This window comes from Anopheles nili, chromosome 3, assembly GCF_943737925.1.
Source record: "Anopheles nili chromosome 3, idAnoNiliSN_F5_01, whole genome shotgun sequence".
Classification (NCBI taxonomy): Eukaryota; Metazoa; Arthropoda; class Insecta; order Diptera; family Culicidae; genus Anopheles; species Anopheles nili.
The window spans coordinates 51,172,450-51,234,496 of record NC_071292.1 but is presented as its reverse complement, the minus strand read 5'-3'; the positions used below and the strand labels follow the sequence as shown (position 1 = coordinate 51,234,496).

Sequence of the window (62,047 nt, the reverse complement as noted above, 5' to 3'; positions counted from 1 at the left end):
TTAAAACAATTTTAATTGTCATCTAAATTAGTAAAAACAGATATATTTTTTTGAAAATCAATTATTGGTTTATTCAGAGTTTAAAAATATATATATATTTATATATAATTTCACTTGCTCATGTATATATAATTTTTGTTGATTTTTTGCTTTTTAGCATTTTGTCATAGTATCCTGTACAAACAATTCTTGTATCGTCGCAGGAAAAAAGAAACTTGTTTCCACTGAATTTTCACTCTTTTTCTCTCCACCATCCGACACGTGTTCTAGTTTTTTTTGTTAGTATAATAAACCTCCAATATTTTTACCATTCGAATGATTGGACAATTGGACTGTTTTACCGCAACAAAATATGCAACAGTTAACGGTTATTGTTTTTTTTTTCTTCAATAAAATGTTATACCATGCTCAAATCGGATTACGACCGATCTTTATTTTATCTTACGATAAATAATACAATCAAGGGCAATGAAGCGGAAGGAACAAAGTAACAATGCAATAGCCGTAGCAATAATATATCAATGTTGATGTGAAATTGAAAAAGAGCAACAAAAAAACGTATAATCTTCTACATAGTTTGTATGTTGGTCCAAAGAAGCGATATAAATAAATTAAAATGTGTACATTCATACTTCTCACGGATAAACAAACAAATAGTGGAACTGTTTTACATGGAATCAATTAAAGTAAATCCTGAACCATTTCCTCGTTGCATAAACACAAAATTATCGTTCATTACAGATAAATACACCACCGTTACAAAGAAATAAAAACACTTTTCCAAAGTTATTCTATGACGTGCATAACATACAGGAGTTTTTGCTTCTTGAGGTTTAAGTGTTCTTTAATGCAGCTTTGTTTTAAACGGCAAGGAGGGTCTGAACAAAATGAGCCAAAGAAATTTATACATGAAATTTCACACCCGCCTAAAACGTTGCTTTTGCATCAAAATAATGCCAATGCATTCTCGAGAGCGGTTTATTTTGCTTTTCGTATAAAAATTGCCCTAGTCCCACAAGCCCTTTTCCCTGCATTGCAACCGTTTCTCGATGCACATATAGCGTGAGCACCTACTGCGCGTCTCGTGTTACATCGCCGTATTATAGCATTAGTGTTGCAGTATCATGTTTATCATTTAGAAGATGATTTATTATTTTTGTTAGCTTACTATCATAGTCTCTCCCAGCTACAGTCTCCCTTCATCAATAAGGCATTTTCATCAATTTGCTTAAATTCTTTTCAGCAATTTTGGATCTGATATCCTTTACGGGGGTGGTGCCGTAGATATACTACAATCTGCATCGTTGTTTTCGTAATAAAATCTTTACTGAAAGTTTTGCCTACCCGTTACGCGTACAATCGCTCATCTTATTCTTGCAGTGTCTAAGCGCAGCTTTGTAAAAATTGTTTTCGAAACAGTAGCGACAACCGGTATCAGAATTTGTCACAATCAAGGAAAATGGAGTGGTTCAACCCGGTCAATTTGAATGCTATTGAATTGAATCAAACAAATTATCCATATTATATTCACGTTTTTTTAAAGGACTCTAATCAGTGGTTAGCAGAAAACATGCTTTTTGCGGTCCCTGTTTCTACCGGTTTGTTTTTACTATCGCATGCTACTTACTACTGCTGACGATGTACGAATGTAAATGACTCGAAAGTTTCTGCGCCTGTTTCTAGGGTCAGAATGCAACTTCTTTTATCCATCCTACCATCACCATTAAATATAATGGATTAAGAAATGGATGTTTAGAAAGCTAGCTCGATGTATGTGCTATTCCTGTTTGTCGGTTTTGCTAGTTGGTTTCGTTAACTTTTACGTTTGGTTATCGTGTATTGGTAGCATATTGCCTTGCTGCTTCAATTGTTTGTTCCTTCTATTGCCCGTTTATAACAATGTTTGGTTAATCTGCGGTTTCCGATTATTTTTTAAATTTCGCCAGAGCATTGATTTGTCAAAAGCCATTTCATACACGGTGCCATTTCCCCGTTTCGGTTTCTGTTCGGTTAATATTTAAAATGTATATAACTAGTTTATCTCGGCGCCTGAAAAATAACCGGTACCGAACTGTTAAAAGATGTTTGCTGCTTTGGCGGCGCTGCGCCTTCAAACCGGTGGTCGCTTTTTACGATAGGAATGGGTTCGACGATTGAGGATTCATCCAGGGCGCACTGTTGTTGTTCAGGTTGCTCTGTAAAACAGTACATGAAATGCGCGATTATTAGTGAGAACTACATTTTTGTTTCGTATGTAATCAAAAATATAGTCATTTAATACACAATCATAAAGAAAGGTTCTACAGGTCATAATGCTAATCTAAATAGGTAGTAAAAGATAATCATAACTCATAGCCGATTTTGTGTAGAAAACATAATGAAATTTGCTGTTGAAAAGTATCATGGAATAAGATTCGTTAAAATGAAACCAATGAACAGAACCAATCAAACTATATAGAAAATGAAATGGCATGAAAAACGTGAGCACACCACAAACACATAAGCTTAACAACTTTACCGGAAGCGAGCACTTTTGGATATGGCTAGCGAGCAAAAAAGAACCGCGGACCGTATCCGTGTCATCCATGAGCAGGGCAGGGGGAAGATGCTGATGATCAGGCACACATACACGAACACACAGACACAAAAACACAGCAGGAGTAGGCAGCAGCGTGTGGGTTGTTTGTTGATGAGTGTAGAATTTGGCGCAGGACGCACTTCAAGCGCCCCATCGCACGTCAGCTAACACAAGCGCAAATGCAACATAACGTAACATAGTTTCCCCCAATCACCAACATTCCACCGGGGCTAGCATTGTTAAAGTATACTCGATCCAAATGCGCACCAGGTGTTTGCCAGATCTAATCAATTACTACCTAAAGGAGTACGGAGGAATAGGAATAGGTGAGGGATGATGGGGGTCCAACTACAGATCCATGGCATGGGGGATAGGCTGCGGCATTTATTGTAAATTGTAAACTGTAGCACATGGCGTTGGTGTGAGCGGTTTTATTAGTTGCAGTAGGTCAATTTTCGCACAAAATCGCAAGGTCGTTGAGGAGAGTTTAATTTAGCGTCCATGCTCCGTTGCTACCGGACGTGGTATGCTGAATTATGAATGAAGTAAGGAAAGTGAGACCCAACCCAGAAAATAGTGGCACCCACGTATAGTAGGCAAAATGGATAAAACAGGAGATTGGAAAGTGTTAAGAAGAAAGATGTAAGGAGAGAGAAGAGAAAAAGATATTTATGATTTAGCGTTTTTTTTTAAACCAGCGTTCAATGTTAGTAAATACTCTAAATGTTGCATCGTTCCTGAAATTACTCTGTAAGTAGTTTATAGCAGTCTATAGTTTCTCTATTTACTACGGAAGAACTCGGCTTAACAGACTGGCAATTCATCATCGATCACTAGCGATACCGCAATGAGCCAATTACGGGAACTCACTTGGTAATTGTTGTTAGTATGGCACGTGTCTATAAAACCCGCATTGCTGCCTTGTCGGGGATGATCGTTATGATTCATCGTGTCGGTGGTTGTGCCAAAAGCAACACCACTTCTCGACATCGCACTAGGGCTGACATCGAGCACGTCATCGTCGACGGCGAAATGAAAATCGTACAGCTGGCGCAATGGGCGCGTGCTGTCCAGCTGGGCAGCCGTTAAATGTCTATCACTATCACCCCCGATGGTAGAGGGCAGCAATGTGTACGTGGTGTTGAAAATATCGTCTTCGCTAGTATCGTCGGCGACATTACCGTCACTTAAACGACAATCAATGTGCTCCGTGGCAACAGTGCTTGTCGAATAAGTGTTGCTCGCAGCCGTTGGCTTCCAGTCGAGATGGTACTGTTGATGTTGCCGGTTGGTGTTCGCTAACTCGTTGCTAATCGTTGCTGGCAAATCGCTATTTGCGTTTATGTCTACGGCAGCATACTGTAAGCCTTCGCTCTCATCATCAGGATGCTTTTTTACCGATTTGATCGGTAAATATATCATCATGATCCGATATATCGTTCGTATACGCGAGAAGCAATGATGCGAGCCGCAACGACGAAGGAAGATAACAATATTGTGGCTTATTCGCATAAAACCTTTGATAAGTCGCATGCACTAAAACGCCAATCCCATGGCGATTTATACCATTAAGCGGCCTGTATGTAATACACGCTACGTGTAGTATACATTCAACCCACACAATGCGTTTATCCCGGTACATATTTCTTGAGATAATCCTATTTCTATTGGTTTTTACTAATCTTTTCAAATGAATTACATTTTTAATTGCTTCTGGATAGTTTGTTTAGAGCTCAGTCATAACCTGTATACTCACTTGCGCTGTATTCATATTAGAAACCGGTGCCCAAGGATCCTGATTGAGCGTCACTGGAAACGGTGATTGTTTCAGCTGATTGATGGACGGAACCTAGGAGAAAAAAGTCCTTGATTAAGCATCATTATTTATTTCTCTCATCGTGCATCATGTTACCTGAGGTTGATTCTGTTGGAATAGGTTCTTTTGCACGGGTGCACCGGATGCACCAGTTTCCCCGAACGGGTTGTAGGCCGTAGACGAAGCCGAAGGTGCCGTCACACCGCTACCGTTTGGTTTGATTAGATTGTCCAGATTTACAAGTGACGAGTTTTCACCTAGGAACGACTGTGGCGTCTTTTTCGCCGCCGTCGTCACTCCCATACTCGGCGAGCTTGAGTTCGTCCCGGAGGATGACAGCGGATCTAGATCACCCAGCAGCAAAGCTAAAAAATAGAGTTTCATTGAATATTGGTCGGACTTCACAGACAAGCCGAATTTCCACTTACAGCTGTTGTTGTTCAGATTGTTACTAGCGGTATTATGATTATTATTATTGGTAGCACTGCTGCTGCTAGCAGCTCGCTTGGTAATGATGTCAAACTCATCCAAATCGGATACCGGTGAGGTGATGGCACCGACAGGTGATGGTCGATTCATCGGAACCTTTAAACAAGATGCATGGGTCAATTTGGTTACATATTATGATAATGGAATGTTGGATTGGTTCCAATAAAACACTCACGCCACCGAATGCTGCTCCCAGGTCACCAACGCTACCAGAGTTACTGCCAACCGGTGCCCATGGATCAAGTTTGGTAGGATTTGACTGCCAAGGATCACCGCTCGTAGCGGCCGGTGGTACTGGTGTGGATCTTTTGTTCGTTTGCCATGGATCCCCGGCAGCTGCTTGCAGTGGCTGTAAATCAATGTTATTAAATTAATACCGGCAGCGACTCCATTACTTGAATAAGGCTCTTCCTCCTCTTTAACATACCGCACTCGGGCCGGCAGCATTTGTTTTGTTGAGCCAAGGGTCAAGGTTTCCGTTTGATGAGCCTGGACCATTCGTCAGCATCGTTGCGGAACCACCGACAGCACCCGCACCATTATGTAACCATCCTTCTACCGATGATCCGGACGTTGCCGACGGTGATTTCGTACGAGGTTGCCACGGTTCCGTACGCAGCATCGCAGGTGGTTTCGAAGAGGATGCTCCGGCTGTAGGTAAAGCGGATGCCGTATTCAGCCAAGGATCAACTACCGCCGGAGGGGATGATGTTCTTGACCATGGATCCGAAGCCTTTTTATTCACAGAAAAAATCATTGGACAGAAAAATTATGTTTTGCTATAGAAACACCCTATTGACAGGATTGCAAAGACTAACCATTTGTCGGGATCCTCCTGCCGTGGGCATACCCCACGGATCAATAGAACCACTGGTACCGGATGGTCCAGCAAGTGGCTGCTGAGACGGGCTACTGATGGCAGCAGCACCGAATGAAATGTCCAGCAAATCAACCAGCGCACTACCACCGCCTTCCTTAGGATCTTGATCTTTCCTGTACGACGAAAAAAAAGGAAGCACGCGTTTGTATTTCACCGCAAATTTGCCAGTTTTCCCTTTTCGCGCGTTACTCACTTAAAGTCCTGCTCGCTTTGACTCAGTGCCAATTGCAACCGCACATCGTCGCTGCGTCGTTTCTGCTCTTCCTGTTCTGCCTCCTCGCGGGACATTGCCATCGCCAGCTGGAGCTGCAGTTCCTCCTCGCCCACCGTCTGTGGCCGGACAAATTCAATCTCGGACACTGGTTTGCCACCAACGCCACCGGTAGCTGCCGCACCTGCGATCGGTTCTCCTTCGCCCCAATTCGGCGGCTACATGAGAGCCAAGGAGTAACAAAAAGGATCTCGGTTAGATTTTTTGCACCACAAGCATATCTTTCCGCTTGCCGCTAGACAACTAACCCTCGGATCACGCTGCGTTGGACCGTCGATCGAACCGTCACTTCCGAATCCGCTAGCTGTTCGGGCAAAACGTTCCTTCGCTTTTAGCGCACGAGCCCGCTCGTTCTTCAATCGCTCGTCGTCCTTCAGCAGGGACACGAGCTGTTTCGCCTTTTCGCGCACGTGCATGCCTTGATCCTTGCCCTCTTCCATGTACTGGAATTCCTTCAGCGTTTGGATGGCGTAGATGTTTTCCTTGCACTGTTGTGCCACCTTTTCCGTGCCAGTTTTGATGAGATACTCGAGCAACAGCTGAAAAACAGCGTAACATCAAATGGCGCCTAATGTCACCAATCTCGCCAATGCATTACTTCGTCCTTACCAATGCTTTGTAGACATGGCGCCAGTTTTTGCCGTGATCGTTCATACGCTTCCAGATCATCTGCATGATTTCGGAAAATGCCACCACATTGTACGAGAGGTCGGCGATTTCCGCCATGATCGTGGATGATGGTCCCCATGGGTCGTTGGAGGTGGCCTCTCGGACCTTCACCTGTGCATCGGAGTAGTTGTGGGCAAGATTTTTGATGTTTCGACGTATGCCAGCTACGTTCATTTGTGTGTCGGCTTTCCTCACTGTCAGAAGCAAAGGAATCAAAATGTCGCTATTAGTCACGTTCGATAGTTCGAAGGACATTCGTTCTTCTTGTTGCTGTTTTTTTTTCGAGGGCTTAATTGTGTTTTACGTTGAGCTTATTCCAGTAGCATTTGAAGCCGTACTTTAGTCCTTTTTCTCACTCGATTTTTCTTTTATATTTGCAAAACTAACGAAGCCATTTAACTGAACCAATAACTTGACAAAAGCAATTGGAAATAAATTCTCACTCTTTTAATTTGCTCTTAACGTGAAGATTTCAGTTATTTTGTAGAAAATATAAGCTTGAGGCATCATAGCTCAGGTTAGCAAATGGAATATCAAACCATACACTTACTTTTGTTGGTTTCTGCTGCTTTGTTGCCTTATTAACTGGAGTGCTGGGAGGTACTAGGTCAGTACCCAGATGACCTTTGTAGTATAAACACACACGCACACAATACTCACAAAACACTAATTTGCACAATTGTTGTTACCAGAAATGGGATCAATGAATCACTCTACTGCAGCTTTTTGCAAGGATGTGTCTCTGGTGCAGTTAAACAAAACAAATGATTTTTTTAGAATATACTGCGGGGTATTACACAGGCCGTTAGAATCTAGGAACACGAACGGAAAAAAGCTCTGCTCAGCTATCTAATTGCACATCGGATGCCGGGTGGGAGCTTTTGATATTTGTTTTTTTTTTAATAATATTAGAAATGTAAGAGCTTTATCATGTGATGTTGATAAGAAGCGACGTAACACAAACGAATACACTAAACAGTTGGATGTATCGAAGATGAAGGCGTTGAAAATCCTGGTTTGCAGCAAAGGATGTGTGAAAAACCTTTCAGCATTTACGGGTCAACTGATAGTTATTAACGCAATCAACTGGTAGAGAGAAGAGAAACATGACATTAAACAACATGCGGTTTGATTATTTTTTTAAACATGCTTGTAATAAGAACGATCTGTAGAGAAAGCATTTAAACAAATGTTGCTGAAAATCGTACACCGCAGCAAATTTTGTGAAAGCATGTGAACGATATCGAGGGACACACATAAATACCTCACTATAGGCATGCACACATGTGTGGGAGGACGTGCTAATTTCCACGTTTAACCCACCGAAGCCCCATTAAGGTGCACATCAACGGATGGTAGCTATGCATCGCTGTAGTATTGAATTGCAACTAGCTGCATTTCACAAGCCACTGGTCAGTATTAGTTCAGGTTTCGGAGTCAAAGCCCTCTGGAGCTGTCCGGAATTGTTGCGGAACTTACTGTTGAAAACATACTGGGGGGCTTCGGTTGCGGGAATGCGAGCCATTCAAAAGGCAGAAAGCCGTGTACATTTCGGTCACGCCTCGTTGCTGAATCACTCCTGTTGGTATGTCTTTTTTTTTGTTTTCTTATACCATGCGATTCCATTTTCCGCGTTTCTTGCCAGCAATAAAACCAATATGGATGTTATTTGTTGCTTAAAAAAGCGCACCTACTTCAACGATAGTTGTGCGTTGTTCAAATATTAAATAGTTCGAACCACTCAAGAACCTCGGATTAGAAGAAGGCACTCCTTACCGGTCTATAGAGAACTATTAGTGTGACAAAATGAACGTAAAACATGTTCCCAGCCATTTACGTTTTTTACGCCATAAACCATAGTCTGCTTGAGGAGCACCATGGCCAATTTATAATCGTTTTACACTTCTCACAATACTTTCTGCAAAGCCTAACTAAGACCTTGCGATGAGCTTCCGTAAATATAGACCACGGCGGTTTCGTACCTATCTCTCTAAATCGTATCCGATCTGCAAAAAGCATCATGTTTGCGTTAATGCGTACATTTGAAGCCCGTAAACAGGTTGCTTTTCGGCAAAAACTTCTAAACTACCCTCGACAGAATGTTTTCCAATTAAAGTCCTTCTTTTCGAAGCAGATGAGAAGGCGTAAACAAAAAACACACTAGCGCAAAGGGCAACGCGATAAACACAGACGACGACGAAGGGTATCGATTGTTTTGGTTTTTTTTTCTCTCTTATGGCAATATGTGGATCAGTAGATCACAGCAACCCGTTTGAAGCTGTACGAAGCTGCTGTACAGCAAACACATGAAAACTGCTGTGAAAATTTTTATGGTGTAACATGTTTGCCTTAAATCACTTTGTTCGCTCACTTCGGTTCTACACGCTAATGAAGCTTTAGTGGCTTCAGCCGAGAAGCAGTGACCGAGTATCGTAAACCCGCAGCATTCGAAAGCTGCCTTTTAACTGCCACCTACACCTAAACGGGGGCGTTCGTTCGAACAGGGTGGTGACAAATAGCGCAAAAAAAAACAGGGCACATATGATCCCGCGGTTATCTGTCTTTCGTTCTGCCAAATGATAGTCCCCTCTGTTATCAATAGCAGCAGTGGTGTGTAAACTCGACGGCCCGTTTGTCACGACTTTTTCGCTGTGCTTTCTGGTGCTATATCTTCGACCAATACCAGCTCAAAAACACTGAAGCGTCTTTATCAAGACATACCACTTTATTGTCTTGACGAGATTGCACAGCGATTGCGAGAACACACGGTACAGGCGACCGTTTGGGTGCAATATATAGACGAACCAGCACGCACATACACATTCGCACAAGCCCGGTGCGTAGAACAATCCTCGAAAGAAAGCAAACTGCAGCGAAGGTCTTCCTTTCAGGACGCGCCACATAAGTTGACTGAAGTGCACTAGCTCCCAGGGCCCTTGGCGTTCGTTGGGGTGGAAGATTTTGTTACGCGACAAGCAGCGCTGGGGGTCCCCATCGACAAAGGATAATTTAATTTGCCACTTTCGAGCAGGGACTAGTATGGGTTTATCATGCAACGCTGGAAAAACGGACCCGCCGGTGTGATTGGGGTGTGTATACACTGTTTGGTCATTCAACACGCTTCGAACAGCGGCCAAGAAGAGCTTTTCTTTTCACCATGTACTTGCAATCAAGTATTTATTTTGAAATACGTAAAAAATTAGCTAATAATCGCATTCAGGATTTTGTAGCCAATAAGCTGAGAGCCAGCTTTCTGATGCGTTCGGGGGCCGCCTAAATGCATTCGAATTATCGATCGATAAATAGACTGAAATTCCAAGCGTTTACGTCCAAGGTTTACTCTTGTGCTTGTTGCTTGTTATAAAATTCATACACTCCAGAAAGCCTGCGAGGATGCAAATCCCTGTCGCTATTAAATAAGAGCGGCTGCGTATTTTATATATTCCTGTCTATAAACAAAATTTCATGAACCGATTTGTACGATCGTAGGATGATAATTTAATTTACATTCTTCTCGCTCCCGCCGGAGAGAAAGAAAAAAAAGGGACAACCCATTTTGCACAACGGCAGCTGCAATGCACATAGAGACAGTGAAGCTGGGGAAGATTTCTTTATCAGAAGAACGATCGCCGAATCCTTCCATGACCTGCTCCCACGTCTGGGCGGACACCAGCGGGGTTGGAGAGGGGTGGGGTGGGGAAGGGTGTCTCGATGTAAATAATGCAACTCGTGACGTCGGTCGTCGAGTCTGGGGCGGCATTTTTATATCCCCCTCAGGAGGAGCTGACCTTATTTTCGTCGTGCCATTTTCTGCGAACGAGCGAAAAAACATCAGCTCCAAATCAGATGGGGTGTTACATGAAGTGAGGGAGGGATAGAGGAGAGAAGGCCAAAGAGAAAATAAAGAGTTTTCGACTTTACCACAAAACGGGCAAAAGGCAGTATAGAGAGTGTCCGATACACGCCTCTATAATCCTTCGTCCAACAGAAACCACCGAACACAGTAAGTTAAGCGTGCAGACCCCGTTTGGGGTTAAATATAGTTCCATTTGATCCTGCTAACAACATATCGAATGTCTTCGGTTCCGTTGAGTGGCATGAGAACCCTCAGCTTCAGGTGTTTGGAATGCAGGGGCCTCCCTGCTCGGTTGATTAAAGCGTCGTAAACCCAATCCTTACCAGCCGCCGTGTGACCGAAGCGGCACGTTTAGCTGTCTCAATAATCCACAAACCAACCATACCGTTGGTCAGGACACGGCAAGAAAGCAAACTATTATTTATTTATTGATCGCAAAGTACCTAAATCAACCGGGTGTGTGGTTTATGCAAGCTCTCCTGTTCCCCAAACGGGTGCCCTCCACCAAGCGCAAACACACCACGTTACACTAATGCTATCTAATTACAAAACTAGCCAACAGGATTATTAGACTCGTGCTTGAGCCCAGGTTGCACGTCATCGATAACGTCTTCCGGTTTGGCGCAAACACGTAAGGCTTGGCTTTAAAAAAAGGAAGCATTTCAGCAAGACTTTTGTTTCGGAATTGTGGTATCAGTTCCCATACCCCTAAAGGCATGGGCGTGTTGTAAGGGTTGTTTTTCTTATCAAACACTGCTTTTCGCCGAATCACTGATTTGAAAAGTCACAATCGTGAACATGTGCGCGTTCGTAGGTGTATCCTTTCATTTTATAGTCGAAAATTATGGTTAATACTAGCACACATATGGCTAGTATGTCCTTTTCTAAAACATATTCCACACGGCCATTTCGGTATCATATTTTATCAATTCACGCGTCAGTGTGCTTAGAGTGTCAAAAAAAACAAGAGCTAATCGTTATGTTGTGTTTTGTTCAGCTGCACTGGCGCCGTCTAATGCGCAATAGAAATGGACGGATGAAAGGCACCAGACGATGAAGCAGACTTTCACCAACTCTCTCTCTCTCTCTCTCTCTCTCTCTCTCTCTCTGTCGCTGTTTTTGCAGCACGTCCGTTCGCTGCATTCGCACAAACTCCGGCCATTCCACGAAAGGAACTTAGCCACCGCCAGGCTTTGGCCAGTGGTTCGGGTTTACCATCCATATTCTGCCGTTAGTTGTTCAACATTTTACGGTGTTGCGTTTTCGGTCACGTTGCAAAAAAGCTCGCCAAGGTGGCGGAGAAAACGAACCCCACACAATATAACATGATCGAACAGCAGGCAATCAACCGTAGGTACCTTACGTACCTGGTTGTACGGGAGAAGCTGATGGTAATTTGTTACGATGTCCTGTCGCTGGTGGGGAAAATTCCCACCCGGTTATGCTTTCTCAGCTCAAGCCGTTTTCATGATAAATTATGGACAAGATGCAGTACAGATAGTTGTTTCCTCTGTGAAACACTTTGCTAACTTTTTGTCGCCGTTAATGCAAAAGAAGCCAGTAGCAACATGTTGAAATAGGTTCCCTTTCCTAGCATTCCTCAATTGTTGTGTGTATTGACGAGATGTGACAGTATGAGCAACCTTTACAAAAAAACCCTGTCTCTAGGGAAGGTCGTCCTCATAGGAAAGACCTAATTTAATTAGCATTTAACGGGTAGCACCACCCATTTTTTGTGGTGATGTACTAGTAGCAATACTTGTAGCAGCTATCAGTCTTTGTGCTAAGCAAAACTACATGTGCTACAAACATGTGCTAGCCAAACAAGGCGAAAAAAAGCTTGGTCAGAAAATCCCCGTTCAGTAAGTCACTCGTCCGAAGATAAGAATATAATGGAAGCTTAATCATTCCCGAATCCTTTGATAGATAAGATGCAACACTACACTTCAACTTTATCTTTTATCGCCATCTACCAGGGCTTATACTGCCGCAGTTCATAATGGTATTCGTGCTGCGATGGTGACACCATAGGTTTCGATTTCTTTCCGCGATACGGAAAAAAATAGCATTAAAATGATGCATCAATTGGTTACTGCTTGCAAGTATGAAAAAAAGACTTTAACTTACGAAAAAAAAGTATATTTATGTTAAACAATCACCCATGAACATACATCTTTTAATAGCCAATTTAATCATGTTTCCGCCTTTTCATATATTGAAAATTGCGACCAAAATCTTTCTTTCTTTGCTACTCGAACATAAGCCTACCAGCCTTTGGACTTAGGTGATTTAATTTTTTTCTGAGCCTATGAACTTGAGAATGTACAAAATTCACTGCATCAGCTAGACTCCGGGATCGAAGCTAGTTCTGCCTAGAAAATGTAGCTTCTTTCATTATCTCCCAAGCATTTGTCTGCGAATGTAGAGAAGTGTCTTCAGTTGCAGCAAAATAGCCCGTTCGGATGCGATAAACTACTGCATCACGGTATGAGCGGCATTCTCGAGAGTATCACGACTCCTCCTGCACACTCTCACTAACATCGTGGTGTGGGGGAAGATGGGTTGGGGGTCATTTTTTCGCCTGATGACGCAATTTTGCCGCACACAGGCACGGAAAGCTCGCCATACCGCCGCGATAAGTGCCACGGGCGGCAGGTCAGCTATTTCCACACCACGTTGGCCGTCGTCTTCGTGCTTTATCACAGCAGCAACACACGAATGCATTGAAGCTCTGTGTTCAGTCTGTGGCGAGTTGAAGCCTTGGCCAGCGTAACCAGCTACCGGAAGCACGTATGCGCGGGTATGTACACGATACTAAGCACCACTACTTACGGCCGCCGCGATATTGTCCGCGGTCAAACAACTCAACCCCCCCAACGTCGATCACACGAAGGTGAACCAGTTTTGGCGGTTTCTTCCGGCAAGCGATGGTTGTCCGATGAAAATGGGAGCTAACAGATGCCACAGCCAAATGGTTTAGGCTATCGATCGCCCAGCTATCAGAATGATATCGAGTTTTTTTTGTGTGTGTCTAATATCAAAATCGAACGACTAATCAAACGAGATTAGTGTTGATAATTCGTTGCAACGGGGCGTCAACTATAAGCCAATTCAATAATAACTTCAATCTGTAACACACTAAAGATTGGGTCTGATATTAAAACATTATAAAAATCTATGACTTGGTGGTGAAAACTATTCATAAGCATTTTTGAATGAGCCCCTTTTTGTAAAGAAAACAGTCATTCACTAGAGATATTATGCGGAAATTGATGAAATAACATTCCTAATTATTTGATGGTATACTATAAAATCGCTACCTAACATCCCAAGCCGGTTTTTTTTACTACTTAACTCACCTTGGTTGAAGCAAAATGTCAATTAATGGGTCGGGATTTTAAAGCAGTGTCCCCACCCCTCCTAATGTGGGTTGAAGTGTAACTAAAGTTTGCTTATTTTACGCACAACACGGTAAACACGACATTAGGCCCACGGGATGTCAACACAAAACACAAACACACTTACAAAAATTTCGAATGTATAGCTGCAATCACGGGTTGCTGCTGGTGTTGTTGGGTACGGACGATCAAACTGCTGCAATGGAATGCATGTTTCATCTCATTATTTGGAGTTTGTTGCAGGCATTGCATATAAGATTCATTTCAAAGAGTAGGCCACGAACAAATTTCCCTTCCCCCCTTCGTGGCACTCTCGCCATAATGCAGGCTGTAGCTGTCAAGCGAGTTCACGAAAACACATCTTGCAACGCACAAACACCACCCAGAGGCGCCTCAAAAGCGAAGGGATGAATGAAGGTGTACAAATTCTACGATACGATACACAACCGGTCTGCAAGCTACTACTGTCCTTGAAACGTTGTTTTTATTCTACTTCTCTTTGTCGGCATTTTCTTTGGTTTACTTTTCTTAAAATACACCTCGCGAGGATATCTTTGCCTTGACGACCGCCGCTCATTCTTTGTGGCGTACGTGTGTATCTGGGTAACTGTCACGGGAGCACAACACACCGCGAGCCGGGAGCATACAAAGTGCAGATTTATGCATACATTTCAACGCGAAGCCTTCCAGATGATGTTAATGAATAATATTTTACAAAATTTATCACATACATCCTAGAATGCTGCCCAGTTAGTAATGATAATCACTATTCATAAGTGCCGCTTTCATTACCAATCAATGACCTCTCCGTTTAGTTAGAACCAGATTCTCTATGGTCTATGCGTCTGGGACAAACCAGCATCATTTACATTCGTCTTATGTTGTGACTTGTTGAAACTAGCACAACGGTGTACGCTTCGCAGGCAGCATACTTCAAGGAAAATAAAAAAAAAGGTTATTTTGAGGCACAAACACTGAACGCTGCTCTGCGCTTCGCCCGCATACACGCAGTTCCTACGCCCAAGAAGCATCCGTGGTACAAAGCTAGTAAACATCGTGACTGTTTCGTAATACGTTCAGCAGCACCATTTGCATCTATTCGAATGATTGCATTTTTTGGCCTCTAACAAAGCAAACATTACGCATAGCAGCAAACATTTTACTATTTTTTGCTCTCCTACAATAAGTCACGGTATAATGTAATAGTGCTAGGAGAGTTTCACTAGTTCGATGGAAGAAAACAAAAAGTAAAGAATGTGTCGAATGGGAATCGAAATTTGGAGAATTTCCTGTCCTTGTCGTGATCGTCGTTACACGAGCGATGACTTGCACCAGAGGGTATCCTCCTTCACCAGTTTCACACGCATACGATGGTAATAGGCAACCCACACCCCGTTACTGTGAAGAATGCAGTGGGATCTTCGTTTACGCACGACCAGTCGTATTCGTGGGTCACTATGATTTTTTCTTTTTTTTCAAAACATTCAACAGTCATAATACTACGGGATATCCACGAACGGTACCGTTATCCGGGCTGGGAAAGAACTGGGAAAGCAGTAGAAACGATACGAATCACGGTCACACTTCAGTTTTAGTTAAACGGCAATCTTCCCATTAGCTCCGAAACCAACACTACCGCTGGAGTTCCCCTTCGCACATTTGTGGTATCAACCGCATACGAGGTGCCTGATTTCATTACCCTATTTGACGAAATGCAGTGGCAGCAACCAGGGCAACTATTTCAAAACTTTCTTCCTATTTTGACTGCTCTTAAGCTTTCACAATGCGTCACCTAGTTTGCATTTAGAACTTCACAATCGATCGCATGTATGGACGAGATTTGCACTCTACTCCGTTCACGTACCAGCTGTCGTGACAGCTTATTTTGCTGCAAAAGCACCAACACTCACTTCAATCGCTCTGGTTTTTGATCGCGAATTAAAAAACCGTGCAAACCGAACCAATTGTGTACCTTTTCCTCGTTCACTGTTGCGTTGATTGCACACTCCCTTCTTGTTGCTGCGTCCAGCGTGGCTGTATCACTAGTCAGACCGTTTCTAATGCATGTTTGAGTTCGCCAGCATTTCACCGGGCTTAGCTGTCATACGTAGATTTGTGTCATCATTTCAAATGATCACCGTTTTTCGTTTTTTTTAGATACTTGTATTTGTAGAAAATAATTCTACTAGCGTGCAGTAGCAAATCCAGAAGAATATTACGTAGATGTTCCATTACTTTCGTGCTTCAAAGCCAGGATTAACTCCTTTTGTAATCCCATCCGAGATTACCAGAATGGTTAAAGATCTAGATATCTTACATATAGATGAATGATATCTTACATTCTTTTCCATTCAACGAAATATCTTACATTCATTTTCAAAACGGACAAAATCCAATCATAACAACTATTACTCGTTCTTTATTTAGCTCACACGTATTATATATTTGTTAGTTTTATCATAACCTTGTGCATTAATTTGTGTTTTATTGCTAGTCTCCAACTGGTATGTGGGACCTAATGGCCTTCTGTTTCCAACCAGTATGTAGGACCTAATGGAGTTTTTTTGCCTTAAGGAGGCTGTACATCAAAAGAAACACCAGGAGGTGTTTTTATATACAGTTGTCAAAATTTAATACTATTCTTATTTTCAATACCCATAAAATTGTAGGAAATCATAATTTAGATGATATTCCCCAAACATTATTGCGATTATTACTCATCGATAACTGTTAATATATGCGAGCTGATTTCATCATTCCTTCGCTTAAATTCGACTCCTCTTTATCTTTCGATGAAATTACTTCATGATTATCAACAAGCGTGGGAGACAGCTCTTCCACTATTGGAAGAATGGAACACACAGTAATCGCATCGTGCACAACCTTGATCGTAACACGTACTTTCGTGAAGAGTTCCAATTTAATCGGTGGAATAGAGGTATCCTTCGGAATAAGCATACAACTTCCAACCGGTTCAACGGGTTTAAACACAATTGCGGCCGTGGAAGCCAATTTCTGAAATACAAAAGATAGTATAACGGTTAGATACGGCAAACGATTCCATCGCAAATGTTCATTCTAACCCTTATCGAAGCCTTCAGCACAAGTCCGGAGTGAATAAGCACCAGCTCGACGTAGTGCGCCGCGTAACCCATGACGGCCCCAACTGTTTGGTGCTCCCCGACCGAGGCCAACCAATGCCGGAAATAGAGAATCGAACTCGCTTCGCCAGCCAACTTGGCGTTGTACTTTTTTTCGTTACAAATCATGGCTAAATTCTGCAACTCTTCTGGAGCCCGTTTGGGTTGCACATCAATTTTCAGCGTAGCGGCCAGCACACGGTGCACCATACAGTCAGCGTAACGCCGAATCGGGCTGGTAAAATGGGTATACATTGGTATAGCCAGTGCGTAGTGCCGAAAGTGCTCAGGAGTGCTAGCGAATCCTGAACAATAGTACTGTGCTCGTATCATGGGTTTTGCCAGCAGCACGTTCAGCACGCTGCGGGTGGCGTCCGGATTTTCAGTCGATGCGATGATAGATTCCATGCATTCGCGAATATCCTTTGAGCTAGCATACGACAGCGCGTGCCCGTAGTTACTGAGCGTACGGACTAAGTTTTTCATCATGTTTTCTGCCGGTGGACTGTGACACCGAAGGATGGATATGGCGGGAAATGCCGCGTGGATAGCATGCGCAACGGATGTGTTCGCTAGCAGCATGAAATCCTCGATCATCTCATTGCTCGTCCGCACTTTGTACACACCGTACTCAATGGGTTGTCCGGTGGCCGGATTCAGACGGAACGTAAGTTTCGGCTGGTTGATTTTCAGGCAGCCATCGTCCATTCGCCGAGCACGCAATTTCACAGCGATAGACTGCAGTGTGTTAACTATTTTGCTCAACCCCTGAACGGAATACCCGTGGAAGATTTCCGGGAATCGTTCTTCGTCCAGTTCCCCATCCGGATTGTCTAGCATCATCTGCGCGTGTTCATACGATAGCTGGGCGCAGGAGTTGATCACGGTGCGAGCAAAACGCGTACTTAAGACGGTTCCATCAGGCTGGATTTCCCAAAAAACTGAAAACGCTACCTTATCCTCCCCCGGCAATAACGAGCAGGTATTGCACAGTTGCTTGGGCAACATGTGATACACGGAATCGACCATGTAGATTGAAGTTGCGCGCAACTTCACCTGCTCATCCAATGGAGAGCCCTCCCGCAGGAAGTAGCTTACATCGGATATATGGACACCGATATGGTAGTTGCCGTTTGGGAGTCGACTGCAGCTTAGAGCATCGTCTAAATCGCGGGCCGTTGCAGGATCGATCGTAAATATGCACTCCTGGCGTAGGTCTTCCCTTTTAGCAAGCTCGTCCTCAGGTATGTTGTACGGTACGCTAGGCAACTCAGTTAATATTTCTTCCTCGTACGGCGTTATGTCGAGATTGTATTCAACCAAAATGGATTCGTTTTCCACCTCCAGCAATCCGCAATTGCCGAGAGGCTTCAGGATCGTCCCAACCGGTGTGTCTTCCTTCCAGTCGACGATTTTTGCCTGGTATAGCACATTCGTCACATCCGGTACATTTGATTTCGACGTGTGATTCGCATCACCGCTGCCGTCAAATTCCGTTTCTACGGTGTCTTTCTGCACCAGCAACGCATTTGGCCAATCTTGTTTAAAAATGCACAACGAAGGGATGCGTGTATCACGTGGAACGAACATGCGGTAGTGTTTCTTGACAGATTTTCCAGAATGGAACTTTCCAACGCATTGTCGGTTGTGTCGCTTTTCAAGAATGGCCACCACAAATCCTACGTTGTTTTGCGACCGTACCCGTTGAAGCTCCGTACTCTCTTCGGAAGATTCGTTTTTGGCACGTTCCATCGCCTCCTCGTTACAATCGGGTTCCGATAATGGGTTCATTACAAACACGCGTACTAGATCACCGTCCATTGCGCACCTTCGCAGTATAATTGAAGTTATAAAAATGTTTCCTATACGCGATGGATCATCCACAAATGATTGTAGGTTATTTTTCGCATTAATACGCAGCGTACCTTCCACAATGTAGCCAACGTTTTTCGCCACCAGTCGGGCAACGAACGATTCCAATTTTTCTTGCAAAATTTCATTTGACGTGCCCCGTATGCCCTTTAGTCTCAGTTCTTTATCGTAGTCATCCTTGCTGCGTTGGTCGTCAAATTTGTAATTAAGCATAAAGGTGACATGCTCCTCGAAGCAATCCTTGTTTTCAATTTTGAATTTTTTACCATTCTCAGGATTCTTGGTTTCAGAAGTTTTAGCCTTGGGTGATTCCTTAATCTTTGACTGTTTTGTTTCCTTGTTTTTTGTTTTCTGATTTTTCGCGGTATCCGACGACGGTTCATCAGCATCGTCAAGATATTGCTTTGCTTCTGCAAAAATAGATTCGCTAATTTTTAAAACACGCTGATTTATCAGCACTATATTCTTCTTAACTGGATGTGGATCGAGTAACCCGAGCTCTAAGCCTTTTTTCTCTATAAACTTTGTACGTTGAGAGGAGCTTAACATGCAGAGCTGTAACAGAAGCTTTTGATCTGAAGGCAACTCCAATATTGCTTGTGTCGGAGTGCTGGCAACCTTTTGAACATCCGCAGATGTAACTTCTGGATTTTTTCTTCTTTTTTCCAACCCTTTTTTATCGGTTTCCGATCCTGAATGATGACCGTTCGCGTTCTGCTCGCTCGTAGTTGCTTTCTCTTTAGCCTTCTTTGACGCTTTGATGAAATTGTTTGCATTATGTGGTGGAACGTTCGATTGATTTTCTAAAAAATTGTTTTTTAAATCATCAATACGAGCCATGATCTTTTGTATCTTTTCATTTAACGCCTCGTGGTCTGTCGTGTTAGCCTTATCATTCGGAACTTTGTTTTCATTGCTCTTAGTTCCCTGAGGTATGGTTTCCTTTTGCTTATCCTTCTTCGGTTTTGTTTCTTTTTGTTTGAAGTCTTTTTTCTCTGATTTCTTTTTAAGAGATGCTGCTTCTTTCCCCCCTTTATTTTCCGATGCTTTTGAAGAGGGTGGTTGCGCATCTTTTGTACCGTTTTCATCACTCGTCGTTTTTAAGCTAACTGGCTCATTTTCAGGCACTGCGGCGTTCGATGGTTCAACTGTTAAAGTAACAAACTCCATAGTCGCCTTCTGTTTTGTTGCAGTTTCCTTTTGAACAGTGGGAAGTGGTTCACTTTTCTCAACATCTACCGTTGATTCACTGTTCGGTTCAGATATGCCGACTTGTTCTAACATTTTACGAGTGGTATCCACTATATCCTCTCTAATCTCACGGAAGAACTCTTCGTCAGACATGATGTTAATTTGTTAGCTTTATTCTGTTAGTTTACTCAATATGTGCCAACTTTGCGCAAGTCGCCGCGGTTTGTCATAACTACGCGGCTTGCACATTAAGCTACCCACACACGGTAGCTAGGCTTCCTTGTGCCACAGATATCAAATATTTAATAAAAAGTTAACGTAAATAAATGCAAATAATAACAAATAACAAAAATATAAATGAAAAATCTATCATTTTAAACATACAAAAAAATCGAATATATCGTTGATTATGGTTGTGTATATGGCGCTATGGTTTTTGCGCTGTCAAACTGTAATCAAAACAAAACACATGTGCATTTGTTTTCGCACGGATAAACACCGGCACCTTACCGACAAACGTTACTATAGTCTCCTTTCGCGATGAAGAAAAAACAGGCCTCTCTTTCGGATAAATTAAACAAACTATTTGCTCCCGAGGATGCCTCGGAGGATTCCGGAGACGAAACCGCACCCAAATTCAGCGAGTTTGATGAAACACTAGATGAAGCAACGAGAAGCGAGGCGATTAGTGAGTTCCGTAAGCGAAACATTAAGTTTCTGGAAGAGATCGATAGGAAATACAAAGGCACCGTTTCCTCGCGGAATGAAGTTTTCGATAGAGAAAACAGTGAACAGGAGGAAGATCATTCCTATGAATCTAAAAGTGAAGTGGACGATGAGGATGATGATGGCTGGGATGATGAAGCTGATGATGAAACAACTGTTGGCAACGGTAAACACAAATCTCTTGTACTTCTGAAGAAACCCCAAAGTTACGAGGATAGTAAGGAATACGATGACGAAGGCAGCGAAGAACCAGAAGATACATCGGGAGATGAAGCTGACGAGGATTCCGAAGATCAGGGTGAACAATCTTACCTATCCAATTTTGATAGCACTAACAAAGAATCCAATTTGACTCTGATTAAAGAAGAGAATCGTAAAGAAGCCATCGACAAAGGTTTGGCAGTACAGAACCAACTGAAGATATGGGAGCGAATGTTGGAAATGCGTATCAAAACGCAACCATGTTTGATTGCAGCCAACAGTCTTCCTCCGGCGAATGTGTACGAAAAACTAAGCGCCACGAGCGTGGAATTTCGGGAGAAATCTGAGCATCTTACTAAAACCGTCGCTGAATCAATGGAGCGGCTCCTAGAACTACAGGAACTACTTCTTGGTCGTTATTCGGAAACGAAAGATCTGCTTAAGAGTGGCACAAAACGGAAGGCTTCTTCAAAATCCACGAGTAAGGATCTTAAAATGAAACGGGTAGACTTGGAGGCTTTCGAAGAAACGCTCTCTAGACGTAGCAACGATATGGTGGAGTATAGGAACAATGTTCTTATGAAGTGGTTCGATCGTACGAATATTGCATCCAAGGTACGCAACCAGAAACAGTCTCTATCGGTGTTGAGGAAAATCGAAGACAGTCTTATTAACCGTGATGAGCTAGTACGCAAAACGCAGCTTTATCGTGGCGGCTATCCACTGCTCGGAAGGCTTGTTAAGCCAACGGATTTGTCGTCGGTGCAACCACAAGACAACGATCTTGAAACCGAGGAACAGGGGTTGCAATCGATCCACGATGGGGAGATTTTTGATGATTCTGATTTCTACCATCAGTTGCTTCGGGAGCTAATAGAGTTTAAAACGAACACCACGGATAGTCCGCAAGAGATTGCCAATAAGCTGGCAGAGCTGCAGAAGTTGCGTAATAAAATGAAGAAAAAGGTGGACACAAAAGCATCTAAAGGTCGAAAAATCCGGTAAGTTGCTCGACACCGCCTCTACTCCATAGTTGGGACTTAACAACCATAATAACAACCATTGAATAACAACCATATATATTTTGCTCTACAGCTATGTCGTACATAACAAACTGGTCAATTTTATGGCTCCCGTGCCAGACTTTGATTGGACGGATGAAGCAAAGGATGAATTGTACGGATCGCTTTTCGGCCAAGCGCCTGCAGCAGACGATCGGTAGTGAGGGCTATGGAATCTAGAACATATACAGGAAAATAAAACATGTTGCACAACATGAAATTATTCTTATATGAAAGTGCTTAGTTCCTGCTTACCATACTCGCAGTAAAAATAAACATTCCGAAAAAAAACACAAACTTTTCGAAATGCTTTTGCTCTTCTGTTTTTATTGTTTAGGTAAACAAAACAGCACACCTGGACACACCACCAGGATGTTGATGAAAGACAATTTTTATTATTAAATATCGAGCTGTGTATGCGAGGCTCTATCCAATTTTGTTACGTTGCGTACCTTATATTATGTAAATCTTCCAGTAACTTCTTCAGACGTAGTTATCTTCAAACACTGTCTTAGTCTCAAGAACAATTTACGGCTCTTATACTGTGATAAGCGTATCGCTCCCTTGAGATGGGAAACCATGCTTCTGCTTCATTGATAATCAATTTTTTCGAACGTGTTCTTAGTATGCATTATGCAACGTCTCAAGCTGAACGATAAGCATTTTCAAGTACAACATTTTTGATGGTAATTAGTGCATTCTGCATATTGTTTATTTAAAAAAAACCTCTTTTACAACTTACATTGGTTTGCAAGAATGGAAACAAAACATACATTTACGATTGCCCGTTTCGTCCAGACGCTTGCAGCGGTTGTGTAGATCCTCTGTGGTATATGCTGCATTTGTTCAAATTTCAAACAAGCTGATATTTGTATGGACATTTTTATTTCCGACAAACCAGAGAAAAAGTAAATCTACAAAACAGATTTTTGTTCAATGCTAAATGCAGTCCGTCCTCGCGTGTAGAACGCTCATCTGCTTCGGCTCCTTTTGTTCAGTTCTGTACGGGCATTGTACGCAGCCCTGCTAGTATTCGATAAACTATTCCGTTACGGGAGGACATGGCTTGTTTGTTCTGTTCCGCCGGCCACGCCTGCCGATTTTACAACTTAGAAATGCGGGATTGGGTGCTCGGAAATGAGACGAAACTTGCTTTCGATATTTCATTAGGTTCGCCGACAAGCAATGCTCTTGTTGGTCAGATCTGAGGAACGGATGAAATCAACAGCCTTTGGAATGCCTTGACTTGGCTAAATTTTCCAAGTTTTAAGTAATGGAGTACGAAAAATAAAAAAAAAATATCTAACGATGGCTGGTGATCGGTTGAAAAGAAAGGAAGAGATTACAGTTCAGTTTTCTTGGCATTGCCCGCACGGTCGAAGCTCTTCAGTTCGCTTGTAGCGTGCTTGGCAATGTACTTAACGAAATCATCAACCTCTCGGCCACCTTCGTAACGAACGGGGCTACTCTTAGCGTCCTTCGGCAACCAGTACAGAGTCGGGAATCCGCGCACCTCAAAGTGTGTCGGTACATCGTTGGCAGTAGCATCCATCTTCACAATCGATACAGCCTCGTCTTTGAGTTTAGTTCCAAGCTCTTCGAGTGTTGGAGCAAGCTTCTTACAGTGTCCGCACCATGGGGCGTAAAACTCAACCAGTGTATCAGCGTTATTGTTCACGACAACCTCGTCAAAGTTCTTTGCCACAGCTACTTTTACCGGTCCGTCGTTGCTTTCCGGCATCGGCTCGGATTTGACGTACGGCTCCAGAGAGCCTTCTTCCAACTCGGCAGCGAACGATTGAAGATTCTCCACGGAGAACTCGTCTTTCATGATGAACTTTTGATTCTTAACGTCACGGGCAAGCACCAAAGGCTTATCTCCAGTGTAGTCGTATCCATACTCGTTAAGTTCATGCTGGAAGTCGTCCTTGGCGCTGACAGCGAAGTTGACTCGTCCCACAAATTCCTTGGCTACCTTTAGTACACGGTTGCGCCAATAGTTCGTGCCCTTCGGGTTCTTCACGTAGTCGACGGCGTAGTAAACGACCACGAGCGGGTTTTTAAAGTCGCTGGTAGAATCTCGGGAGCGCACTCCGGCAAGACCGTGGTAATTTGCCTTTACAAAGTCCGTCAGCTCTTGCTTAGTGGTGCCTTCGAATTTAACAAAGTCTGGCTCGAATTTGTTCGCTAGCTGACGCGCACGGAATAGGTATACAGCATCCGTTTCTCCTTGTTTTTCTAGCACCGCCCGAGCGCTGCTGTGACCGAAGCGAAGCCGCTCGCGCTGGCTATCGGCATACTTCAAGAAAACGCCCTTTAAATCTGACTCTTTCTCGAAGAAGCCGACCACAGAGGTTTCCTGTGCTTTCAAGAACGCCTCGAAGGCGTCCAACGTTAGCAGGTCCTTCGATGCCGGCCCAACAATGGACTTCATGTACTTAGCAATGCCATTAGCTTCACGGGGTCCGTTGTACTCTTGCGACACTTCGCCATTCTTAAACACCTTAAGCGTAGGGTAACCGCTGACGCTGAACTTGTTGCAAGTGTCCTTACCGCCTTCGGTACAGTCGACCTTGGCCAGTGCGATAGGCGGGTCATCGCCACGTAGCAACTCGGCAGCCTTAGCGTACTCGGGTTTCAACTTCTTGCAGTGTCCGCACCTGGGAAAGAACACAAACGAAAAATGAAAACATATGCGACCAACTAAACCATTTTCCGATTACGAAGCTGCTGACTCGGTGATTGCTCGTTCGGGTCAGTGACCAGTCAGTTTGCATTGGTTTCAAGCAAAGGGATGTCATTTGTAAAAATATACATCCACCAATAACTCCATCTCTTTTTTTCATATATTCATGATTCATGGCTAGTACGAAGTACCTAGCCCTAATGAGTATTGTTTTCACTGTTGAACGAACGATACTTACCATGGTGCATAGAACATCACAAGGGTGGTTTCTGTTTCGGCAACACGGGTGGAGAAATCGCTATCAGTCAGATCCAAAACGTCCGCTTCGCCGGCATATGCCGCTGCCACCAGGGCACACAAACCAATCACCAACCGGCAGCTCATGATTATCTGCCTCACTGATAAACGATGCAGCTAAGGGGATAATTACAACCAAAAATGCGAATGAAAATGCGATTCTGATCTCTCGGGAAATGGAGCCCAGGTCCCGTAACGCAAATTACGTGGCCAAACAGCTCAGACCACCGGCTTACTCGAAGTTTGGCTGATGAAAATCACGTTCGGAAGAAGAGTTGATGCCTTTTCTCTGCCGGTGTATGCCTTTGAGAGTGGGCCTGTTTCGTTGGCGATCGCTGATTGGTCGCCTAAGTGACACTTGCGTTGACGGGAGGAACATAATTAACTTGATAAAAAGTCGCATACGAAAATGTTCTCTGAAAAATTATGTTCAATCTCGACGTTTTGTGCCCAGGACACAATCCTCTCCGTAATCAAACGGGCAATGTTCAATCAACGGGGAATTCAGATATGGAGATATTCAGATTCAGAAATTAATATATGGAAATTTACCGTAACCTCCTAATTTGCTTCTAAATACGTCCAGGTCGTTCTTAAATCATTAACAGTAACCTAACTTGCTTCTTCGCGATTCGCATTGAGTATTGAGAAACACGTTTCTGTGTGTTAAAAGCAAAATAGGATTCAAGAAAGCAATAGTGTTGTAGTTCGAACTATAATGTGCTATTTTTGCTACAGTCATAATGTGATAACGCAACTGAATTGTAAATCTTCCTCATTTCATTATTACAAAAACTTGAAACTGTAGCAGTATGTTTCACCGTGGAAATTCTTCAAACTGTGGAAATATGTTTCAAAACTTGTAAATCCCATTTCAAATGTTTCACCTATTTTTTGGGTCCTATCATGACGAACATTTTGGTGAAACGGTTTTGCTTTTATTTTCATTCGTTGTTAATTTTATATTATTTTTCTTGAATGTTGTGTGAAAACGGCTTTTTAATTTCGTTTTTTTTAATGAGGATGCTCGAGGCATCATTTATTTCACCGTAATGTAAACTCTAAACCGTTTTCCGTAATGTGCACCAACAGTCATTTTATGATATTAAGAAAAAAAAATGCAATTTTCAATTGTCTTAATCGTTTTTTCTCCTACACCCTCTGATGATATTTCCTGCATTAGATGTAACATCCCGCTTTAGTTAAATTTATATGCAACACGCACATTTTCATTGATGAGGACACCAGGTCTCTACTTCAAAGCATTAAACTAGTTTGCATTTAGGAGGAACTTATAATTTATAATTCTTATGTCTATGTTAGATGTTAACGGTTTTAGTTACTACTAAAATGCTTACTGCTAATTTTAAATATTTAATTGAAAGAGACAAATAAGCCAATAAACGTAAGTATATATTCATGCAACAGCTGATTGCTTTATTTTTCTTTTGACGAAAAATAGTATTTTTCTACTATCTTGATCGTTCGTTCAACTGCCACACCCTCGCGAATGATGCTGTACCGATCCTTCTCAGTTAAATCTATTACAGTAGATGCTGCTCGCTGATTTTCAGATAGTCCTAGTTGACCACCATCAAACACAGCACCGAGTTTACACCAAAGAGCCTGAAACTCGTGTATATTTAAGGTGCTTTTATCTGCGCTCACGTTGGCGCTCGTTAGCGCAATAGGTAATTGTAATATGCTACATACATCTTGTATGAATTTATACTTCGGTATTCTTATGCCTATGTTAGCTGATGCCGGATTTAATTTACTGTTTTTAAATTTCGACGATTTCTTAACGACGATTGTAACCGCTCCAGGCAACAATTTATGCAGTAGCGCGTCAGAAAGATGATCTGCCTGGCCCCAGGTGCGTAATGATGTGAAGTTCGCAACACATATAGCAATCGGTTTTGACTCGTGCCGTCCTTTAATTTGGTACAATCGGTTAATGGCTTCAGCATTGTCGGCACGACACGCTAATCCATAGACAGTATCAGTAGGTATTGCTATAACTTCGCCATTTGCAAGTAATTCAGCGGCTTCTCTTACTGCCAAATCATTGTCGATCCGTTTCACTTTATCATACATTCTTTCTATATATATTGCATGCAATTTTTTAATAGCCGTATCGTTCAGAAGCGGATTCAACTTTCTCACATGAAAAAGTCCCGTTAATAACATTGAATCGTTAAGAATGCTTAACAATCAACGGATATGAAATTATGATGAATGTATCAATATTAATCGCGCCAATTATGGCCACAAGTTTGATTACAGCACTTGTAGAATGTGGTCATAGGTTCATCAGCGGATCGTGTTTGCATTTGCATGAAGTAAGCTCTGTTGTGAGCGCAGGCCGGACATGCGGCGTCTGTAGAGTCAACGTTTTCCCATGCAGCGGAACCGCCCATTACATGATCCACTTCCTAAAAATTGAAATGAACAAATGCATATATTTGTAAATACGTACGACGTTGATGATTTTAATTCTAAATTAGCTGCTTGTAACTTTTTTTATGGTTTTTAAAGCGACTTTGAGCTACTTGTGACTCACCTTCAACTTTGGAAATATACGGCTAGAAATCTTTCGCTTTATTTTGCATATGTAAGGGCAAGTATTGCATGAAAACCTTAGCGCGTCGGTGCTTTCTTCCACAAGTAATAAATTTCCACAGTTCGGACAAAACATTAACATTTTTCGATATATTTCCCGAACATTAGTAATATTTGTAAATACTGCACCACGTTTTGATTATCTAAACATTATACAGGCTGTCACTTTTAAAAGAATTAGGTTAGTCCAAAGAGAAACGTCCCAAGTAGCAATTTAGAAATAGTTCTGTATGAAAATCATGTTATTGCATAGCATACGATGGAAAGTTTATCTTTCTTTGTGATATGCATCAACTTCTACCCAATAAAATGCTATAAAATTTTAATGTAATCATACTACATACAGCTTAACCGAGTCAGCTCCGGATAAGGCTATCTGCGGCTGGAGGGAGGAAATGGCTTTCAACTCACAAAAAATTATCCAAATCTAAATACGATCAGGCCGTTCTTAAATAAATAACATTAACAATACTACGTACAGCTTATTCTACATGATGTAAATCAGAGGAATGAAGAGTATTGCGTTTATTTGGCTAAAAGCAGGCATTCATAGAAACAATGTTTTTCTATCGAGTGATTTTAAAAAATTATCACCGAGTGCTAGAAACGGCTTTGAAATTATTAGGACCGACACGTAAATCATGGCCAATCAACGTGTATTTGGTTATAAAAATGAACAATTTTGTTCACCGGTATTACCGAGGGAAAGCTCGTAGTTACTCTGGGAATTACCGAGGTCATTGAAATTTCTTCATTTAAGATTTGTAAAATGTTCGCTCGATGTCGCTCAGGTGTATTTAAACTTTCATTCGAACGCATTCTGAAAGCAAACTGATAATTTTCAAATTTCCGTGCGTCCTACCGGCTGTTTTTGATCAGGTTCAACAATATTTCACACATTTCTGCTTTTCAAAAGTCCAGCACAATCTTCGCATTCCAAAACGCATATTTGCATTAAATATATTTTATTCTCATTGCGATTTTTTTTATAAGTGCTTTTATCGTATTGTTGACTTTGGGACTGACCGCATGCTTCCATCCGTGGAATAGAAAGCTGCAAAACCCGCTTTGCTCAGAGCACTATACTATCCCATGGCGAAGTTACATGAGTTATACACCTCGGTGATAAGAATATAAAATGAATGTGATTTTATAGTGTATATCGAATTGAGATAAATATATCATTAATATAGATTAATGTAGCACTTCTTCATGCTTCACTTTATTTGAATCTATTATTATTATTATTATTATTATTATGAAGTACTTTAATAGATATTCGTATTTGCAGATAACTTAAAATGTGATTTATCAGTCCTTTATAGTTTCATTTCACACATGATGTAGTTACAGAAAAGGTCCTTGAAAATAACGAGTCGAGTTTTGGTTCAATCCAAACGAAGTTGATTATTTCACTGGCAATATAATTTTTTAACAAACAAAAACTTTTCTTATTGAGTTATCGATTCTTTTACGGGATGCATTAGAGATGAAGCATTACAGTTACTGTTGCTACTGCTAGTGTTAGCCGTATGGCTTTGGCCAACATTACTTCCAGCGGCTGGTCGTTTGCCTATTGCTATTGGGATTCTAGTTTTTGGTACAGTAGAAGGAAGTTGTTGCCAACGGGATGGTGGCCAAACAATTTGCGTGGCTCGAGCAGTTACTAACCCCAACGAAACTGGGCCAAATATGTTACTATCTAAAGAATTACCTGAAATAAGATCGGGTGATAAGTTTCAGTGCACCATTTGGATACCGTTTCTTACCTGTATGATCCCCTTCAACCCAGCAATGGCCTTCCGGGACGGTTACATACGGAAGCTTATACCCTAATGTGGAGATAACATCTCCCTGGAGCGCGACAACACGTTTTATAATTTTCTGGCTAGGATCTTTTGGGGACACGAGAGAAATTATATCTCCTCGTTGCACATCCATGTTTCGTACAGCCCATCGCGAAAGGAACACGTAATCCGTAACGGCAGCATCTGGATTGAGCGCCGGCTGCATTGATATGCCTTCTACCCGGGCCACATATCCAACACAGTCCAGCAAGGTAACTCCTACGGGCACACCGAGCAGCAGGGATTTGATGAAGGTCGGAAACCGCATTACGAAAGATTCGCTATTTGCAAACGATGAGCTAACCGAAACGAAGCACAATTTTCAGTATACAACCTGGCTAGTAAACATTGTAATCGATTATAGTCGAGAAGATCTGAGGCCTAATTTTGTATTATTCGAAACAAAATGTTGGGTAGGACTTTTTCCAGCCTTCTGCAATGTTTTGGAAATTAACTGAATCTGACAAACCCAGGGCTGCTTATGTTATTGTGTAACAATTTACTATAATGTTGCCAGTATGGCGGAATTATCTGATTATCATTTTTAACCATTTTCTTGAATTGTATTTCTTTTTATTGACATTGAGTCGAAAGACATGCTGGTAACATTTGTAAAAATTGTAAATTACCAGGATATATTGTTCCGTTTCTGAAATAATCTAGTATTGATGGCACCACTGCTTCTCGCATCTTGACGTTTTTGAAGTAAACTAAAACAAAATTTGCTTTGGTTCCGAGCGCGCGTATTTTTACCGTTTCGAAACATCCATCTTTAAACTAAAATTCATCAATGGATATCACAAAGAAAAGTAAATTTTTCATCTGTTTACGCTAGTTGTTTGTACGGATTGTGCAACACGTGTTGTGCCAATGTTTAACAAATTCTCTTTTCAACGCTTACAGACTTCATTGAGCAGCTTCCCTCTATACGAGAAGCAATCCAAAATGCGACGTTCTTCGCTGTCGATTGCGAGTTTACTGGGCTTGCATCCGACCGTACCATATTTCCGTTTGATACCCCCGAGGAAGTATACCTGAAAATGGTCGAAAATAGTCCTCAATACATCATCGTACAGTTCGGGCTGTGTGCGTTTCGTGTCGAACCACCGGCCGAAACAGAGGAAAATCAGGGAGAGCCTCGCATCTCGTACAAGTGCTACAACTTTTACTGCTACCCCAAGGGTCGTGCAACCGTGTTTAGCTGCCAAGGAGAAAGCATGCGGTTCTTAGCAGATAATGGGTTTGATTTTAACAAATTGTTCCGTGAGGGTCTCTCGTACGCAAATGAACCCGACGAACAGCGTTACCGAGCAGACCTAAAGGAGCGGCAAGCTGCTCGCGCGGCCGCTATACAAGCTGCCTCGGAAGAAAACCCTAAAAATGAAGATACCCCCGTAGAAGATGTGCCGAATGCGAATACAATACCGGTACCAGCGCAAAACCAACAACAGGTTGACAGTGCTGCCGCTAGTATTGAAGCGTTTTTGCAATCCGACGAACCGGAGCTTATCGTTGGCAACTGCAATCCTTTCCAGCGAAAACTGATTTATCAGATGATCGAACAGCGCTTCCAACGGAAAGTAACTACCTCGAGCGTGTCGCTGGAGAATAACCAAAAGGGCATTAAAGTGGAGCGAAAACGGTCGCCCGAGGAGGAATTGGTATTAGATGAGCAACGGCGTGCACGCGAGAACGAGGATCTCGAGACAAGTGTTGGACTGTCGCTAGTACTGCAGGAACTTTCTAAATCCCGAAAGCTTATTGTCGGCCACAATATGCTGTTGGATTTTTTGTACGTGCTAAGACAATTCTTCAAACCATTACCATTTGACTATCAGGAGTTTAAGAAGCTAACAAAGCAAATATTTCCACTGTAAGCATATATGCACGTGGGTAATGGTAGACTTATTTTTTTTAAACTAAAATCCTATTTCAAAGGCTTCTAGATACGAAATATTTGTGTACCAACGCGGAAATTAAGGAGCATGTAAACTCGTCAGTTTTGGCTCACGTCTTTGATGCTGTAAGCAAGGCGCCCTTCTCCATTCCCACGGTTCATCCTGAGCTGCCGGAGTATCAATACAACGTAGAAGTTGAGAAGAAGCACGAAGCCGGTTACGATGCATATCTGACCGGTCTTTGCTTTTTAGGGCTTGTGAGTCGATTTAAAGCAGACTTGCTACAACTCCCGAAAAACTCTACACTAAAGCCTTACATGAACCGGTACGCTGGCTAATTCTGGTACAACCCTTGAATGTGGTTATCTCTGATAGCTCTGTATGCTTACATTTTTGCAGAATTTTCATCACTCGGTTGGTTGATGTCAATTACATCAATCTGAACGGAAAAGAACGTAAGTTTGTCAGGATTAAGGCGAATGGGCTATGTTAGATATTGTAAATTATTTCTCTTCAAAATTCAGCTACTCAATCACGTGAGCACATCTTTTACGTTACATTTCCGCAAAACTGGCGCACTAGTGACATCATGGGCAAGTTTAAACCCTTTGGTCTAGTGCACGTTAGCTGGTTGAATGACACATCTGCGTTCGTGTCCTTGCACAACCGAATTGCGTCGAGCTCTGTGTTGAAAACGATCGGATACCACGCGGGATTTAAAGTGTACAGCTTTGCTCAGTTTACGCAAATGAAACTGCAAGTATATATGCGCGTCGTTTTACATAAATGTCTGCGAATGCCAATTCAGGCAGGCTCTACTGTACTGATCGTAATTGGAATGTGTTGTACCTTTTTCCTTGCACATTAGCGATCTGATACTAAACGAGGACGAATCGGTTCGAGTGGTTCTGGCGGAGCAAATCAAGGATCGAGTGGATGCGGAGAATCAGGAGTTGCATCGAACGGGGAAGAAAAAGGAGAAAAAGAGGAACAAAAACTAGAGCGACTTGGCAAACGAAAGGGAACAGACGATAAAATGTCCACTGCAGGAGACGTGGAGGACGATGCCGGATGGCAAACGGTTAAGAAGGGCCGCAAGACGTTCGCCGATAACAATGATTGGTGAGAAGGTTCAGTTCGGTTGAACTACGTCCGATACCGATGGCTATAGCTGGTACGCCTAATCGAGGTAAGATTTATTCCTGCAGATACGTGGGAATTAGACTTGACGGAGTTTGTTTACAGCTTGGCAACGCGAATCGTTGCAGTGTATGAATTGTATAAAGAAATTTTATTAATTCTTGATTGATTGATTGATTTTATTGACATTGCATTTGAACTGGTATTTCGTTTTCTTGGAGGGCAAAAAACATTTTATTTCGATTGATACTTTACGTCGTATCCTAGCTCAGATATTCCACTCTATGGGCCCGAGGGAGGAGCTTCAACGGTGTCCGGATTCTTTGCCACACAATCTTGCTTCCAATTTTTCGGTATGGTGGAATTGCTGAGAATGCTTTTAAATTGTTCGATAGGACAGAACTGCGTGCAGCCCGGTATTGTTACCCGCTGGAGGCTCTTTCCGAGCTGTTTCTGGCTAACGACCACACCGTACCTATTACTGCCAGAATCGTAAAACAGCTCCAACACGCCCATTACCCCATAATCCGGCAGGTCGTTCTCGTTCCAAACCTTCAGGGCCGACAGAATGTTGACTACTGTCGAATCATGGCCAGCATAGAGCAGGATCTTCTTGTGCGCACCGGACGGGTTTGCAATCAATGCTTCCCATTCGTTTAGTGTTTTGCGCAAGAATGGTCCTCCCTTGAGCCGCTTCATTTCATCGGTGTAAACGTTGAGTATATAGCTTTTCTTGGTCAACGGGAGCAACTTATCCGGATAGTACGCTTTCGTCCAGGCAGGTAGTTTGAGACCATATTCGGACTACGAGAAGTAAAAGAAAACAAGATACAAAAGGAACGAAGCTATCAACACCAGATACAAGGATCATTTCCTATTAAACATACCTCAGCCTTGAGTGTGCTAAACAGGGACTGCACGTCATCAGGATTGGCGATCTTCAGGCCGGTGATTCGTGTGAGATTCTGAAACAGCTCTTGGTTTGCAGCCATCAGCTCGGCAATTTTTGGTGTGGCAAAAACTTCATGCGTTGCCTCTGTGTACCGTGGGCAGGATACTCGCACCAGAAGAAGCTAGAGTAAAGAAAGCACGTTTTTTGTTTTACTTTAAAACGAAACGAAACACACCGTCCACAGCTGATCAAACATGCCGCTTACCGTATCTTGGCTGAGCGGTTCGCTGAAATATGGAATCGGCTGCCAGTTCAGCTTCTGGTTCCACTGGAGGGGGGTATTTTCGGGCGGGAATAGACCGGCCAATACAAGCTGCATGGACATCTGTGTTCGCGAGACGCCCGTTGTTTGGACGTGTACATTTTTCGACTGGTACGTCTTACCAACGAAGCTGCCATAGCGTTCTTTCAACCAGACACCGATTTGCTCGTAGATCGAATATTTGCCTTTCTGGAGATGGTAATAATATTACATTAGCTCGCAATAGACGGCTCCTCCTGAACTCAGGCTTACATTTGTGAGCTGGCCCCAGTCGTATGGCTCGAAGGTATAGTTAACGTACGGATCATTTGGATACGTATCAGCCGGTGTACGCTGTCCGTGGCGGAAAAACTGTGAAACGGTAAAGCATAAAACGGTATGACTGAATGTTGCACGCCTTGAAACAAACGGGGAACGTATGTTAATTCACTTTAACGTAATCTATGTTTCAAAGAAATGAACGGCTCTAAACATGAGCACTCTGATAAGGTATATTTTTCACAAATTTCTCGGTACTGGCTAATCGTTACGGGAAATCACTTAACGATGTCCGTTCCACAGCTTGTCAGGATTGTTTGCAATTTGTTTCGTTACAATGAATAACTGGGTAAATCGTCGGTACTGGGGAAAAACGGTGTGCTTACCACGTGCACTTGTTTCAACCGAAAACCGGCGCGTCGTTCCAGGCTTAGAAAATCGCCATGCTCTTCGGATGAAAGGTCCTCGGCGGACGATGGGGCACCGTACACTCCGTAGGCGGTGAAGAAGACAATCGCGGTGATCAGCACACTGCACGTCAACATGATAAGCACGCGTCTGCTCAAGTAATACATAGTGGAGCCGTGCCTGATGCCGACTTATATAGGCGCGCTTTCGAGCCGCGAATACCGCGACTTAGGGCGTGTCTCTGTGTGAATTGCTGTATGTTTTGTATTCGTTCGGTTTTAGTCGCTACAGTGTTTATAACCGAAATGCGACCAAACCAACAAAAAAAAACCGGTCTCTGTGCCTCGTGCTTCGTTCCTCGTGGCGCTCCCGGGAAACGCGGTGATGGCGCGGGAGTTTTTCTCGCCGGTCAGTGTCGCTGAAATCGTCTGTTTTCTGTCATGGTGTACACTGTTTGGTGTCCTTCCCTGTGTAGTTGTGTGCTTTGATCCTCACGATCAGGGAGATGATGACGAGAAGACCGGTTTAGGTCGGACCGGGTGATAACGGACCGAACTGGAACCACACCGACAGTGGCCTACCTGGGGCCGCACTAGTTGGCTTGCCCGGTCACAGGAAGGCCCGCAGAAGTGCCCACCGTGGTCGGTACAGGCTCAACGGCCACCGGCGTGTTGATTGGCAGCTGGATGCGAAACAATCGCACATGTGGAAGGACGGAACGGGTCACGGCGGACAGCGTTCGCGAGGGTTGCCTAAAACGTAAAATGGATTAATACGATACCGGCGACTTGGAGATGTAATAAAGGGGCAGGATGTTTTTTTTTGCTGTTGCGTAAACCGGTCTTATGCTAAAACAAAATAAACCAAGCTATATAGCCTCTGGTCATCGAACCAATGCCTGATAACCTTGAACTTGATCAACTAGAACAATCGCAATCTGAGTTGCCCTAGTTATGTGTTACACTAGGAAATACTGCGATGCAGAGTGATAAGCAATGCACGAGTAGCTATAGAACGATCTTAAATCATTATTACGATTAGTGTTGCTTGCACCGCGTGCTCTCTCGTTAGGGGTGAATTTGTAAATTAAAGTAATCATTGATAACATTGCATGATCAACACGGGATAATTTTCAGCACGTGGCGCTAAGTTTCAATGCACAGCTATGCTCGGAATGTGGAGCGCAAAAAATGTCCCAAAATGTGTAATAAATCTCTTTCCATTTCACCTTGAAAGTAACGCACTAATTATTTTCCCTGTATCAAATCGCTCTAAAAGTAACACATTCTAATTAGCGCGCTTAAACATTCGCTAATAATACCGTCTTTACCTTTCATAAACGAGACTTAAGTGTGATTACGTGAAAATTTAGCTTAAAAAATGAACACATCAATCACGCTCTTAATACCTTCAATTTTGCTTCTACCACACTCGGTGCTGTGCAAGGTTTCGATAAACTCAACTGCATCAACCACGATCTCTTCTATACAACAATTGAACTGAAAATAAATCATCTCATCTCGACGCACGAGATGCGATGCAAAGTGTGGCCAGGACGATTTCGCCAGAAGACAGCCTGTCTCCGTGCAACGACACGTTCGTTCGATACGTTGCGTTTCGAAATTGAACGTGTCTTCGTACGACGTACGCATAATTATCACCGGTACACTCGTGTTGTTTAGTATACTCCCCACCACGTTTTGGTACACCGCCGGTCTTACAATAATGTGCGGTGAAAGAGAAGTAAAATTATTCCATTTTATAGTGACTCTTTTTTCAAATGGGAATCGATTGTGCTTTACAGTTCATAGCAAAAAAAATCGCTTTTATTTATGCGTGCTTTTACAAGAGCAACTTTTTTTAACCATCAGTTGCTAGAAGCATTGCAGAGTGTGCGCGGTTTAAAATAAATCATGCTCTCCTTCGCGGCAGAGGCGCATACCTTATGCTGCACCGAAATAATTCAGCCCATCGATGCGATGCGCGTAAAAGGAAAGTAACTGTTTTTTTTGTCACTCTTCGTCATTTCATTTTGTTTCTTTAAACAATCGGTTTAGATCGTTCAACGCATTTTACACCATTCTCTGGGGGATGAAATCAAAATGAAGGTATAAAAACACATAATTTACTTATTTTTTGTCGCCTTACTCATAAAAATGAAAGTATTCGCGGTAGCTAGAAGAGGCCCAGCTGACGACACTGACAAAAGCAAGTGTAAGTGAACCGTTTACAACAATATAAAGTGCACCCATTGCCTTACGTTGGTAGAGCCAAGAAATTGACGCGGTAGGTAACAAGATTGCTTAAATTCTAGGTCATGAACCTATTGGATATAGAATAGATATACAGCTGCTAGGCTCATGTGAGTCGCTAGATTAAACCAAAGCATTTGAGGTGTACCTAAAAAAAAGATTTAGTACAGCTTACCTGTTTATCTGAAAATTATCAGCTCCTTCTCGCCGAAGGTGTACCTCCTGGTCTAAGGTTGGAATGGTTCCATAACACATTGGAGTGATTTAAATGAGGCCCTATGTCTCAAAACTGTGTGCACTGCTGTTCTGGTTAATTTCTAGAAACTGGTTAAAGTTTTGTGCGCGCCTGGCCTTGAAAATTTTATTGCCAAAGGGTACGAAAAATCGCTCACTGAACCGTTTCAATGCGTCACGGTTCTGCCACGTTCATTGCCTGACTACAAAATACAGCGCCGTGTAACATTCGTTGCTGGTGCGTTTTGTTGCTTTTGCGAATCACGTATACTCTCCACACCCGGTTCTTATCATTCGCGTAATTGATGCCGTCGTTATCGGATGTTTTATCTATCGCACAACAAGATTACATGTAAAAAGCGTTTACAGTCGTCCGAAGACGGTAGCGACCACTTGCTACAACGACGAAAAACGTGCACTGACAGAAACCAACCAACGGAAACGATCGTAACGGTTAGTGTCGCGGAAAATTCAGTGCTGCATTTGTGAGGAAGATTGATCAAATCACTGCACAATAGAATGCCATAATGGTGGATTAACCGCACGACGTGTATGTATACGCCTAATGACTTCTGACAACGCTACACACGAGGCTTTGCAAGGTTCCACGCGAGCCCAACGCGATCAAGTTCTAACGTCCGACGCGTGTGTATGTGCTGGTTCTTTTGGGCTGGTAAATGTTACGCCCCTAACCAACTGAGCAAACGAATGGTTTTTTTATGCTATATAAACTCGAAAAACTATCATCATGGATACAGGACGGTTGAAAAGGGAGCGGTATATATATTACAGGCGCTAATGAAACAAAATAAGAACGAGGTTTCGCTAGAAGAAGCCGTTATACATCAGTTATAAACGATTTGGAAGCGACATTAAGAACTGGTGGTTAGGTGGATAAGGAGGTTCTAACAAAAGTTACACAAAGAAAAAACGTGCTTACATTACAGCCACATTTATTGGCACTATTATTTCTACCGGAGCGCACGACCTTGAATCAGTTGCTGCTGCAGCCTAACATCGATCTCAAGAAACTTCGGTTGAACGTATTCTTGCGCAGCACATCCCATCACCGGACAACGTGTCCTCGGATTTAGTTTCAACATTTCTTCGATCGCGTGTTTTTCGTACACGTGGTTGCACTGCTTATTGCGCACTGGCACCTCTAGCGGACGTTTTGTAATAGGATCGATTAATTGATCATCGTTATCCTCTATGATCAAATCAGCATCACTATCTTGCTCTCGCGCGGATGCTCTCATCGTTGGATTCAGCAGTGGGTTGGCATATTCCAAAAAATCCTTGTATCGTTTGTGACCGTGTACTTGGGGATTCTTTTTGTCAATACCTGCATTGTAGCGCTAAAATATCCATTCACATGTTATTGTATCGTAAACCAAAAAAAAAACAAACCAATCGAAACTTACCCTATCGAAGCTTTCCACACACTGCTCACGGTTGGATTCAGCTAATGCTTTTCGATGATTGTTCATTTTACTATCGATTACACAAAGCCGCTTGACAAGTTCGGTGTACAGTTTCACATCTTTCGCAGCTGTTGAAAACGAAACGATTTAAATTCTGGGAAGTAAACAATACGTATCCATAGCTAAGTATACTCACATTCGTCCCCAAATTCCGCCACCAATCGCACAGTGTTGTTAACGCTGTCGCTAACCTTACGCATGTTGGCTTCAAGCATGTTCATGTTGATCGATCGCTGAATTATTACAATAATGTAATATATACTATGCGTAAAGTTACGTGTAGCCAGATAAAAAACCGCTGCAATACGAATTTTGTTTTCATTCAATTTTAAGCGCCTCCATTAAATGACATCTACTTGACAGTGGAAAATACACTGTTAAGGCAATTGTAAAGAACATTTTCTTGGTTAAAAACCACACATTACTAAAATGTACAAACGTTGTCTAACTTGCAAACGAATTGTTTCAAGACAATAGATAGACAAAAAATATTTTAGGAATAAAATGTAAGGTGCAACATTTTTATTCCATATTATGTGAAATATTCATAATTGCGGTCGTTTGTAATCTCCTTCAGATTGCCAAAAAACTAAAAAAATGTGTATTGTTATTTACAAAATGAAACATTCGTGTGATTAGACTGAAGAGTTGTATAGCTACATTCTTCGTCTAAAATAGTTCAACAATGCATAATTTAATCAACTTCCATGCACAAATTACTATCGGAGCGACAGTTCCACGCTAGATCCGGAAGCGGTTGGATGGTTGTTCCAGGATCATGGAATTTTCCACTTATTTACTTAGGCTATGTTTAAAGGGAACAAAATAAATGTATACCTTTCTTTTGCTTGAATTAAGACGTAAAAATTTTCTACATAATTTCCTTCTATCAATCTGTTCTAGGCAATAGGTATTAGTGATTAATACAGCAATTTCGGTATTTTTAAGCTTTTTGACTCGCAGTAGCTGATGGGAATGTTCGATGAAAAGGAAAAAATACAGTGTTATATAATTTTACAAACCCAGCGCCCCAACGTAAAGGTATTCTGTCACAATTTTTTTTTATATTTGATTCAGTGTAAACATGCCCTCACATGTCTGGAAAATGTCGTAAAACTTTGCCTGGAGCCGTCATCGGCAAATTTCCGGATCCGGATCGGAATCATCGTTCCGACTGGAGCGAGCATATGACAGCGCATCTGTTGAACGCCCCATTCTTTTCCATCGCGTCTCTAGCCGGAACAGGTCGTGATTCTCTTAGCCCTTGTTTGAATTCGAATTGTAAGTGTGGTACTGATCCTATTCCCATAATTATTACTGTTGCAAGTCTGCCTCTAATTGTAAGAAACAGTGACTTTGGATTAGCCAAGTGAAATATCGTGTTGGCTCGTGTGTGTTATCTAAAGTTACTTAGATCTAGCAACCGTTCTAAGCGTTTTGCAGTGACGGTGAGATTTTTGGGCACGTGGCGGCTAATAAGCTAATTTTCTTGGTTGCTCTCGGTGTTAACTTGCCCCGACTCCTGGGCGCTGCCTTACAGTGGCCGCAGCAGGTGTGAATTGTGCGACTTTCGCGGTAAAGTATTCTGCAGTTTTCAGAATTAACCGTCCGTTAGATCGTACCGGCAGGTAACAGCTCCCGTTGCCACAAGAGTGGTTTAACACGTGGATTGGGAATTAGCTACTTTCGTCACAGCAAAGCGCGCTTGCGCACAGCTTACGTGGTTGCTGTTTTAACGAGATTATTTTTTTTCGGATTTTATACTTGGTCTGGGTCGAGTATTTTTGGACGGGAATAGATTTCCAAACATGGCCGCCGGCCATTGTCTGGAAATGGTCGTTGTGGGTATGAGGGGAGGGGTAGGAAGAGAAAGAACTAGAAGCCGCTGAGCAGCCATTTTGGATAGGTTCGTCTTGGATTGCAAAGAGCCAGCTGGAGAAAATGATTGCTTGGCTCGTCCTTCGGATTTAATGATAATTTTTATCAAAACACTTTTTGATACCGGAACATGGCCAATCATTCTTCCGGTGATTGACTTCGGACGTGAGTCACTTACGGTGGAAAAAAGCCGCATGGATTTAGCTCGTGTTCATGTGTGTGCGTGATCGACAGATGAAACGTGTACACAACGGAACGAAATCGACGTGTTCGTGGAAAATTGCTGGAATCGCACTTCGGTTTAGGTTGGCGAACACGCACACTCACACGTATTTCACGTATGGCCGAGAAGCTGGCTTGCGAAATTCTCAGCATCTCACTACGCACACTTGCAACAGTTTGGCAATTTCTTCCCCCTTTTGGGTACCGGATTAATTGTGCGATTTTATCTTTTCGCCGGCATCTTACTCTTCTAGTGAACGCACTACATCAAAATGGGTAAGGAAAAGACTCATATTAACATCGTCGTCATCGGACACGTCGACTCTGGCAAGTCGACCACCACCGGTCATTTGATCTACAAATGCGGCGGTATCGACAAGCGTACGATTGAGAAGTTCGAGAAGGAAGCCCAGGAAATGGGCAAGGGCTCGTTCAAGTACGCCTGGGTGCTCGACAAGCTGAAGGCCGAGCGTGAGCGTGGTATCACCATCGATATCGCCCTGTGGAAGTTCGAAACCGCCAAGTACTACGTCACCATCATCGACGCCCCTGGACATCGCGATTTCATCAAGAACATGATCACCGGAACGTCCCAGGCCGATTGTGCCGTGCTGATCGTCGCCGCCGGTACCGGTGAGTTCGAGGCTGGTATCTCGAAGAACGGACAGACCCGCGAGCACGCTCTGCTGGCCTTCACGCTGGGAGTCAAGCAGCTGATCGTCGGTGTGAACAAGATGGACTCGACCGAGCCCCCGTACAACGAGGCCCGTTTCGAGGAAATCAAGAAGGAAGTCTCCTCGTACATTAAGAAGATCGGTTACAACCCGACCGCGGTCGCTTTCGTGCCGATCTCCGGATGGCACGGTGACAACATGTTGGAACCGTCCACCAAGATGCCGTGGTTCAAGGGATGGGCCGTTGAGCGCAAGGAAGGCAAGGCTGATGGCAAGTGCCTGATCGAGGCTCTGGATGCCATCCTGCCCCCGTCCCGCCCGACCGACAAGCCGCTGCGTCTGCCGCTGCAGGACGTGTACAAAATCGGCGGTATCGGAACAGTACCGGTCGGTCGTGTGGAAACCGGTGTGCTGAAGCCCGGTACCGTGGTTGTGTTCGCCCCGGTGAACCTCACCACTGAAGTCAAATCGGTCGAAATGCACCACGAAGCCCTGCAGGAGGCCGTGCCCGGAGACAACGTTGGTTTCAACGTGAAGAACGTCTCGGTGAAGGAATTGCGCCGTGGCTACGTGGCCGGCGACTCGAAGAACGCCCCACCGAAGGGTGCCGCCGATTTCACCGCCCAGGTCATCGTGCTGAACCACCCGGGTCAGATCAGCAACGGATACACGCCGGTGCTCGATTGCCACACCGCGCATATTGCGTGCAAGTTCGCCGAAATCAAGGAGAAGGTCGATCGCCGTTCCGGCAAGTCCACCGAGGACAACCCGAAGTTCATCAAGTCTGGCGATGCTGCCATCGTCAACCTGGTGCCTTCGAAGCCGCTGTGCGTCGAGTCGTTCCAGGAGTTCCCGCCTCTGGGACGTTTCGCCGTGCGTGACATGCGACAGACCGTTGCTGTCGGTGTGATCAAGGCGGTCAACTTCAAGGATGCCTCCGGTGGTAAGGTCACCAAGGCTGCCGAGAAGGCCACCAAGGCCAAGAAATAGCCGCCAACTGGTGCATTTAACAACAACACCCTTGCAACAACAACAACAAATACTGTCACCACCCTTATCACCACCACTACCGCCAACATCCTCGAAAAACAACAGCATGATCTTGCGCTGGCTGCCGCTGACCGCAGCGCCAACATCAGCACCACAGCGTCATCGACTGCAGCTGGATACAGCGGCGCCGGTGAAGTTGACGAGCAGCAGCAGTCGTCGCAGCATCCCGACAGTAACAGCAGCACTGTGTCCTCCTCCACTTACACTACCTACGTGCGATGGCTGATTGACATCAAAACGTACCACCACTTCCATCGGAAGACATTCAGACGAAAAAGAAACGGGCTCTTTAATTCATTCCTTGATAACTCTATAATTAATATCGTAAAAACTATTAATTATTAATATTTAAAGAGAAGTGGAAAACCATAGAGCAGCGGGATTTACAACACAGATCGAATCAGGACCGGGCAGAATTTGCTACTTTTTCAGGACTTTGAAAATATATGCTAGGATTTTACACGGAAATTCTCGGCTCTGGTACACTTTTCCGGACAGAAACAGGAGGAAATCGAAAGGAGCGAGGAAGGACAGAAGGGAGGATGTGAGGAGGAGAATAAGGAAAATAGAGAATCCTTGAAAAAAACAGAATATATATCGACTTTTGATAATAATTAACCGGGTGTGACGACATATTAATGGGCTTTACGAACGAAATTTATGTGGGGTTATGACTAAAATATCACATGTAAAGGAGCATATGCTTTCTATCATGTTCTTTGCGCAAATTAAGCTCCCTACACAGATGGCATTGATAAACTAAACACACGTATTTATCAATGAAACTATCCTGTTTGCAACAGGTTGCAAAAAACGTCCATTGACCTTGAAAAATAGGGAAGGAAAAGAAGAGGTTACGCGTCACGCGAGTTTAGTGGGTATTCTATTTCCACTGGGCTATTTTTGCGACGTTTGTTAGTAAATTCAGCCCTCAACAGGTGGTGACAACAGCGCGCGCACCGGCTATTATTTGCATTGGGCGAAGGAATATCTTTTTTCCGGCAGAACATCCGTTGCAGTAACATACATCATTCCCCTGTACCTGATGGGGAAAATGGGTAACGTTGTGAAATGATCGACTTATTTCACGGGTTTGCGAAATAGATAACAGATACGAAAGGAGGAATATAGCTGCACAGCTACACATAGCTATAGCTGCACAGTTAGTTTATCAATTACAACGCTGTTGGTCATTCGTTGGAACCAATATGAGATTGAAGCCGTTTGGGCGTACTGAAAACGGTACAACATGAGCCGAATCTTGATATTGATGGTGAATACCTCAAAAATGGCCAAAAATACAAGGGAAAAATAAGGAAAGCTACCGACACGGTTGGCTGAACGAGCTGAATGACTGTGCCGGTTGGGTGGAGGTCCATTCCAATGGATTGGAAGACGACCGTTCCTAAAATCAGCCACACGGAAATCATATCAACACCATCGAAATGGCACGAAAAAGTGAATGACGGAAGTGAGCAAAGAAGAAAAATATGGAGCGAAAAACCGGAGACTCATTGACGTCCCTTTCACCGCTTTCACTGGAGTTGGATCGGCTTAGCAACAGCCTGCAGAAATGCGATTCGATCGCCCGACTCGTGGTGCAGCACCAGATTGATAGTTTATCAATATATGTTGAGGTTATGAATGCATCGACCGCGGAGTCGATGCAATGCAAAATGCAGTCGTGTGGAATGTCGTCCGGGGAGCTTCTTATGTTGGCGATCCGGGGCGTAAAATGTCTTGTTGGAGTTAAAAAACATCACACCGCTATAATAGATGGCCCTTCCTTCTGTGGGTGGGGTTTTCTTAGCATGAAACCAAGAAGAGATAGAGGAAAGACTAGAAGCGAGGAAAGGTCATTGAAATGTTACTGTGCGTTTGCATCTAACCACTACAATGGTGCGCACTCCGGTGTATCTGTGCAACCGGCAAACTATGGTGATCATTTCTATACCGGCCGGCTTTTGGTTTGATATTTTACTACGATCCACTGCCCCTGGAATTGGAATGTAGTTATTTTTTCATACTCATATCGCTGGGGAAAGTTCCTTTTTTCGAAAATATTTATTTGATTTAGTTAGTTATTTTTACAACTTTTGTTTCTTATGACGGGCGATGGCCACATCGTTATTAAATTTTTGATATATATATATATATATATATATATATATATATATATATATATATATATATATATATATACATATATATATATATATATATATATATATATATATATATATATATATATATATATATATATATATATATATATATATATATACATATATATATATATATATATATATATATATATATATATATATATATATATATATATATATATATATATATATATATATATACATATATATATATATATATATATATATATATATATATATATATATATATATATTTTTTTTTTATTATATTAATTTAGATTTATTTTTTTCCATGCTTATTTGTGTTGCTAGTTTGTCGTTATTAATTTTTATATATATTCTATATAAATAAATATATATATATATATATATATATATATATATATATATATATATATATATATATATATATATATATATATATATATATTATATATCTATATATATATATATATATATATATATATATATATATATATATATATATATATAAATATATATATATATATATATATATATATATATATATATATATATATATATATATATATATATATATATATATATATATATATCTATATATATATATATATATATATATATATATATATATATATATATATATATATATATATATATATATATATATATATATTTAATATTCAAATTAACGCTCAATTTTGCTATCTGTTAATATTCAAAACATAGAAAAAAACGCAAAGAATGAGATAATTCTTTAAATCACCAACACAAATGAACAAATGTTTCATGAAAAAAAATAAACAAAAATGTATGAATATCAATCAATTCTTTATTTGGATTGCTGACTAATAACCTTGCCTAATCATTTGTGCAACATTCCATTATCTGTTGGTCGGTTTTTCCGATAACCTAGAGGTGTGTCTAGTACCAGGACAAATGGTTTGTGCTGTTCGTTCATTAGTGGTTTTTGAAAGCAGAAGTATTTTGCTGGATGCGCTGTTAATTGGTTAGCTCCTTCTAGGCGCGCTTGTTCAATTTCGTCTTGGGTGAGCATGCACTAAACGAAATTTGCACTTGTGCTGCTCAATCAACGATCGAGTGAATTTCGATCACTACGGCAAATTATCGAATTCGATCGTACGGCAATTATTTAGAAAACTTTGCCAGAAATGCGTCATTGTTGAAAACGCATCTGTTGATATGCTAAATGCATTTACAATTGCGACTCCCACTATCCGGGTTCTAATTGGAAACAGTAAATTATGCATTAGAATATTTTTACTTTCCAACAATAAAGCCATCTTCAATGGGATCAAGCATGCCCAAGCATGGTAAATTAGAATTTAAATTTCAATGCCAATGCGATCGCCTCTATCGGCTGACTGACCAACTGGCACGGCCTACTTCTTGTTATCAAAGCATGGTGCGTAGTTTCAAGACTAGCCGTTAGACGAATAAAAAAAACCCTTGGCTGCTGATCGTATCATACACCCGAACAGCTTCCGATTTTCCAAGCGTTCACCGAACACATGCAAAGTGCCATGTGTTGGTATTGATCTTCGGGAAGCTTCGCGGCCAATCAAAAACCAATGCTACTCACAGCAGCACCACGCCGAGGGCCGCAGCTTTTGAAGATGTAGTGTCGTGCAAACCATAGCCGCAGAATGTTGCCGCCCGTTCGAGCCGTGTTTGTATTTCTAACCGTGCTGGCCACCTTTCAGTGGGAGCTTTCCGCTCAGGGTAATGAGACCACGTTCGGGTTCTTCCGCCAGAAGGATTATTATTTCAGCAACTCCTTCAAGGTGAGTGAGCTCATATCCTATCGACGAGGGTGAATTAAGGCAAAATCAAACGTTTTGTTCTTGCTTTGGTTCGAAACATACGCCAGCTCAACTGGTTTAAAGCGGTCGAGTACTGCCGATCCCGGGGCATGTTCCTGCTGTCGGTGCGGAACGCCGCGGAACGAGACGAAGTGATCAAGTACCTGGCCAGCACCGGTTACACGGCAACGCATAAGGGCCTGATGGCGTGGATTTCCGCCAACGATCTCGGTGAGGAAGGAGAATTCCATTGGGCCTCCACGGGGGAGCGCGTAAACTACCCGAACTGGAGCGACACGGAGCCAAACGATTACAAGATCGACGATTGCACGGGAGAGGATTGTGCCATCCTGGAGTACTGGGAGGAAGGTGGCGCCAACTACAACTACACGTTCAATGACCGATTCTGCATGCGGGAGTACCTCTTCATTTGCGAAACGCTGCAGGATTGATCGAAAAACAGAGCCAATTACGACACTTGGAAGTTAAAGAGCCCGTGGGGGGTTAGCATCATAATTGCCAGCAGCCATCGTTGCAATCATCGTAACTAGAATAAAATAAAAAAAGAACCACCAAAGACAGGGCCTGTTCACACTGTTGTTGGGCTAAAGAATCTCTCCGAAAAAGCCTCCACTTAATCGGTGTCTTTCTCAGGCAGGGGTCAAGGATATGTTTTTTTTTCTCCGACACGTTGCTTCGGAACGTCCAAAGACCCCCGTCCGGGGCGCACGCAGGCCTTGGTTGAAAGTTGTAATTTGGAAGCCAAACAACGGCAAACGTTCGATATTCCCAAGAAACAGGTTTACCGATGCGCAAGCGTCATCGTTAAGACGACCATAGACGGAACGCCGCTCGTACTAAGACTACGCCGAGCACGGTGAGACACTGAGGTGTATTGGGTGGATCACCATATTAGTTGTGAAAATCACGCAGAGACATTCGGAGCAAGCTGCAGAGTAGTAAGAGTTCTAGCGCCCACGATGGAGACAAAACGCATCGCCAATCTGGTGGCCATATTGATCAGCTTCCTGTTCGTGGGCTTCATAACCTCGCAAAAGGACGAAAATACGTTCGGGATCTTTCGCGAAAAGTCGTATTACTTTGGCAACACGTTCAAGGTAAAGGCTTAATTTGCTCTCCGGGCAATCAGTGTGTCTTTGGTATCGTTGCTTATGACTTTTGCGAACCCACAGCTGAACTGGTTCAAGGCGGCGGAATATTGCCGCACGCGAGGTATGTTTCTGGTGTCGGTCAACAACGACGAGCAGCTGAGCAGCGTGGTGGAGCACATCGAGAAGAGCGGGTTCACGAAAACGCACGGTATCCTGCACATGTGGACGTCCGCGAACGATCTCGGCGAGGAGGGCCAATTCCACTGGGCATCGACCGGTGAACGGATGACGTACGATCGGTGGACGAAAAATGAGCCCAACAACGCGGTGCACGATAACTGTACGACCGAGAATTGTGTCGTGCTAGAGTACTACTTGCCGTGGTCCATCAACTACACGTTCGATGATAGGCCGTGTGGCGCGGAAAACTTTTTCCTGTGTGAATCCTTGTACGATTAGCGGGAACAAAAGGAGCAAAGAAAAACGACAAATTGCTTGCTGGTGGTTAAAAAAATCGTTTATACACTTTTTCGGCTTCATACCAATATTTGCTTACAACTAGGTATTGCGTTAGTTTAGTCAGTTCTGCTAAAAGGAATTAAAATAAAAAAATGTCTATGCATGCGGTCCAATAGGCCCTTGCTATTCTGGGAATATTGAATCCAAGGACATTCGAGCATACGTGTCTATCGTAGGCGATACTTTCTAGAGAGCTTCTTAACCCTATTGATGGTAATACTATCCAGAATCCAAAGAGGAGTAACGTATAGCTGTTCGTTTGGCGCACCATCCACGTCATCCAGTGCTGGATCGTTTGGTTCTACGACAATGAACCTAGCCTGCGTTCGATTCCGCGTAATTTTGCCGCGACACAGCAACACCAGCTCGCGAAGCTGCAATTCCGGTACGGTGCAACCCGGCGATACCCAAAACGGACCGTAGTCACCAAATAGCTCGTTGCGATAGCAACTACCGAAGGCTTGACGCTCACTGCGATTGATCTGCACGGCTACGGAGAAATCCCTTAATTCGAAGGACTCTTCTGGCAGCCAGCAACCGGCCCGGTAAGAGTCGACGATCCACTCGTACCGGACAATCCACAGGCCGCGTATCAGTGCCCGGAGAAGGTTTATCGTACGACGCGTCTCAAGCGTTACCAGGTGCGTGGTGTTGTCCGTGACGTTGGGCTCCACAAGGAAACCATTTAGCGAGGCAATCGCCTGATTGTACGGGGAAAGAAGAGAAGAATTTTTAGTTTGCGAATATGCTTCTTCGATGCATTCCTTCATGCGGAGTGGGTATTAATCAACAAGCGGACAAAATATACAGATGAAAAAAGTTCACGTTTTATTGGTACGTAAAATTCCAGTACAAAACAATCAAATGAAGAATCAAAATAATTCACACTAAACAAAAATGTTGGGTTTACATGCATTCGTGAAGATATGAGTATGCCCTGTGCAGAGTCCCTTCTTCCGGTCAAGCTACCTACGCGACACAAATTTACCTATTACAATGATGGTTACTATAACTTTTAAATGTGCCCCCCCTACACCTGATGTGCCTTCGGACAAGCATATCAAGAACCTGTGCCATCATCAAATCTATCGCAAGCTAGTCAAAAGTAAGCAAACGGTTGTGCAAAAAAAAAAACAATAAACTACTGTAATCCTACCTCCTGCACGAACGCATTCTGCTCACTATGAAGATTGGTCGTAGCTAAATATTGCCGTGGTTGCGGTCGCTGCGAAACCATCGTTGGCAGACCCCTACCGATGGGGAAAAGGCTTTTACTCGATCCCTGCACCCTTTGCTGGGCTGGCGATTCGAAAATGCCTGTCGTTCGGCGCTTTTTCGCTGATGCCGTGATGCTTTTTGAACCCTCGGCTACTACCGGTGCCAAGGAGCGACGTTTGGATGCCGTTTTGGGAGTCACTGCCGCAATCTGACGCACCTCAGCTATCGGTGAATCCGTTCCCGTCGGTTGTATGTTGAAAAGTTTTCGTTTTTTCGGTGCTTCGATCGCCACGCTGGATGTTGCCGATTTCTCGCATGACTTCGCGGACTTCCGGTAGTACGTGTCGAGTGATGTTTGGACTGCCAGCGGTGGTGGAGATTGCAGCCCCGGGTTATCCTGCTGTTGGGTGGCTGGTGCTGCAGTGTTTCTTGCTGGCGTTTGTTGGCCCTCCGCTCGTGCTGCCGCCGCCTGGCGATTAATCTCCGACAACCGGTGGTCCATTATGTCCATGGTGATGTCGAACACGGTACGCCGCCGGATGTTTGGGGCACGTGTCGAGCTGAAGGTTAGCGTGTCGTTGTACTGCTCTAAAAGCGTTTTTCGACGGTCACCGCCGTTGCTAACGAGCGATTGTGGCGTGGAGCTAGAAACGGGATTGGGACGATTTGCGATGCTACTGCCATCGGCATGCGTTAAATGAGAGCGAGTTTCCACGCCGGACATATCCGGTGGGGTTTCGCTAACCTCCAGGGGGTCGATTGGGGTGGAATTTCCCGGCGTACAGAACGTACGCTGTCTTTCAGACATGATAGAGGACACCTCGTGGCAGCTAGTCATACCTGCGGAGTTTCTTGCATCCATTGCTCCCTCGACGGAGGGAATAAATAAGGTACGGCGGTGAAGCGTACCCGCTGACACACTGGATGATGCTCCAGAAACGTTCATCGTCGTACCGTAACTGCTTAATTTCGCTACTTCGTCTCGGGAAGCGGCCTGCATGGTTGTGCTTGAAACATCCATATCCTTCACAGAGCAAATGGTGCTGCCTTGTTGCGTTATCCTTCGCTCCTTCAAAGGGTGATAGTTTGTTACGTCCATCGAGACAGCCGTTGGAGGAGTGTTTTCCTCATTACCAAATGCGATCGTTTTTCGCCGACGACGCTGGTTAGGGGCGGCGATCCGGGGCGTAAAATGTCTTGTTGGAGTAAAAAAACATCACACCGCTATAATAGATGGCCCTTCCTTCTGTGGGTGAGGTTTTCTTAGCATGAAACCAAGAAGAGATAGAGGAAAGACTAGAAGCGAGGAAAGGTCATTGAAATGTTACTGTGCGTTTGCATCTAACCACTGCAATGGTGCGCATTCCGGTGTATCTGTGCAACCGGCAAACTATGGTGATCATTTCTATACCGGCCGGCTTTTGGTTTGATATTTTACTACGATCCACTGCCCCTGGAATTGGAATGTAGTTATTTCTTCATACTCATATCGCTGGGGAAAGTTCCTTTTTTCGAAAATATTTATTTGATTTAGTTAGTTATTTTTACAACTTTTGTTTCTTATGACGGGCGATGGCCACATCGTTATATATATATATATATATATATATATATATATATATATATATATATATATATATATATATATATATATATATATATTTAGTTAGTTATTTTTACAACTTTTGTTTCTTATGACGGGCGATGGCCACATCGTTATTAAATTTTTGATATATATATATATATATATATATATATATATATATATATATATATATATATATATACATATACATATATATATATATATATATATATATATATATATATATATATATATATATATATATATAATTTTCAATATAATATATATAATTTTCAAATTAACGCTCAATTTTGCTATCTGTTAATATTCAAAACATAGAAAAAAACGCAAAGAATGAGATAATTCTTTAAATCACCAACACAAATGAACAAATGTTTCATGAAAAAAAATAAACAAAAATGTATGAATATCAATCAATTCTTTATTTGGATTGCTGACTAATAACCTTGCCTAATCATTTGTGCAACATTCCATTATCTGTTGGTCGGTTTTTCCGATAACCTAGAGGTGTGTCTAGTACCAGGACAAATGGTTTGTGCTGTTCGTTCGTTAGTGGTTTTTGAGAGCAGAAGTATTTTGCAGGATGCGCTATTAGTTGGTTAGCTCCTTCTAGGCGCGCTTGTTCAATTTCGTCTTGGGTGAGCATGCACTAAACGAAATTTGCACTTGTGCTGCTCAATCTACGATCGAGTGAATTTCGATCACTACGGCAAATTATCGAATTCGATCGTACGGCAATTATTTAGAAAACTTTGCCAGAAATGCGTCATTGTTGAAAACGCATCTGTTGATATGCTAAATGCATTTACAATTGCGACTCCCACTATCCGGGTTCTAATTGGAAACAGTAAATTATGCATTAAAATATTTTTACTTTCCAACAATAAAGCCATCTTCAATGGGATCAAGCATGCCCAAGCATGGTAAATTAGAATTTAAATTTCAATGCCAATGCGATCGCCTCTATCGGCTGACTGACCAACTGGCACGGCCTACTTCTTGTTATCAAAGCATGGTGCGTAGTTTCAAGACTAGCCGTTAGACGAATAAAAAAAACCCTTGGCTGCTAATCGCATCATACACCCGAACAGCTTCCGATTTTCCAAGCGTTCACCGAACACATGCAAAGTGCCATGTGTTGGTATTGATCTTCGGGAAGCTTCGCGGCCAATCAAAAACCAATGCTACTCACAGCAGCACCACGCCGAAGGCCGCAGCTTTTGAAGATGTAGTGTTGTGAAAACCATAGCCGCAGAATGTTGCCGCCCGTTCGATCCGTGTTTGTATTTCTAACCGTGCTGGCCACCTTTCAGTGGGAGCTTTCCGCTCAGGGTAATGAGACCACGTTCGGGTTCTTCCGCCAGAAGGATTATTATTTCAGCAACTCCTTCAAGGTGAGTGAGCTCATATCCTATCGACGAGGGTGAATTAAGGCAAAATCAAACGTTTTGTTCTTGCTTTGGTTCGAAACATACGCCAGCTCAACTGGTTTAAAGCGGTCGAGTACTGCCGATCCCGGGGCATGTTCCTGCTGTCGGTGCGGAACGCCGCGGAACGAGACGAAGTGATCAAGTACCTGGCCAGCACCGGTTACACGGCAACGCATAAGGGCCTGATGGCGTGGATTTCCGCCAACGATCTCGGTGAGGAAGGAGAATTCCATTGGGCCTCCACGGGGGAGCGCGTAAACTACCCGAACTGGAGCGACACGGAGCCAAACGATTACAAGATCGACGATTGCACGGGAGAGGATTGTGCCATCCTGGAGTACTGGGAGGAAGGTGGCGCCAACTACAACTACACGTTCAATGATCGATTCTGCATGCGGGAGTACCTCTTCATTTGCGAAACGCTGCAGGATTGATCGAAAAACAGAGCCAATTACGACACTTGGAAGTTAAAGAGCCCGTGGGGGGTTAGCATCATAATTGCCAGCAGCCATCGTTGCAATCATCGTAACTAGAATAAAATAAAAAAAGAACCACCAAAGACAGGGCCTGTTCACACTGTTGTTGGGCTAAAGAATCTCTCCGAAAAAGCCTCCACTTAATCGGTGTCTTTCTCAGGCAGGGGTCAAGGATATGTTTTTTTTTCTCCGACACGTTGCTTCGGAACGTCCAAAGACCCCCGTCCGGGGCGCACGCAGGCCTTGGTTGAAAGTTGTAATTTGGAAGCCAAACAACGGCAAACGTTCGGTATTCCCAAGAAACAGGTTTACCGATGCGCAAGCGTCATCGTTAAGACGACCATAGACGGAACGCCGCTCGTACTAAGACTACGCCGAGCACGGTGAGACACTGAGGTGTATTGGGTGGATCACCATATTAGTTGTGAAAATCACGCAGAGACATTCGGAGCAAGCTGCAGAGTAGTAAGAGTTCTAGCGCCCACGATGGAGACAAAACGCATCGCCAATCTGGTGGCCATATTGATCAGCTTCCTGTTCGTGGGTTTCATAACCTCGCAAAAGGACGAAAATACGTTCGGGATCTTTCGCGAAAAGTCGTACTACTTTGGCAACACGTTCAAGGTAAAGGCTTAATTTGCTCTCCGGGCAATCAGTGTGTCTTTGGTATCGTTGCTTATGACTTTTGCGAACCCACAGCTGAACTGGTTCAAGGCGGCAGAATATTGCCGCACGCGAGGTATGTACCTGGTGTCGGTCAACAACGACGAGCAGCTGAGTAGCGTGGTGGAGCACATCGAGAAGAGCGGGTTCACGAAAACGCACGGTATCCTGCACATGTGGACGTCCGCGAACGATCTCGGCGAGGAGGGCCAATTTCACTGGGCATCGACCGGTGAACGGATGACGTACGATCGGTGGACGAAAAATGAGCCCAACAACGCGGTGCACGATAACTGTACGACCGAGAATTGTGTCGTGCTAGAGTACTACTTGCCGTGGTCCATCAACTACACGTTCGATGATAGGCCGTGTGGTACGGAAAACTTCTTCCTGTGTGAATCCTTGTACGATTAGCGGGAGCAAAAGGAGCAAAGAAAAACGACAAATTGCTTGCTGGTGGTTAAAAAAATCGTTTATACACTTTTTCGGCTTCATACCAATATTTGCTTACAACTAGGTATTGCGTTAGTTTAGTCAGTTCTGCTAAAAGGAATTAAAATAAAAAAATGTCTATGCATGCGGTCCAATAGGCCCTTGCTATTCTGGGAATATTGAATCCAAGGACATTCGAGCATACGTGTCTATCGTAGGCGATACTTTCTAGAGAGCTTCTTAACCCTATTGATGGTAATACTATCCAGAATCCAAAGAGGAGTAACGTATAGCTGTTCGTTTGGCGCACCATCGACGTCATCCAGTGCTGGATCGTTTGGTTCTACGACAATGAACCTAGCCTGCGTTCGATTCCGCGTAATTTTGCCGCGACACAGCAACACCAGCTCGCGAAGCTGCAATTCCGGTACGGTGCAACCCGGCGATACCCAAAACGGACCGTAGTCACCAAATAGCTCGTTGCGATAGCAACTACCGAAGGCTTGACGCTCACTGCGATTGATCTGCACGGCTACGGAGAAATCCCTTAATTCGAAGGACTCTTCTGGCAGCCAGCAACCGGCCCGGTAAGAGTCGACGATCCACTCGTACCGGACAATCCACAGGCCGCGTATCAGTGCCCGGAGAAGGTTTATCGTACGACGCGTCTCAAGCGTTACCAGGTGCGTGGTGTTGTCCGTGACGTTGGGCTCCACAAGGAAACCATTTAGCGAGGCAATCGCCTGATTGTACGGGGAAAGAAGAGAAGAATTTTTAGTTTGCGAATATGCTTCTTCGATGCATTCCTTCATGCGGAGTGGGTATTAATCAACAAGCGGACAAAATATACAGATGAAAAAAGTTCACGTTTTATTGGTACGTAAAATTCCAGTACAAAACAATCAAATGAAGAATCAAAATAATTCACACTAAACAAAAATGTTGGGTTTACATGCATTCGTGAAGATATGAGTATGCCCTGTGCAGAGTCCCTTCTTCCGGTCAAGCTACCTACGCGACACAAATTTACCTATTACAATGATGGTTACTATAACTTTTAAATGTGCCCCCCCTACACCTGATGTGCCTTCGGACAAGCATATCAAGAACCTGTGCCATCATCAAATCTATCGCAAGCTAGTCAAAAGTAAGCAAACGGTTGTGCAAAAAAAAAAACAATAAACTACTGTAATCCTACCTCCTGCACGAACGCATTCTGCTCACTATGAAGATTGGTCGTAGCTAAATATTGCCGTGGTTGCGGTCGCTGCGAAACCATCGTTGGCAGACCCCTACCGATGGGGAAAAGGCTTTTACTCGATCCCTGCACCCTTTGCTGGGCTGGTGATTCGAAAATGCCTGTCGTTCGGCGCTTTTTCGCTGATGCCGTGATGCTTTTTGAACCCTCGGCTACTACCGGTGCCAAGGAGCGCCGTTTGGATGCCGTTTTGGGAGTCACTGCCGCAATCTGACGCACCTCAGCTATCGGTGAATCCGTTCCCGTCGGTTGTATGTTGAAAAGTTTTCGTTTTTTCGGTGCTTCGATCGCCACGCTGGATGTTGCCGATTTCTCGCATGACTTCGCGGACTTCCGGTAGTACGTGTCGAGTGATGTTTGGACTGCCAGCGGTGGTGGAGATTGCAGCCCCGGGTTATCCTGCTGTTGGGTGGCTGGTGCTGCAGTGTTTCTTGCTGGCGTTTGTTGGCCCTCCGCTCGTGCTGCCGCCGCCTGGCGATTAATCTCCGACAACCGGTGGTCCATTATGTCCATGGTGATGTCGAACACGGTACGCCGCCGGATGTTTGGGGCACGTGTCGAGCTGAAGGTTAGCGTGTCGTTGTACTGCTCTAAAAGCGTTTTTCGACGGTCACCGCCGTTGCTAACGAGCGATTGTGGCGTGGAGCTAGAAACGGGATTGGGACGATTTGCGATGCTACTGCCATCGGCATGCGTTAAATGAGAGCGAGTTTCCACGCCGGACATATCCGGTGGGGTTTCGCTAACCTGCAGGGGGTCGATTGGGGTGGAATTTCCCGGCGTACAGAACGTACGCTGTCTTTCAGACATGATAGAGGACACCTCGTGGCAGCTAGTCATACCTGCGGAGTTTCTTGCATCCATTGCTCCCTCGACGGAGGGAATAAATAAGGTACGGCGGTGAAGCGTACCCGCTGACACACTGGATGATGCTCCAGAAACGTTCATCGTCGTACCGTAACTGCTTAATTTCGCTACTTCGTCTCGGGAGGCGGCCTGCATGGTTGCGCTTGAAACATCCATATCCTTCACAGAGCAAATGGTGCTGCCTTGTTGCGTTATCCTTCGCTCCTTCAAAGGGTGATAGTTTGTTACGTCCATCGAGACAGCCGTTGGAGGAGTGTTTTCCTCATTACCAAATGCGATCGTTTTTCGCCGACGACGCTGGCTAGGGGCTGCCTTTTGCACTGTGTTGGGGAAGGATACCGGTGTACCGATTTCCTGTGCAGGCTTGATGGAACTTCGCCGTTTAGCGCTAGCTGACAAATGCATCACCGACATGTCGTTAGCCAGCGTATTTGCAACGGACTTAAGATCCTTTCCGCCGGGACTAGTGTGCGCTTCCGAGACGATACTATTTTCTTTGTCTGTATTAGAGTTTGTCAAACGGCGACGAGTTCTCGTCATTATACTAGGAGAAGCAGCAACGGAGGTGTTGCTTTCGTTCACCGGAAGTTCGACGATTGTTTTACGTCGTCGTGTGGCTTTTCCTACAACCAACTGTGGGGTTAGCGATGCCACTTCATTTTCTACCACAATTGTTTTGCGTCTGTTGCGCCCTAAGGTGGATTTTGGAGTTTCCTCATTCGCCGAGGGTACATCGGTAGTCACAGTTTCTTCCTCAACATTCGTCATCTGTGGTGTGAACATAACAGTCTTGCGCCGTGCCCTGGAAGCTACTAGCCCGGGTGAAGTGCGTTGCCTTTTCGAGGCAGAGTCAGGATTCGTGAATAACGCCCGTTTGGAAGTCGACGCTAAATCCTTTTCCACGCTCGTTGGTCCTGCGTCCTGTTCCCCGAGGGGTGTAGCGGTGCCGGGAATCTCCTCATCCCTGTCCATCGGTGTTGGTGTAGAACGGAAGCGCTCTAGCATGCGCATTGGAGCCGCTTGAAGGAGCTGATCGTACTCGTCGATGGGACCTTCGTTGGAGCTGGTGATTTGATTTTCCGCCTCAAAGTCGCTCAGAATGCGTTCCAGCCGATCGTCTTTGCGAATTCGATGCAGTACCGGTAGTTTCGATGGTGGTGACAACACAGGCGCCTTTCCTCCCGCAACGGGACGTTTTTTCGGCCCATTAGCGTCGACTGCGCCGGGTTGCATTGATTTTTGACGCTGAAGAGATATACGTACGGTAAAGCCCATTCCGACGTATATTCATCGTACATCCAATAGTTTCCTACTTACCCGAATCCGCTTGAACAGGTCCGGATTTTCGTACCGCTCCAGATTTGATATCTTAAAATCAACCGGATTCATTAGACATACGTGCCGCTTGCACGCTTCAACCCACAGGATGGACACGATCGGTACGTTCATTTTTTTCGCCTTCTGATACGTGGATAGCAAGCCATCCTTAAATATGACATGTGTTGTATCTCTGCAAGGTGAATAGAGAAAGGAAATTTATATAGAAACAAATTTTGTTCAATTTGCCTTCGTTCATACTTACTTTAACAGTCGTTCATTCACTTTCGCCCCCAGCGATGCAATGTGCTCCTTGATACCATCCGATCGGTTGTCCGTGCCGGAACGCACTTCAACATACACGCACACATCGCGCATGACATCCTGAATGGTGCGCATATCCTGTTCGTGTCGCTCCTCGGCCGTAATAATATCCTGCTCAGCGTACGACACATCAAAGTTACCGTAGGCGTTGCGCTTGGAGACCGAATTTAAAGCACGCACCGCCCTAAGACGGGCCGCTGCCGAAGGACTATTGAAATCACGCATAAGCAACTGCATGCGCCGATTTGGTACTGGAGTGGCGTTTTCGGCAGCCGGTGGCGTATTGCAGCGCAGGATATCGGGTGAGTTGCCTAGCATATCGAAATCGAACGGTGAGCTTCGGCCCGATAGGCAACTATCGAACGAATCATCCGCCGTGCGCTGAGATTCGCCATTTTCGGACGAACTTTTCCGGAACAGTGGTTCTTCGCTTGGCGTGGATAAGAGACGCATCAGGAGGTTTTCGTGAAGGCTCTTCCTTCTGCCGGGGGTAATTGCGTCGTCACTGGCGTTAGGGAGCTCGTACGATGGGGCGTCGGCTCTGGTGGTGGTGGTCTGTTGTTGCATATCTGTGAGCGTTACAGTTTTATGTATCTGCACCGATGCATTCGCCCCGAAGCCAACAGATAATCGTTTTTGGACCTTCGGTGACATGGTGGCGCCACTTTTAACGATCATAACCCGTTGCATGTTTGTTGCCTTTGATATTTCACAAAGGAGCAAGACGGTTCTACGTGGTTTGAATCATAATCACAAACAGTTACAAGCTTACATTGAATAACTTATTTACTAAATATTGCAACAAACAAAACACAAAACACTACGGCTTTATTACAGACGTGGAATTTAACTGATTTAAGGGGGAAGAAAATGCTTGTGACGCGTGTGTTTGCAAATGGAATCCAACGGACAAATCTGTCAGAAGCAGAAGGATCGCGGCTACACATCTTTTTGACAGCGACCACAACGCTTCAAAAACGCTTCACGCTTTGATCTGGCCAGTATGCTGAATGCTGGGAAATTTATTTGATTTTTTGAGCAAATGTAAGAAAGTAATACCATGTACGCAGAATTGACTATCAGGCTAGGTGAAAATTTCAAGTCACAGAAAACCTTAACAAGTATTGCAATATTGCAGAAAAAAAATTGCACTGAATTTTAGTATTGAATGGAAGGACAATTTTGGTATCATAAAAATTTTTCAAAATATTTTTTTGTCCATCGTAAAGATAAGGTACTATTTTTTTTCGGTGCTTAGAAGTAGTATAAAAAAATTAACAAAAAAAACTTTGAAAAGGGTACACCCAAAAATGTTGGGGAGAAATTCACCTAGAAATAGGAATATTTGGTATATTGGAATATACTTAGCTTGCTTTTGCTCTGTATAGCCCTATTTAGAGTAGTACATTGTTTGAAATTAAGCCATTCGTTAAAACACCACACTTATTCTTCTTAACCCCTACGAGACTACGCAGGAAAAAAATTGCCTCCATAGATGTTTAACCATTGCCTTGATTTTTGGTAAATTCTCGTGCAAGATTGCGTAAACGCAGCTGCATGCTTCAACGTCTGGTTCGATTATCTTTCATCTTCATTCTCTCGCCATTCGGCCTTGATGGGAAGTTTTGCACCACGTGCGTGTGAGCGCGAGTGGAAAAGTACCCGAAAGAACCAACCCCTGTTTAGAATCAATCAAGCGAGTGAATATTTATGAAACTATTCCCACAAACAAAAAAGTCCATATCATTACCATCACCAGCCGTCAGGATCGGGATGATTGCGACCGCCGACGTCATCGCTGGTGGCCCCCGAGGCTTTAGCCACTTTCAGGGTGTTCTTTCAGGGCGTCTGCGTTGCTTTCGCTTTCGTCCCGTGGCATAAACAGACAGCAGAACAAGCTGCCTGCCTTTCTTCTGACACCTCCGGGGGTATAATTATGTAAACGGTTTCTTTTTCCTGTGGATTCGGATAATCGATTAAAGGAAGAAACAAAACAAAACGCGTCCGCGTATCTTCTGTTGGTTTTCTTCTGGGGTTAGATTTTTGGCTATTTCTGCAACACATTTTGTTGCTAGTACATTGATGGGTAGTACGTGCTACCTTTGGTTTAATATTAAAACCTTAAAACTTGATATTTGCATTGAATTAAGCTGTAAATCACTCCATTTTACAGAGTAGATCTTCAACGGATTATTATTCAAAATCATGGCATCAAATCTACACTGTACATATTATACCTCTTTTTTTCCTTATTGCCGGAAACTTCCACATACAGGAGACGTGAATTCAACGGCCCCTCGAGCACGTGTCTCTCCGCCAGTGAAAGGTTACGCTGAGCAGCATTTTTTTTCGTTACTGTACCACAAAAAAAAATGTGATGCCAAACTTGCACCGACTCGTCACTTTTCCTGTTTGAACTTTCGACGTTAGAAGCTGAAGATCCACACTTCAAGAGCAATCATCCTCCGTCCGGGCTCGCGGCGGTTAATGACATCGTCATCATATGCAGGGAAATGAACGAATGCCGCGAGTGGATGATTGATCGTGGATAATGTTTAAACTACGTTGATACTTTCAGGCGAAGCTCCATCGAAATGGAACCTACGGATCCGTGGCACATTGACATTAGTACACGGTGCCGGTTTTGGGTTGCCTGCTCGATTCCGATACGATATCTTTCATCCACAATTGTCCACAGTCTGGTGACTGCAACCGGTTCATTCATCGTCTAGTCGCCTGGAAGCTCTACGCGGCGTGAGATGCAATAATTTACGAGCTTTTTTTTGGTTTTCCTTTTTACAAAAAAAACCCAAATGCCGCCTGAAGTAGCGACAAATTTTCTGTGACCCCACCGGGGTTGACCCAGTTCCCCCGTTCCTTCGGCGGTTTTGGGTGTAACCCTGGACCGGTTTTTTTTTGACGACGGGTCGCATCCGTCGTGATGCATAATCGGGAGATGATGCCGGTGCGTTGTGTCACTTTTTCACTTTTTTATTGGGTGTGCATTAGGGGCATGGGTTTGGTGAGACGTTATTGTTCGCGTTGCCGCTTTTGCTATTTGCATAATTCGTTTGGATTCGCACAAGACAAGAGTCGCAGGCCATCCACTGGGAATAGTGTGTCGTAGTGCAACAACCTGGCCAAATGGTGCCATTCGAGTGACATAATGCTTGTGGAGTCGACCGCGAGAATAGGATAAGAGAAGAAAACCGCCCGGAGGATGGCTGAATCTGTTATCTCTCGTTTCGCAAGATTGCGCTGTTTGAGCGGACAGAAACAGATAGGTCAGAAATGCCACCAGAGGGATGATATTTCCATTAAATTTCGAGAGCTTAAGATTGGAAAAGCTTTTTAAAGTAAATCCCAAAAGTAGTACACCATTTCTAAGGGCCACATGTAAAGTGCTCACATTATTTTCATCCTTTCATCAATTTCTGGTTAGTTTGAAAGTGATCCATACCCAAATGATCGTATGCTGGGGGTTGACTTTTATCTACAGAAAACACATCCTGCAATGCTTGACGTGATATCTTTTTAATCATTTCTCCTTCCGCTAAATAGCCACCCTCTCTCTATCACACCCCCCTATCATCTTCCGCACCATCGATCAGCACGAAGTGTCTGGTTTTTCCTCCACATCCGGCCATGCGATCGTTAGCAAAGGGGAAAGATCAAAACCTCACGCACGCACGGATTAGGAGAAAGAAACTACTTACCACTACCACCAGTCGCTGGACGGAGGCTCGTTCGCGAGCGAAAGGTGAAAATGGCCGTCGATGAAACGACGTTCTCCCCACCACGGCACACGAACCAAACCCCACCACGCAGCAGCCACGCGTTCGGCTCGGCTTTGCGGTTAGTAGACACCCCGTAGTGGAAGTAGCCCATATAGTAGGGGAACGAACGAACGATCACACACGATCACACCGCACAAATCGACGAAACTTGTGTGTGCGCGCGCGCGCACGAGAATCGCTCAATCGATCATCGACGCGCTTCATATCCATTTCGGTGCTGGGATCGCGCGTGAGGTGCGTCGAGTCTGTTGTTTTGTTGCGCTGTCGCCGCGAAATTGTCGTCATCGTCGCATCCAGTTTCTGTCACTTTAGTGTGCCGGTGGTTTTCGGTTAGTGCAGCTTTTTTGATTTTGGTTTCTGCCCGCACAAACAGAACAGGACAGGTGTTGTCCCCATTGTTGTGTGGCTGTGTGGCCCATTCCCGGACCGGGGGGAGTGTACGAGCTTTAGCATCGCACGCGTCGTTACACGCACGCGTGTTAGTTCTATCGTGAACGGTAATCGAACGAACGATCTTATCATCGACGCGTGCCACCAGCTTCAGTGTGCCATCGCCCGGGGCCGAGTGAACAGTGCTGATAAGGAACTGTGTGCGATCTTCATCCATCGGTTTCGCGTGGGTGTGGTGTGCGTGAGGGATTTAATTAATCATTCGCACCGTATGACCTGGAGACAGGTGACAGTTTGCCCAAAAAAAAAGGCATGACCTTCAGGTGAACCCGCGGGGTTCGTGATCCGTTCTGTGTGTG

At 43.7% G+C, this 62,047-nt stretch overlaps 17 protein-coding genes across 17 annotated transcripts; 7 read left to right on the top strand and 10 right to left on the bottom strand.

The window, feature by feature from the left end:
* Positions 1-1,922: 1,922 nt before the first annotated feature.
* LOC128724579 (epsin-1) lies at positions 1,923-13,132 on the bottom strand. The gene is made up of 12 exons (XM_053818301.1): positions 13,099-13,132; positions 6,644-6,897; positions 6,283-6,573; positions 5,957-6,192; positions 5,702-5,876; positions 5,311-5,616; positions 5,053-5,232; positions 4,823-4,979; positions 4,491-4,759; positions 4,335-4,427; positions 3,449-3,967; positions 1,923-2,195 (listed from the first exon to the last, which is right to left on the bottom strand). Exons 1-12 carry the CDS (start codon positions 13,130-13,132, stop codon positions 2,130-2,132), a joined length of 2,580 nt encoding a protein of 859 aa, XP_053674276.1. The 3' UTR covers positions 1,923-2,129.
* A 3,555-nt stretch (positions 13,133-16,687) lies between these two features.
* On the bottom strand, positions 16,688-20,313 carry LOC128724578 (DIS3-like exonuclease 2). Its single transcript, XM_053818300.1, has 2 exons — positions 17,041-20,313; positions 16,688-16,972 (listed from the first exon to the last, which is right to left on the bottom strand). The coding sequence occupies exons 1-2, from the start codon at positions 20,311-20,313 to the stop codon at positions 16,688-16,690; spliced, it is 3,558 nt and encodes a 1,185-aa protein (XP_053674275.1).
* A 387-nt stretch (positions 20,314-20,700) lies between these two features.
* On the top strand, positions 20,701-22,353 carry LOC128726488 (protein Aatf). Its single transcript, XM_053820301.1, has 2 exons — positions 20,701-22,088; positions 22,183-22,353. The coding sequence occupies exons 1-2, from the start codon at positions 20,701-20,703 to the stop codon at positions 22,307-22,309; spliced, it is 1,515 nt and encodes a 504-aa protein (XP_053676276.1). The 3' UTR covers positions 22,310-22,353.
* A 478-nt stretch (positions 22,354-22,831) lies between these two features.
* Positions 22,832-25,427, bottom strand: LOC128727047 (protein disulfide-isomerase A3). The gene is made up of 3 exons (XM_053820908.1): positions 25,368-25,427; positions 25,073-25,248; positions 22,832-24,808 (listed from the first exon to the last, which is right to left on the bottom strand). Exons 2-3 carry the CDS (start codon positions 25,216-25,218, stop codon positions 23,491-23,493), a joined length of 1,464 nt encoding a protein of 487 aa, XP_053676883.1. The 5' UTR covers positions 25,219-25,248; positions 25,368-25,427; the 3' UTR covers positions 22,832-23,490.
* Positions 25,428-26,546: 1,119 nt separating this feature from the next.
* LOC128723593 (threonylcarbamoyl-AMP synthase) lies at positions 26,547-27,228 on the bottom strand. Its single transcript, XM_053817350.1, has one exon. It carries the CDS (start codon positions 27,226-27,228, stop codon positions 26,569-26,571), a length of 660 nt encoding a protein of 219 aa, XP_053673325.1. The 3' UTR covers positions 26,547-26,568.
* Positions 27,229-27,314: 86 nt separating this feature from the next.
* LOC128723594 (DNA-directed RNA polymerase III subunit RPC10) lies at positions 27,315-27,835 on the bottom strand. The gene is made up of 2 exons (XM_053817351.1): positions 27,695-27,835; positions 27,315-27,566 (listed from the first exon to the last, which is right to left on the bottom strand). Exons 1-2 carry the CDS (start codon positions 27,833-27,835, stop codon positions 27,381-27,383), a joined length of 327 nt encoding a protein of 108 aa, XP_053673326.1. The 3' UTR covers positions 27,315-27,380.
* A 1,162-nt stretch (positions 27,836-28,997) lies between these two features.
* LOC128726199 (mitochondrial inner membrane protease subunit 2) lies at positions 28,998-29,868 on the bottom strand. Its single transcript, XM_053819993.1, has 2 exons — positions 29,523-29,868; positions 28,998-29,467 (listed from the first exon to the last, which is right to left on the bottom strand). The coding sequence occupies exons 1-2, from the start codon at positions 29,866-29,868 to the stop codon at positions 29,205-29,207; spliced, it is 609 nt and encodes a 202-aa protein (XP_053675968.1). The 3' UTR covers positions 28,998-29,204.
* A 522-nt stretch (positions 29,869-30,390) lies between these two features.
* On the top strand, positions 30,391-32,724 carry LOC128725787 (poly(A)-specific ribonuclease PARN-like). Its single transcript, XM_053819557.1, has 6 exons — positions 30,391-30,409; positions 30,504-31,473; positions 31,539-31,823; positions 31,898-31,953; positions 32,023-32,258; positions 32,367-32,724. The coding sequence occupies exons 1-6, from the start codon at positions 30,391-30,393 to the stop codon at positions 32,622-32,624; spliced, it is 1,824 nt and encodes a 607-aa protein (XP_053675532.1). The 3' UTR covers positions 32,625-32,724.
* Positions 32,725-32,818: 94 nt separating this feature from the next.
* On the bottom strand, positions 32,819-34,685 carry LOC128722561 (venom acid phosphatase Acph-1). The gene is made up of 5 exons (XM_053816232.1): positions 34,497-34,685; positions 34,105-34,203; positions 33,796-34,041; positions 33,526-33,711; positions 32,819-33,442 (listed from the first exon to the last, which is right to left on the bottom strand). Exons 1-5 carry the CDS (start codon positions 34,683-34,685, stop codon positions 32,921-32,923), a joined length of 1,242 nt encoding a protein of 413 aa, XP_053672207.1. The 3' UTR covers positions 32,819-32,920.
* Positions 34,686-37,968: 3,283 nt separating this feature from the next.
* On the bottom strand, positions 37,969-38,709 carry LOC128725830 (E3 SUMO-protein ligase NSE2-like). Its single transcript, XM_053819603.1, has 3 exons — positions 38,625-38,709; positions 38,429-38,556; positions 37,969-38,362 (listed from the first exon to the last, which is right to left on the bottom strand). Exons 1-3 carry the CDS (start codon positions 38,707-38,709, stop codon positions 37,976-37,978), a joined length of 600 nt encoding a protein of 199 aa, XP_053675578.1. The 3' UTR covers positions 37,969-37,975.
* A 932-nt stretch (positions 38,710-39,641) lies between these two features.
* LOC128727367 (elongation factor 1-alpha) lies at positions 39,642-42,903 on the top strand. The gene is made up of 2 exons (XM_053821276.1): positions 39,642-39,769; positions 40,843-42,903. The coding sequence occupies exon 2, from the start codon at positions 40,861-40,863 to the stop codon at positions 42,250-42,252; it is 1,392 nt and encodes a 463-aa protein (XP_053677251.1). The 5' UTR covers positions 39,642-39,769; positions 40,843-40,860; the 3' UTR covers positions 42,253-42,903.
* Positions 42,904-46,123: 3,220 nt separating this feature from the next.
* Positions 46,124-46,731, top strand: LOC128724577 (C-type lectin 37Db-like). Its single transcript, XM_053818299.1, has 2 exons — positions 46,124-46,261; positions 46,348-46,731. Exons 1-2 carry the CDS (start codon positions 46,124-46,126, stop codon positions 46,729-46,731), a joined length of 522 nt encoding a protein of 173 aa, XP_053674274.1.
* Positions 46,732-47,259: 528 nt separating this feature from the next.
* On the top strand, positions 47,260-47,850 carry LOC128723547 (C-type lectin 37Da-like). Its single transcript, XM_053817300.1, has 2 exons — positions 47,260-47,397; positions 47,473-47,850. Exons 1-2 carry the CDS (start codon positions 47,260-47,262, stop codon positions 47,848-47,850), a joined length of 516 nt encoding a protein of 171 aa, XP_053673275.1.
* A 227-nt stretch (positions 47,851-48,077) lies between these two features.
* LOC128724575 (mediator of DNA damage checkpoint protein 1-like) lies at positions 48,078-51,646 on the bottom strand. The gene is made up of 3 exons (XM_053818298.1): positions 51,609-51,646; positions 49,067-50,324; positions 48,078-48,611 (listed from the first exon to the last, which is right to left on the bottom strand). The coding sequence occupies exons 1-3, from the start codon at positions 51,644-51,646 to the stop codon at positions 48,078-48,080; spliced, it is 1,830 nt and encodes a 609-aa protein (XP_053674273.1).
* A 344-nt stretch (positions 51,647-51,990) lies between these two features.
* On the top strand, positions 51,991-52,700 carry LOC128724574 (C-type lectin 37Db-like). Its single transcript, XM_053818297.1, has 2 exons — positions 51,991-52,128; positions 52,215-52,700. Exons 1-2 carry the CDS (start codon positions 51,991-51,993, stop codon positions 52,596-52,598), a joined length of 522 nt encoding a protein of 173 aa, XP_053674272.1. The 3' UTR covers positions 52,599-52,700.
* A 426-nt stretch (positions 52,701-53,126) lies between these two features.
* Positions 53,127-53,717, top strand: LOC128727085 (C-type lectin 37Da-like). The gene is made up of 2 exons (XM_053820954.1): positions 53,127-53,264; positions 53,340-53,717. Exons 1-2 carry the CDS (start codon positions 53,127-53,129, stop codon positions 53,715-53,717), a joined length of 516 nt encoding a protein of 171 aa, XP_053676929.1.
* Positions 53,718-53,944: 227 nt separating this feature from the next.
* LOC128724573 (mediator of DNA damage checkpoint protein 1-like) lies at positions 53,945-58,191 on the bottom strand. The gene is made up of 4 exons (XM_053818296.1): positions 57,443-58,191; positions 57,178-57,370; positions 54,934-57,105; positions 53,945-54,478 (listed from the first exon to the last, which is right to left on the bottom strand). The coding sequence occupies exons 1-4, from the start codon at positions 58,189-58,191 to the stop codon at positions 53,945-53,947; spliced, it is 3,648 nt and encodes a 1,215-aa protein (XP_053674271.1).
* Positions 58,192-62,047: the final 3,856 nt, after the last annotated feature.

What these genes read in the sequence shown, in the direction of transcription:
- LOC128722561 (XM_053816232.1), bottom strand. Translation starts at nt 34,685, where the DNA reads ATGTATTACTTGAGCAGACGCGTGCTTATCATGTTGACGTGCAGTGTG. An exon ending in GGTTGAAACAAGTGCACGTG is followed by an intron (nt 34,204 to 34,496) that starts GTAAGCACACCG and finishes ACCGTTTCACAG; the next exon opens with TTTTTCCGCCACGGACAGCG. An exon ending in TTAGCACACTCAAGGCTGAG is followed by an intron (nt 33,443 to 33,525) that starts GTATGTTTAATA and finishes TACTTCTCGTAG; the next exon opens with TCCGAATATGGTCTCAAACT.
- LOC128726199 (XM_053819993.1), bottom strand. Translation starts at nt 29,868, where the DNA reads ATGCGGTTTCCGACCTTCATCAAATCCCTGCTGCTCGGTGTGCCCGTA. An exon ending in GGTTGAAGGGGATCATACAG is followed by an intron (nt 29,468 to 29,522) that starts GTAAGAAACGGT and finishes ATCTTATTTCAG; the next exon opens with GTAATTCTTTAGATAGTAAC.
- LOC128725830 (XM_053819603.1), bottom strand. Translation starts at nt 38,709, where the DNA reads ATGAACATGCTTGAAGCCAACATGCGTAAGGTTAGCGACAGCGTTAAC. An exon ending in GGCGGAATTTGGGGACGAAT is followed by an intron (nt 38,557 to 38,624) that starts GTGAGTATACTT and finishes CGTTTTCAACAG; the next exon opens with CTGCGAAAGATGTGAAACTG. An exon ending in GTGTGGAAAGCTTCGATAGG is followed by an intron (nt 38,363 to 38,428) that starts GTAAGTTTCGAT and finishes TGGATATTTTAG; the next exon opens with CGCTACAATGCAGGTATTGA.
- LOC128727085 (XM_053820954.1), top strand. Translation starts at nt 53,127, where the DNA reads ATGGAGACAAAACGCATCGCCAATCTGGTGGCCATATTGATCAGCTTC. An exon ending in ACTTTGGCAACACGTTCAAG is followed by an intron (nt 53,265 to 53,339) that starts GTAAAGGCTTAA and finishes GCGAACCCACAG; the next exon opens with CTGAACTGGTTCAAGGCGGC.
- LOC128724575 (XM_053818298.1), bottom strand. Translation starts at nt 51,646, where the DNA reads ATGCTTGATCCCATTGAAGATGGCTTTATTGTTGGAAA. An exon ending in GATGGCTTTATTGTTGGAAA is followed by an intron (nt 50,325 to 51,608) that starts GTAAAAATATTT and finishes TACTCCAACAAG; the next exon opens with ACATTTTACGCCCCGGATCG. An exon ending in AGAATGCGTTCGTGCAGGAG is followed by an intron (nt 48,612 to 49,066) that starts GTAGGATTACAG and finishes CCGTACAATCAG; the next exon opens with GCGATTGCCTCGCTAAATGG.
- LOC128724579 (XM_053818301.1), bottom strand. Translation starts at nt 13,132, where the DNA reads ATGACCCCCAACCCATCTTCCCCCACACCACGAT. An exon ending in CAGCATTCGGTGGCGTGAGT is followed by an intron (nt 4,980 to 5,052) that starts GTTTTATTGGAA and finishes TCTTGTTTAAAG; the next exon opens with GTTCCGATGAATCGACCATC. An exon ending in CAATCTGAACAACAACAGCT is followed by an intron (nt 4,760 to 4,822) that starts GTAAGTGGAAAT and finishes TCTATTTTTTAG; the next exon opens with CTTTGCTGCTGGGTGATCTA.
- LOC128723594 (XM_053817351.1), bottom strand. Translation starts at nt 27,835, where the DNA reads ATGTTAATGTTTTGTCCGAACTGTGGAAATTTATTACTTGTGGAAGAA. An exon ending in GTATATTTCCAAAGTTGAAG is followed by an intron (nt 27,567 to 27,694) that starts GTGAGTCACAAG and finishes TTCAATTTTTAG; the next exon opens with GAAGTGGATCATGTAATGGG.
- LOC128724574 (XM_053818297.1), top strand. Translation starts at nt 51,991, where the DNA reads ATGTTGCCGCCCGTTCGATCCGTGTTTGTATTTCTAACCGTGCTGGCC. An exon ending in ATTTCAGCAACTCCTTCAAG is followed by an intron (nt 52,129 to 52,214) that starts GTGAGTGAGCTC and finishes AACATACGCCAG; the next exon opens with CTCAACTGGTTTAAAGCGGT.
- LOC128723547 (XM_053817300.1), top strand. Translation starts at nt 47,260, where the DNA reads ATGGAGACAAAACGCATCGCCAATCTGGTGGCCATATTGATCAGCTTC. An exon ending in ACTTTGGCAACACGTTCAAG is followed by an intron (nt 47,398 to 47,472) that starts GTAAAGGCTTAA and finishes GCGAACCCACAG; the next exon opens with CTGAACTGGTTCAAGGCGGC.
- LOC128725787 (XM_053819557.1), top strand. An exon ending in CTAAAGCCTTACATGAACCG is followed by an intron (nt 31,824 to 31,897) that starts GTACGCTGGCTA and finishes ACATTTTTGCAG; the next exon opens with AATTTTCATCACTCGGTTGG. An exon ending in TTACGCAAATGAAACTGCAA is followed by an intron (nt 32,259 to 32,366) that starts GTATATATGCGC and finishes CTTGCACATTAG; the next exon opens with CGATCTGATACTAAACGAGG.
- LOC128723593 (XM_053817350.1), bottom strand. Translation starts at nt 27,228, where the DNA reads ATGTATGATAAAGTGAAACGGATCGACAATGATTTGGCAGTAAGAGAA.
- LOC128724577 (XM_053818299.1), top strand. Translation starts at nt 46,124, where the DNA reads ATGTTGCCGCCCGTTCGAGCCGTGTTTGTATTTCTAACCGTGCTGGCC. An exon ending in ATTTCAGCAACTCCTTCAAG is followed by an intron (nt 46,262 to 46,347) that starts GTGAGTGAGCTC and finishes AACATACGCCAG; the next exon opens with CTCAACTGGTTTAAAGCGGT.
- LOC128724578 (XM_053818300.1), bottom strand. Translation starts at nt 20,313, where the DNA reads ATGTCTGACGAAGAGTTCTTCCGTGAGATTAGAGAGGATATAGTGGAT. An exon ending in TGCTGAAGGCTTCGATAAGG is followed by an intron (nt 16,973 to 17,040) that starts GTTAGAATGAAC and finishes TTTGTATTTCAG; the next exon opens with AAATTGGCTTCCACGGCCGC.
- LOC128727367 (XM_053821276.1), top strand. Translation starts at nt 40,861, where the DNA reads ATGGGTAAGGAAAAGACTCATATTAACATCGTCGTCATCGGACACGTC.
- LOC128724573 (XM_053818296.1), bottom strand. Translation starts at nt 58,191, where the DNA reads ATGCAACGGGTTATGATCGTTAAAAGTGGCGCCACCATGTCACCGAAG. An exon ending in GTGAATGAACGACTGTTAAA is followed by an intron (nt 57,371 to 57,442) that starts GTAAGTATGAAC and finishes TTCACCTTGCAG; the next exon opens with AGATACAACACATGTCATAT. An exon ending in AGAATGCGTTCGTGCAGGAG is followed by an intron (nt 54,479 to 54,933) that starts GTAGGATTACAG and finishes CCGTACAATCAG; the next exon opens with GCGATTGCCTCGCTAAATGG.
- LOC128726488 (XM_053820301.1), top strand. Translation starts at nt 20,701, where the DNA reads ATGAAGAAAAAACAGGCCTCTCTTTCGGATAAATTAAACAAACTATTT. An exon ending in TCTAAAGGTCGAAAAATCCG is followed by an intron (nt 22,089 to 22,182) that starts GTAAGTTGCTCG and finishes TTTGCTCTACAG; the next exon opens with CTATGTCGTACATAACAAAC.
- LOC128727047 (XM_053820908.1), bottom strand. Translation starts at nt 25,218, where the DNA reads ATGAGCTGCCGGTTGGTGATTGGTTTGTGTGCCCTGGTGGCAGCGGCA. An exon ending in GTGATGTTCTATGCACCATG is followed by an intron (nt 24,809 to 25,072) that starts GTAAGTATCGTT and finishes GTTCTTTCCCAG; the next exon opens with GTGCGGACACTGCAAGAAGT.